The sequence below is a fragment of the Cibotium barometz genome, chromosome 16 (assembly GCF_041138505.1).
Source record: "Cibotium barometz isolate CiBa-2024 chromosome 16, ASM4113850v1, whole genome shotgun sequence".
In the NCBI taxonomy this organism is placed as follows: Eukaryota; Viridiplantae; Streptophyta; class Polypodiopsida; order Cyatheales; family Cibotiaceae; genus Cibotium; species Cibotium barometz.
In genome coordinates this window covers 8299701-8371789 of record NC_141061.1, presented here as the reverse complement: position 1 = coordinate 8371789, position 72089 = coordinate 8299701, and positions in this window count along the sequence as shown.

Sequence of the window (72089 nt, the reverse complement as noted above, 5' to 3'; positions counted from 1 at the left end):
ACAGGGGCAACCAAAGAGAAAGAATTCCACCTCAGACTGCAGCAGCCAGAGCAGTCACAATTTCAGAAGAAGTAGAAGAGGAAAGAAGGGCAGATCTTTACTGCAATTGAAAAACCAAGGACTTAACCGACAGTTCTCAAGTCATCCATACTCCAGCAGAATACCAGGGAAAAATCGACCGTCCACTTCCAAGGCGTAAAGTTGAATGTGATTGAAGAAGAAGAAGATGTGATGAAAGAAATCATACTCCACCTGCGAGATGAGGACATCTCGCGTTTTTTAAGTGGGGTAGAATGTAAGATTCCTCTCCCAACCCTTTTTGATGTCTAGTATCTTCCCCTGTAATCAACCCCTCTTCAGAAATATAAAGACCTTGTTTCTAACTATTTTAGCTTAGAGAGAGAAAATATTCTAGAGAGAGAATATTCAGATTTTGAATATTTTTGGATAGAAAAATATCTCTTATAATTCAGATGAGTTCCCCTGAAACAGAAATTCAAAAAGAATTTTCCAATGTGCAATTGGAATTAATTGGAAATAGGTATAAAGAACCTTAGTCTAAGGGTCTAGATTTTCAGAAATCTTTAGACTATGGTCCAATTAAGGTTCCTATGGGCCAATAGCATCAATCCATGTGTAGGGAGTAGATAAATCCAATTTGTAAAAAGAAGATACCCAAAAATGAGTAAATGCTCACATAAGGTGAAGAGTTGAAAATGTACAAGGTTTATTAGTAAAAAACTATGAGCAATATTAAAAATATGAGATATTTTGGGTATCCAAAAATGAGTAAATGCTCACATAAGATGAAGAGTTGAAAATGTACAAGGTTTATTAGTAAAAAACTATGAGCAATATTAAAATGATTCCATTATGACACATATGTAAGGAAGGGGAATTCTTTAAAGGAGGTGCATATTTCACATAAGATGAAGAGTTGAAAATGTACAAGGTTTATTAGTAAAAAATTATGAGCAATATTAAAAGTATGACATATGTAAGGAAGGGGAGTTCTTTAAAGAAGGTGCATATTTCACATAAGATGAAGAGTTGAAAATGTACAAGGTTTATTAGTTAAAAAACTATGAGCAATATTAAAATGATTCCATTATGACACATATGTAAGGAAGGGGAGTTCTTTAAAGGAGGTGCATATTTCACATGCTTGAATGAGTTTTAAACTCATAAAAATTGAGATATTTCATCTCTCCTCTCTCCTCATTCAAATCTAGTTCCAAAAAGTTAGCTTAACTGACCTAAAAATGGTCAAAAATTGACCAAACTGATTTAGAAAATTCTAGAATCAGTTTGTTTGGTTAGGAGCTCAATTTTCCCTATAAATAGAAGCCTCCCCCTTGTTGAAAAATATATAGTGTTTATGCATCGTTACTCTACTCCACCTAAGCCAAGAACTGTGAATTCATTTAATAATTCACTAGTTTTTGGAGCTTCCCTCTTTCTTTAATCCCAATTAGTGGCTCCATCAACATACTTAACCAATTGATTGGTTGGGGGCCTCTACCGTGAACAAAGAATCAAGCAAGTTGTAAGGTAATTAGTGAATATTTATCTTTCTATAATTTCTCAATGTTTCTCTCTTCTCAACCCCTCTCAAGCTTGAGAAGTTTAATTGGTATGGTTTTTTTTTAAATGCTATTGAAGTTTGAATAGTAGTGAAGAGTTACATAATTTAATAAATGCTATTGAAGTTAATTTTTATTTATGTTTAAATTCTAATGATTCTTATGTAAATTCTCTCTCTCACTCAAGAAATGGTCATACTCATGACCCATTCTCAATCCAAATCAAGCTTTTCATAAAGCTTTTCCTTAACCCAAGATTAAGCTATGCTTGAGGCCAAATTAATGGCTTTTTCTTATGCTTTTAGTTTATGTATATTGATGATTCAATCCATTATGGATTAAGGATCCAATTAGAGAATCATTTTAATTATTTCCTTAATGATAAGCTTTATCCCTTAGAAAAATTGAGATTTATCAGTCATAGCAGCGGAGCTATGGCAAAATTTTTATAAAAATTATGCATAAAAAATTTTTCATTCAAAGCATAAAAAGAGGACTTCCTACCATATTCTAGGAATCATCATCCTAGATTAATTGAAAGAATTTCATTATAATCATGGAGAAATTGAATTTTAATATTAAGGATAAATTTTTCTATCAAAAGTGTTATTTTTACCATTTTTATTTTCATGCATAGAAGTATGCATAATGGATAAATTTTTATATCAAAAGTGTTACTTTTATCATTTTTATTTCATACATAAAAGTATGCATAAAAGAAAATTTTTATATCAAAAGTGTTACTTTTATCATTTTTATTTCATACATAAAAGTATGCATAAAAGAAAATTTTTATATCAAAAGTGTTACTTTTATCATTTTTAATTTTCATGCATAGAAGTATGCATAAAGGAAAATTTTTATATTAAAAGTGTTACTTTTATCATTTTTAATTTTCATGCATAGAAGTATGCATAAAGGAAAAATTTTTATATCAAAAGTGTTACTTTTATCATATTGGATTTCATGCATATAGGTATGCATAAAAGTTATTCTTTTTATACTAAAAGTATGATTTTCCTCATAAATGGATTTTATGCTTAACTTAGATGCATAAGAGAAATTCTTTTATTCTAAAAGTATAATTCTCTACCAAATTGAAATCATGCATAAGAAGATGCATAAAAGATTGATTTTAATTTCGAAAGTGTTAGTCTCCTTAAATGGAATTTATGTATAAATAAATGTGTAGAGAAATCTTATATCAAATAAAAGAATTCTCTTTTAAAAAAAAAAAAAGATATGAAATGTGATAAGATGTGATAAGAGGTGTATGAGATGTGATAAGAATTGATAAGATGCGTATGGAAGTTGATAGGATGTGATAAGAGGTGTGTTAAGAGGTGATAAGATGCTTATGAAATAAGTTAGGATGTGATAAGATGAATTAAGATGTGTATGGGGGGATGAGGTAAGAAGTGTATGTGATAGGATAAGATGTATATGGGTTGTGATAGGGCGAGAATGGATGTGATGTAAAAGATTAGATGTGAAGGTATATGGGGTTATATAAATGGGAATGTGAAAAATGGATGTATGTATGTGGATGTGTGGATATGGAGATGGGAGTGTGGATGTATGAACATGAAAATGGATATATGCATGAAGATGTATATGCATAGATGTAAATGTGGATGTAGATGTGGATGTATAGATGTGAATGGATGTGGATGTATAGATGTGAATGGAAATGTGGATGTGGATGTATGTGAATGTGGATGTAGATGTGGATGTATAGATGTGAATGTGGAATGTGGATGTGGATGTATGTATGTATGTGGATGTATAGATGTGGATGTATAGATGTGGATGTATGGGAATGTGGATGTGGATGTATGTAGATGTGGATGTAGATGTGGATGTATAGATGTGAATGGATGTGGATGTATAGATGTGAATGGAAATGTGGATGTGGGTGTATGTGAATGTGGATGTAGATGTGGATGTATAGATGTGAATGTGGAATGTGGATGTGGATGTATGTATGTATGTGGATGTAGATGTGGATGTATAGATGTGAATGGGAATGGGGATGTGGATGTATGTGAATGTGAATGTAGATGTGGATGTATGTGAATGTGAATGTAGATGTGAATGTGGAATGTGGGTGTGGATGTATGTATGTATGTGGATGTAGATGTGGATATATGGATGTGTATGTATGAATGTGGATATGGGATGTGGATGTATAAATGAGGATGTGAAAATGGAGATAAGCATGTAGATGTGGATGTATGGATGTGAATGTGGATGTGGATGTGGATGTATGGATGTGGATATGGATGTGAATATATGATATGTGATGTGAAGGAATCTGAAGTGAAGAGATGGAAAAGGAGGTGATTGGATGAGTACACATATACATGGAATGTGGAATAAGTAATGTGGATTAATGAGGGATAATGTGGAAAAATGAGAGTTAATATAGAAACTGTATTTGTAAACTGTTTGTAAATGCTGTTTGTAAATGGCTGTTTTATGTCAAGAATGCTGGGGAAGCATTTTGACCGTCTTGTGATTAAGGTCGTGGAGACCTAACTGATAAAGTTGCAACTGCTGACGGAGAGTCAATGGAGGACGTCTCGCGTAGCAAGGTCGACCGAGGTCTTGACCAGCCTCGGTTCGATTAAAATGGTGAGCTTCCGGTACGGTGGATGAGGGACCAAGGAAGCGGCCTATGAGTGAAGCGCTAGGTCACCTGCGAAGGATCCTAGAGGGTGCTGACCATACGGTGCTCGGGCTCTGGGTCGCCTAGGATACCCACGCGTGCGTCGAGGAAGATATTGGAACAAGGAGTAAGAGTTGTTTTGTGAAACCGGGCATGGATCTGGTTGACTGACCTTGCTGGTCCTCAACGGATGAGTCCATGGCTCTTTTATATGGATCTGTTGGTTGATCTTGCTGATCTTCAACGAGAGTCCATCTTGATAAGTGATTATATTGCCGAGTATTATGGGCTAGGAACTATGGAAACGGCCTCTGTGTGGACAGGTGGTGAGCGTTCTAGTTGCCAATGATGCCATAGATACTCTGATGAAGGAATGATGGGAAATTATGAATCAACTGGATAAATTGGGAGATTGTGATCAGTGGTACTATGGTTTCATTAAAGGATTGTTTTAAAGTTAGCTGATGCTAAGAAAAAGGCAATTTTCATATTGGGTGTGTAAGTGGTGTGGCTAGTTTTATGTTTGCATGAAATTCCGGCTAGGGGGCCTTGGAACTCTTTTCCTTGGTACCCGGGACAAAACCTAACCAAATTCCAAATTGGATCCCATCACTACAGTGGTTGGGCGGTTGGCTAACCCATGGGATCGGATGGGGTTAGGCTGGACTGATGGATCCATAAATCGAGACTCAACTTTGTTTTTACGATAGATAAAGTAAATCCCGGATAGAAATTGTTCTATGGATAGGAATCAACGGCTGTGCCTCTTGATGGGGAAAAAAGCGTTGATCCCAATGATCCAAGTGCAAGTTTCTACCTTGATTTGACCAAGTACCGTTAAAGGTGCAGTCAGATCAGTTGATCCGTAATGATCTTGACTACGTTAGAGTAAAGAGTTATCCTGGTGGAATCGCCCATGCTTTCCGAGTAAAGGAAGTTTTTCCAGTTTCGGTTTTGGACAAACCGACGGATTAGTCTCTTGTCCGGATATCCGTGGGCGAGGCCCCGAGTGTGAGACCCCTACCCACGCATGATGTGCTACTTCCGCTGCTAGTACCCCGAATCCGTTGCTCGGTGGGAACAGGGGGATCTCACAGTTGGTATCAGAGCATTTGGTTAATAAAGATCAACTGAGAAGACAAATAGGTCAGAAATTTATCAAGAAACACAAAAAAGTTGTAATTGTGTGATATAATTCATACAATTTGATATTCAAACTGAAATTCGTAATTTGGTAATTGGGTCTTCAGATGGAAGTACCGCAATTATATAGAATCCCTGACTTGCTTGAGGCCTAGACATGATGGTATTTACCTTATAATTCCAAGGGCCGTGACTATCCGTATATACCGAGAGTATAACTGCAGCTCTTTACTGACAGTATATACGAGTAAATCTAAGACTTGAAATTATAAGCGTTAATGCTATCCAGATGATGAATTTGAATGTGGTTGATATGATTTTTAATTCTGTTTGGGAACTGATGAATTGATTGGGATTCTGATTGAAAAATGATGATTTTTGAAATTTAGTTGAAATATAATAACCTGAGCAAAACCGCAATGAGGATGAATGGTACGAGTCCCTGTAATGATAAATGATGATAATGATTTCAGCAAATCACTATGAGATTAGTGGATTGTGCTGTCAAAGTGCTACTGTTAACACTTGACTCGGTATATCAAGTTAAGGGATGACAAATTGAAAACTTGCTTGACTGAAATTCCCGTGGAGGAATGTTCAGAAAGAAAAATTTTTGATCTGATGGACCATTATCGTGTTAAAGATATGAATGATATGATCTGAAATGAAATTATTTAATGATGAGTTCTATATAAGGGATATTTATCCCCGTATTCTGTTGGGTTGACCAGAATATAAGGAACCCTAGAATAAATTGGATCTTAAGAAAAAGAGTTGTCCTCTACTTGGCGAGATGAGGACATCTCGCGCTTTTTTTAAGTGGGGTAGAATGTAAGAATTCTCCCCAGTTTTTGAGGTATTCAAAAATAAGAATCTCCTCTCTAATCTTATAACTATTCTCTCTCTAATATATAAATTTTTGACAGAATCATGAGATGAGGAAATCGTAGCCGTCAGCAGCCAGACCCTGTCATCACTGAAGATAACGAACTTGATCCTGATGTTCGCAAGGCTCTTCATAGGACTCAACCAGGACCCTTCAAAGGAGAAGGGGAGAACCTAGGTGAGACTGTGGAGAAATGGGTGGAAGCCATGGAAGAGTATTTTGATGTCACAGGTTATAATGAGCTGAGCAAAATAGCTCTTGGCCGGTTGAAAATAGTGGAAACAGCCAGGGTAGCATGGAGGAACCACTGTGACACCAACCGTCTAAATAGAAATACCCAATCTTGGAATGACCTAAAAAACTATTTGAGAAAGAGATTCTGTCCCCCTGGATTTTTGGAAACCAAAATGAACGAATTTTTAGAACTAAAGCAGGAGAACAAAACCATTGAAGAATATCACCAGGCCTTTGCTCTTCTACTCAAATACTCACCACCTCTAGATGAAGAACAGCTCATGGCCAGGTTCATTCGGGCAATGAACGAACCTTTGGACACACTGGTCAAAAATGCCAAACCAGTGTCCATGGCTGAAGCAGTAAAAATGGCAAAGGATTTTGCCAAAGACTTTGTAGTAAAGGTCCCGCCAAAACCTGCACCCTCTAACTTTAAAAGATTCCAAGCCCAGGAAGGTACTTCAAACTTTCCACCTCCAAAGAGGCAGCAAGGACCGATTCAGAATCAAGATGCAGGAAGATTCCAAAGTGAAGGAAGATCCTTCCCCCAAAATACTTTCTCAGGAGGACCATCTATTTTAAGGATGCAGAACAATGAGCCCAGAAGTGAGAACCAGTGTTTTGGATGCCAAGGTTTTGGTCATCAGTTAAAAGACTGCCCAACTCCTGCCATGTCAAGGGGACAGGGAAGTCTAGGACCCCGAATTCAGAGACCAATTCCTTCATACCAGTCTAATCAGGGTCCGTCTCACCCAAGCCAGGGTAACCCCAGAAGAACTCCAAATCAACCATCTGCCTCTACCCAGAATAACCTTAGAACTCCTTTCCAGAACAGGGGCAACCAAAGAGAAAGAATTCCACCTCAGACTGCAGCAGCCAGAGCAGTCACAATTTCAGAAGAAGTAGAAGAGGAAAGAAGGGCAGATCTTTACTGCAATTGAAAAACCAAGGACTTAACCGACAGTTCTCAAGTCATCCATACTCCAGCAGAATACCAGGGAAAAATCGACCGTCCACTTCCAAGGCGTAAAGTTGAATGTGATTGAAGAAGAAGAAGATGTGATGAAAGAAATCATACTCCACCTGCGAGATGAGGACATCTCGCGTTTTTTAAGTGGGGTAGAATGTAAGATTCCTCTCCCAACCCTTTTTGATGTCTAGTATCTTCCCCTGTAATCAACCCCTCTTCAGAAATATAAAGACCTTGTTTCTAACTATTTTAGCTTAGAGAGAGAAAATATTCTAGAGAGAGAATATTCAGATTTTGAATATTTTTGGATAGAAAAATATCTCTTATAATTCAGATGAGTTCCCCTGAAACAGAAATTCAAAAAGAATTTTCCAATGTGCAATTGGAATTAATTAGAAATAGGTATAAAGAACCTTAGTCTAAGGGTCTAGATTTTCAGAAATCTTTAGACTATGGTCCAATTAAGGTTCCTATGGGCCAATAGCATCAATCCATGTGTAGGGAGTAGATAAATCCAATTTGTAAAAAGAAGATACCCAAAAATGAGTAAATGCTCACATAAGGTGAAGAGTTGAAAATGTACAAGGTTTATTAGTAAAAAACTATGAGCAATATTAAAAATATGAGATATTTTGGGTATCCAAAAATGAGTAAATGCTCACATAAGATGAAGAGTTGAAAATGTACAAGGTTTATTAGTAAAAAACTATGAGCAATATTAAAATGATTCCATTATGACACATATGTAAGGAAGGGGAATTCTTTAAAGGAGGTGCATATTTCACATAAGATGAAGAGTTGAAAATGTACAAGGTTTATTAGTAAAAAATTATGAGCAATATTAAAAGTATGACATATGTAAGGAAGGGGAGTTCTTTAAAGAAGGTGCATATTTCACATAAGATGAAGAGTTGAAAATGTACAAGGTTTATTAGTTAAAAAACTATGAGCAATATTAAAATGATTCCATTATGACACATATGTAAGGAAGGGGAGTTCTTTAAAGGAGGTGCATATTTCACATGCTTGAATGAGTTTTAAACTCATAAAAATTGAGATATTTCATCTCTCCTCTCTCCTCATTCAAATCTAGTTCCAAAAAGTTAGCTTAACTGACCTAAAAATGGTCAAAAATTGACCAAACTGATTTAGAAAATTCTAGAATCAGTTTGTTTGGTTAGGAGCTCAATTTTCCCTATAAATAGAAGCCTCCCCCTTGTTGAAAAATATATAGTGTTTATGCATCGTTACTCTACTCCACCTAAGCCAAGAACTGTGAATTCATTTAATAATTCACTAGTTTTTGGAGCTTCCCTCTTTCTTTAATCCCAATTAGTGGCTCCATCAACATACTTAACCAATTGATTGGTTGGGGGCCTCTACCGTGAACAAAGAATCAAGCAAGTTGTAAGGTAATTAGTGAATATTTATCTTTCTATAATTTCTCAATGTTTCTCTCTTCTCAACCCCTCTCAAGCTTGAGAAGTTTAATTGGTATGGTTTTTTTTTAAATGCTATTGAAGTTTGAATAGTAGTGAAGAGTTACATAATTTAATAAATGCTATTGAAGTTAATTTTTATTTATGTTTAAATTCTAATGATTCTTATGTAAATTCTCTCTCTCACTCAAGAAATGGTCATACTCATGACCCATTCTCAATCCAAATCAAGCTTTTCATAAAGCTTTTCCTTAACCCAAGATTAAGCTATGCTTGAGGCCAAATTAATGGCTTTTTCTTATGCTTTTAGTTTATGTATATTGATGATTCAATCCATTATGGATTAAGGATCCAATTAGAGAATCATTTTAATTATTTCCTTAATGATAAGCTTTATCCCTTAGAAAAATTGAGATTTATCAGTCATAGCAGCGGAGCTATGGCAAAATTTTTATAAAAATTATGCATAAAAAATTTTTCATTCAAAGCATAAAAAGAGGACTTCCTACCATATTCTAGGAATCATCATCCTAGATTAATTGAAAGAATTTCATTATAATCATGGAGAAATTGAATTTTAATATTAAGGATAAATTTTTCTATCAAAAGTGTTATTTTTACCATTTTTATTTTCATGCATAGAAGTATGCATAATGGATAAATTTTTATATCAAAAGTGTTACTTTTATCATTTTTATTTCATACATAAAAGTATGCATAAAAGAAAATTTTTATATCAAAAGTGTTACTTTTATCATTTTTATTTCATACATAAAAGTATGCATAAAAGAAAATTTTTATATCAAAAGTGTTACTTTTATCATTTTTAATTTTCATGCATAGAAGTATGCATAAAGGAAAATTTTTATATTAAAAGTGTTACTTTTATCATTTTTAATTTTCATGCATAGAAGTATGCATAAAGGAAAAATTTTTATATCAAAAGTGTTACTTTTATCATATTGGATTTCATGCATATAGGTATGCATAAAAGTTATTCTTTTTATACTAAAAGTATGATTTTCCTCATAAATGGATTTTATGCTTAACTTAGATGCATAAGAGAAATTCTTTTATTCTAAAAGTATAATTCTCTACCAAATTGAAATCATGCATAAGAAGATGCATAAAAGATTGATTTTAATTTCGAAAGTGTTAGTCTCCTTAAATGGAATTTATGTATAAATAAATGTGTAGAGAAATCTTATATCAAATAAAAGAATTCTCTTTTAAAAAAAAAAAAAGATATGAAATGTGATAAGATGTGATAAGAGGTGTATGAGATGTGATAAGAATTGATAAGATGCGTATGGAAGTTGATAGGATGTGATAAGAGGTGTGTTAAGAGGTGATAAGATGCTTATGAAATAAGTTAGGATGTGATAAGATGAATTAAGATGTGTATGGGGGGATGAGGTAAGAAGTGTATGTGATAGGATAAGATGTATATGGGTTGTGATAGGGCGAGAATGGATGTGATGTAAAAGATTAGATGTGAAGGTATATGGGGTTATATAAATGGGAATGTGAAAAATGGATGTATGTATGTGGATGTGTGGATATGGAGATGGGAGTGTGGATGTATGAACATGAAAATGGATATATGCATGAAGATGTATATGCATAGATGTAAATGTGGATGTAGATGTGGATGTATAGATGTGAATGGATGTGGATGTATAGATGTGAATGGAAATGTGGATGTGGATGTATGTGAATGTGGATGTAGATGTGGATGTATAGATGTGAATGTGGAATGTGGATGTGGATGTATGTATGTATGTGGATGTATAGATGTGGATGTATAGATGTGGATGTATGGGAATGTGGATGTGGATGTATGTAGATGTGGATGTAGATGTGGATGTATAGATGTGAATGGATGTGGATGTATAGATGTGAATGGAAATGTGGATGTGGGTGTATGTGAATGTGGATGTAGATGTGGATGTATAGATGTGAATGTGGAATGTGGATGTGGATGTATGTATGTATGTGGATGTAGATGTGGATGTATAGATGTGAATGGGAATGGGGATGTGGATGTATGTGAATGTGAATGTAGATGTGGATGTATGTGAATGTGAATGTAGATGTGAATGTGGAATGTGGGTGTGGATGTATGTATGTATGTGGATGTAGATGTGGATATATGGATGTGTATGTATGAATGTGGATATGGGATGTGGATGTATAAATGAGGATGTGAAAATGGAGATAAGCATGTAGATGTGGATGTATGGATGTGAATGTGGATGTGGATGTGGATGTATGGATGTGGATATGGATGTGAATATATGATATGTGATGTGAAGGAATCTGAAGTGAAGAGATGGAAAAGGAGGTGATTGGATGAGTACACATATACATGGAATGTGGAATAAGTAATGTGGATTAATGAGGGATAATGTGGAAAAATGAGAGTTAATATAGAAACTGTATTTGTAAACTGTTTGTAAATGCTGTTTGTAAATGGCTGTTTTATGTCAAGAATGCTGGGGAAGCATTTTGACCGTCTTGTGATTAAGGTCGTGGAGACCTAACTGATAAAGTTGCAACTGCTGACGGAGAGTCAATGGAGGACGTCTCGCGTAGCAAGGTCGACCGAGGTCTTGACCAGCCTCGGTTCGATTAAAATGGTGAGCTTCCGGTACGGTGGATGAGGGACCAAGGAAGCGGCCTATGAGTGAAGCGCTAGGTCACCTGCGAAGGATCCTAGAGAGTGCTGACCATACGGTGCTCGGGCTCTGGGTCGCCTAGGATACCCACGCGTGCGTCGAGGAAGATATTGGAACAAGGAGTAAGAGTTGTTTTGTGAAACCGGGCATGGATCTGGTTGACTGACCTTGCTGGTCCTCAACGGATGAGTCCATGGCTCTTTTATATGGATCTGTTGGTTGATCTTGCTGATCTTCAACGAGAGTCCATCTTGATAAGTGATTATATTGCCGAGTATTATGGGCTAGGAACTATGGAAACGGCCTCTGTGTGGACAAGTGGTGAGCGTTCTAGTTGCCAATGATGCCATAGATACTCTGATGAAGGAATGATGGGAAATTATGAATCAACTGGATAAATTGGGAGATTGTGATCAGTGGTACTATGGTTTCATTAAAGGATTGTTTTAAAGTTAGCTGATGCTAAGAAAAAGGCAATTTTCATATTGGGTGTGTAAGTGGTGTGGCTAGTTTTATGTTTGCATGAAATTCCGGCTAGGGGGCCTTGGAACTCTTTTCCTTGGTACCCGGGACAAAACCTAACCAAATTCCAAATTGGATCCCATCACTACAGTGGTTGGGCGGTTGGCTAACCCATGGGATCGGATGGGGTTAGGCTGGACTGATGGATCCATAAATCGAGACTCAACTTTGTTTTTACGATAGATAAAGTAAATCCCGGATAGAAATTGTTCTATGGATAGGAATCAACGGCTGTGCCTCTTGATGGGGAAAAAAGCGTTGATCCCAATGATCCAAGTGCAAGTTTCTACCTTGATTTGACCAAGTACCGTTAAAGGTGCAGTCAGATCAGTTGATCCGTAATGATCTTGACTACGTTAGAGTAAAGAGTTATCCTGGTGGAATCGCCCATGCTTTCCGAGTAAAGGAAGTTTTTCCAGTTTCGGTTTTGGACAAACCGACGGATTAGTCTCTTGTCCGGATATCCGTGGGCGAGGCCCCGAGTGTGAGACCCCTACCCACGCATGATGTGCTACTTCCGCTGCTAGTACCCCGAATCCGTTGCTCGGTGGGAACAGGGGGATCTCACAGTTGGTATCAGAGCATTTGGTTAATAAAGATCAACTGAGAAGACAAATAGGTCAGAAATTTATCAAGAAACACAAAAAAGTTGTAATTGTGTGATATAATTCATACAATTTGATATTCAAACTGAAATTCGTAATTTGGTAATTGGGTCTTCAGATGGAAGTACCGCAATTATATAGAATCCCTGACTTGCTTGAGGCCTAGACATGATGGTATTTACCTTATAATTCCAAGGGCCGTGACTATCCGTATATACCGAGAGTATAACTGCAGCTCTTTACTGACAGTATATACGAGTAAATCTAAGACTTGAAATTATAAGCGTTAATGCTATCCAGATGATGAATTTGAATGTGGTTGATATGATTTTTAATTCTGTTTGGGAACTGATGAATTGATTGGGATTCTGATTGAAAAATGATGATTTTTGAAATTTAGTTGAAATATAATAACCTGAGCAAAACCGCAATGAGGATGAATGGTACGAGTCCCTGTAATGATAAATGATGATAATGATTTCAGCAAATCACTATGAGATTAGTGGATTGTGCTGTCAAAGTGCTACTGTTAACACTTGACTCGGTATATCAAGTTAAGGGATGACAAATTGAAAACTTGCTTGACTGAAATTCCCGTGGAGGAATGTTCAGAAAGAAAAATTTTTGATCTGATGGACCATTATCGTGTTAAAGATATGAATGATATGATCTGAAATGAAATTATTTAATGATGAGTTCTATATAAGGGATATTTATCCCCGTATTCTGTTGGGTTGACCAGAATATAAGGAACCCTAGAATAAATTGGATCTTAAGAAAAAGAGTTGTCCTCTACTTGGCGAGATGAGGACATCTCGCGCTTTTTTTAAGTGGGGTAGAATGTAAGAATTCTCCCCAGTTTTTGAGGTATTCAAAAATAAGAATCTCCTCTCTAATCTTATAACTATTCTCTCTCTAATATATAAATTTTTGACAGAATCATGAGATGAGGAAATCGTAGCCGTCAGCAGCCAGACCCTGTCATCACTGAAGATAACGAACTTGATCCTGATGTTCGCAAGGCTCTTCATAGGACTCAACCAGGACCCTTCAAAGGAGAAGGGGAGAACCTAGGTGAGACTGTGGAGAAATGGGTGGAAGCCATGGAAGAGTATTTTGATGTCACAGGTTATAATGAGCTGAGCAAAATAGCTCTTGGCCGGTTGAAAATAGTGGAAACAGCCAGGGTAGCATGGAGGAACCACTGTGACACCAACCGTCTAAATAGAAATACCCAATCTTGGAATGACCTAAAAAACTATTTGAGAAAGAGATTCTGTCCCCCTGGATTTTTGGAAACCAAAATGAACGAATTTTTAGAACTAAAGCAGGAGAACAAAACCATTGAAGAATATCACCAGGCCTTTGCTCTTCTACTCAAATACTCACCACCTCTAGATGAAGAACAGCTCATGGCCAGGTTCATTCGGGCAATGAACGAACCTTTGGACACACTGGTCAAAAATGCCAAACCAGTGTCCATGGCTGAAGCAGTAAAAATGGCAAAGGATTTTGCCAAAGACTTTGTAGTAAAGGTCCCGCCAAAACCTGCACCCTCTAACTTTAAAAGATTCCAAGCCCAGGAAGGTACTTCAAACTTTCCACCTCCAAAGAGGCAGCAAGGACCGATTCAGAATCAAGATGCAGGAAGATTCCAAAGTGAAGGAAGATCCTTCCCCCAAAATACTTTCTCAGGAGGACCATCTATTTTAAGGATGCAGAACAATGAGCCCAGAAGTGAGAACCAGTGTTTTGGATGCCAAGGTTTTGGTCATCAGTTAAAAGACTGCCCAACTCCTGCCATGTCAAGGGGACAGGGAAGTCTAGGACCCCGAATTCAGAGACCAATTCCTTCATACCAGTCTAATCAGGGTCCGTCTCACCCAAGCCAGGGTAACCCCAGAAGAACTCCAAATCAACCATCTGCCTCTACCCAGAATAACCTTAGAACTCCTTTCCAGAACAGGGGCAACCAAAGAGAAAGAATTCCACCTCAGACTGCAGCAGCCAGAGCAGTCACAATTTCAGAAGAAGTAGAAGAGGAAAGAAGGGCAGATCTTTACTGCAATTGAAAAACCAAGGACTTAACCGACAGTTCTCAAGTCATCCATACTCCAGCAGAATACCAGGGAAAAATCGACCGTCCACTTCCAAGGCGTAAAGTTGAATGTGATTGAAGAAGAAGAAGATGTGATGAAAGAAATCATACTCCACCTGCGAGATGAGGACATCTCGCGTTTTTTAAGTGGGGTAGAATGTAAGATTCCTCTCCCAACCCTTTTTGATGTCTAGTATCTTCCCCTGTAATCAACCCCTCTTCAGAAATATAAAGACCTTGTTTCTAACTATTTTAGCTTAGAGAGAGAAAATATTCTAGAGAGAGAATATTCAGATTTTGAATATTTTTGGATAGAAAAATATCTCTTATAATTCAGATGAGTTCCCCTGAAACAGAAATTCAAAAAGAATTTTCCAATGTGCAATTGGAATTAATTGGAAATAGGTATAAAGAACCTTAGTCTAAGGGTCTAGATTTTCAGAAATCTTTAGACTATGGTCCAATTAAGGTTCCTATGGGCCAATAGCATCAATCCATGTGTAGGGAGTAGATAAATCCAATTTGTAAAAAGAAGATACCCAAAAATGAGTAAATGCTCACATAAGGTGAAGAGTTGAAAATGTACAAGGTTTATTAGTAAAAAACTATGAGCAATATTAAAAATATGAGATATTTTGGGTATCCAAAAATGAGTAAATGCTCACATAAGATGAAGAGTTGAAAATGTACAAGGTTTATTAGTAAAAAACTATGAGCAATATTAAAATGATTCCATTATGACACATATGTAAGGAAGGGGAATTCTTTAAAGGAGGTGCATATTTCACATAAGATGAAGAGTTGAAAATGTACAAGGTTTATTAGTAAAAAATTATGAGCAATATTAAAAGTATGACATATGTAAGGAAGGGGAGTTCTTTAAAGAAGGTGCATATTTCACATAAGATGAAGAGTTGAAAATGTACAAGGTTTATTAGTTAAAAAACTATGAGCAATATTAAAATGATTCCATTATGACACATATGTAAGGAAGGGGAGTTCTTTAAAGGAGGTGCATATTTCACATGCTTGAATGAGTTTTAAACTCATAAAAATTGAGATATTTCATCTCTCCTCTCTCCTCATTCAAATCTAGTTCCAAAAAGTTAGCTTAACTGACCTAAAAATGGTCAAAAATTGACCAAACTGATTTAGAAAATTCTAGAATCAGTTTGTTTGGTTAGGAGCTCAATTTTCCCTATAAATAGAAGCCTCCCCCTTGTTGAAAAATATATAGTGTTTATGCATCGTTACTCTACTCCACCTAAGCCAAGAACTGTGAATTCATTTAATAATTCACTAGTTTTTGGAGCTTCCCTCTTTCTTTAATCCCAATTAGTGGCTCCATCAACATACTTAACCAATTGATTGGTTGGGGGCCTCTACCGTGAACAAAGAATCAAGCAAGTTGTAAGGTAATTAGTGAATATTTATCTTTCTATAATTTCTCAATGTTTCTCTCTTCTCAACCCCTCTCAAGCTTGAGAAGTTTAATTGGTATGGTTTTTTTTTAAATGCTATTGAAGTTTGAATAGTAGTGAAGAGTTACATAATTTAATAAATGCTATTGAAGTTAATTTTTATTTATGTTTAAATTCTAATGATTCTTATGTAAATTCTCTCTCTCACTCAAGAAATGGTCATACTCATGACCCATTCTCAATCCAAATCAAGCTTTTCATAAAGCTTTTCCTTAACCCAAGATTAAGCTATGCTTGAGGCCAAATTAATGGCTTTTTCTTATGCTTTTAGTTTATGTATATTGATGATTCAATCCATTATGGATTAAGGATCCAATTAGAGAATCATTTTAATTATTTCCTTAATGATAAGCTTTATCCCTTAGAAAAATTGAGATTTATCAGTCATAGCAGCGGAGCTATGGCAAAATTTTTATAAAAATTATGCATAAAAAATTTTTCATTCAAAGCATAAAAAGAGGACTTCCTACCATATTCTAGGAATCATCATCCTAGATTAATTGAAAGAATTTCATTATAATCATGGAGAAATTGAATTTTAATATTAAGGATAAATTTTTCTATCAAAAGTGTTATTTTTACCATTTTTATTTTCATGCATAGAAGTATGCATAATGGATAAATTTTTATATCAAAAGTGTTACTTTTATCATTTTTATTTCATACATAAAAGTATGCATAAAAGAAAATTTTTATATCAAAAGTGTTACTTTTATCATTTTTATTTCATACATAAAAGTATGCATAAAAGAAAATTTTTATATCAAAAGTGTTACTTTTATCATTTTTAATTTTCATGCATAGAAGTATGCATAAAGGAAAATTTTTATATTAAAAGTGTTACTTTTATCATTTTTAATTTTCATGCATAGAAGTATGCATAAAGGAAAAATTTTTATATCAAAAGTGTTACTTTTATCATATTGGATTTCATGCATATAGGTATGCATAAAAGTTATTCTTTTTATACTAAAAGTATGATTTTCCTCATAAATGGATTTTATGCTTAACTTAGATGCATAAGAGAAATTCTTTTATTCTAAAAGTATAATTCTCTACCAAATTGAAATCATGCATAAGAAGATGCATAAAAGATTGATTTTAATTTCGAAAGTGTTAGTCTCCTTAAATGGAATTTATGTATAAATAAATGTGTAGAGAAATCTTATATCAAATAAAAGAATTCTCTTTTAAAAAAAAAAAAGATATGAAATGTGATAAGATGTGATAAGAGGTGTATGAGATGTGATAAGAATTGATAAGATGCGTATGGAAGTTGATAGGATGTGATAAGAGGTGTGTTAAGAGGTGATAAGATGCTTATGAAATAAGTTAGGATGTGATAAGATGAATTAAGATGTGTATGGGGGGATGAGGTAAGAAGTGTATGTGATAGGATAAGATGTATATGGGTTGTGATAGGGCGAGAATGGATGTGATGTAAAAGATTAGATGTGAAGGTATATGGGGTTATATAAATGGGAATGTGAAAAATGGATGTATGTATGTGGATGTGTGGATATGGAGATGGGAGTGTGGATGTATGAACATGAAAATGGATATATGCATGAAGATGTATATGCATAGATGTAAATGTGGATGTAGATGTGGATGTATAGATGTGAATGGATGTGGATGTATAGATGTGAATGGAAATGTGGATGTGGATGTATGTGAATGTGGATGTAGATGTGGATGTATAGATGTGAATGTGGAATGTGGATGTGGATGTATGTATGTATGTGGATGTATAGATGTGGATGTATAGATGTGGATGTATGGGAATGTGGATGTGGATGTATGTAGATGTGGATGTAGATGTGGATGTATAGATGTGAATGGATGTGGATGTATAGATGTGAATGGAAATGTGGATGTGGGTGTATGTGAATGTGGATGTAGATGTGGATGTATAGATGTGAATGTGGAATGTGGATGTGGATGTATGTATGTATGTGGATGTAGATGTGGATGTATAGATGTGAATGGGAATGGGGATGTGGATGTATGTGAATGTGAATGTAGATGTGGATGTATGTGAATGTGAATGTAGATGTGAATGTGGAATGTGGGTGTGGATGTATGTATGTATGTGGATGTAGATGTGGATATATGGATGTGTATGTATGAATGTGGATATGGGATGTGGATGTATAAATGAGGATGTGAAAATGGAGATAAGCATGTAGATGTGGATGTATGGATGTGAATGTGGATGTGGATGTGGATGTATGGATGTGGATATGGATGTGAATATATGATATGTGATGTGAAGGAATCTGAAGTGAAGAGATGGAAAAGGAGGTGATTGGATGAGTACACATATACATGGAATGTGGAATAAGTAATGTGGATTAATGAGGGATAATGTGGAAAAATGAGAGTTAATATAGAAACTGTATTTGTAAACTGTTTGTAAATGCTGTTTGTAAATGGCTGTTTTATGTCAAGAATGCTGGGGAAGCATTTTGACCGTCTTGTGATTAAGGTCGTGGAGACCTAACTGATAAAGTTGCAACTGCTGACGGAGAGTCAATGGAGGACGTCTCGCGTAGCAAGGTCGACCGAGGTCTTGACCAGCCTCGGTTCGATTAAAATGGTGAGCTTCCGGTACGGTGGATGAGGGACCAAGGAAGCGGCCTATGAGTGAAGCGCTAGGTCACCTGCGAAGGATCCTAGAGGGTGCTGACCATACGGTGCTCGGGCTCTGGGTCGCCTAGGATACCCACGCGTGCGTCGAGGAAGATATTGGAACAAGGAGTAAGAGTTGTTTTGTGAAACCGGGCATGGATCTGGTTGACTGACCTTGCTGGTCCTCAACGGATGAGTCCATGGCTCTTTTATATGGATCTGTTGGTTGATCTTGCTGATCTTCAACGAGAGTCCATCTTGATAAGTGATTATATTGCCGAGTATTATGGGCTAGGAACTATGGAAACGGCCTCTGTGTGGACAGGTGGTGAGCGTTCTAGTTGCCAATGATGCCATAGATACTCTGATGAAGGAATGATGGGAAATTATGAATCAACTGGATAAATTGGGAGATTGTGATCAGTGGTACTATGGTTTCATTAAAGGATTGTTTTAAAGTTAGCTGATGCTAAGAAAAAGGCAATTTTCATATTGGGTGTGTAAGTGGTGTGGCTAGTTTTATGTTTGCATGAAATTCCGGCTAGGGGGCCTTGGAACTCTTTTCCTTGGTACCCGGGACAAAACCTAACCAAATTCCAAATTGGATCCCATCACTACAGTGGTTGGGCGGTTGGCTAACCCATGGGATCGGATGGGGTTAGGCTGGACTGATGGATCCATAAATCGAGACTCAACTTTGTTTTTACGATAGATAAAGTAAATCCCGGATAGAAATTGTTCTATGGATAGGAATCAACGGCTGTGCCTCTTGATGGGGAAAAAAGCGTTGATCCCAATGATCCAAGTGCAAGTTTCTACCTTGATTTGACCAAGTACCGTTAAAGGTGCAGTCAGATCAGTTGATCCGTAATGATCTTGACTACGTTAGAGTAAAGAGTTATCCTGGTGGAATCGCCCATGCTTTCCGAGTAAAGGAAGTTTTTCCAGTTTCGGTTTTGGACAAACCGACGGATTAGTCTCTTGTCCGGATATCCGTGGGCGAGGCCCCGAGTGTGAGACCCCTACCCACGCATGATGTGCTACTTCCGCTGCTAGTACCCCGAATCCGTTGCTCGGTGGGAACAGGGGGATCTCACAATTTGCCTATGTTGGTGGGTACATATGAGACTTCTAACCATAATGCCAAGGAGGAAGCTGAAAGGATGCAAGCTTTGTTGCAACAATGCAAAAGTAATTTGAAGGTTGCACAAGAGAAAATGAGACAATATGCCAATGTTCATCGAAGACCATTGGAATTCAAACTGGATTGGGTTCTTTTGAGAATACCAAAGTCAAGATATGCATCTTTGAAGGGAAGCACCAACACCAAACTAGCTCATCGCTATTATGGTCCTTATCAAGTGATACGAAGAGTTGGGGAGGTTGCATATCAACTCTTACTTCCATCTACAACAAAGATTCATGATGTGTTTCATGTCTCTCACTTGAAAGGATATGTGGGTATGATCGATCAAATGGTTGATGAGTTACCTCCAATGAATGAAGAGGGAATGATTGAATACATTCCAGAAGCTATCTTGGGTACAAGGAAAAAGGTACTTCGCACTTGTACCTTGGTGGAGTATCTTGTTCAATGGAAAGGTTTACCTAAGGAAGAAGCTTCATGGCAACCTATTTCAGCATTGGAGGGATATGAAGCATTGATAGAGCAATATGGGTTGGTGTAAATTCAGCCACATGGAACATTCTTCTCCGAATTTGGGGTATTCATTTGAGGTTTCGAGGACGAAACCATTGGGGAAGGAATGGTTTGTAAGAAAGCATTATGGGCCCAAGGCCATGGACAACTAGTAAGTAGGTGTGAACTCTTGGGTGGAGTATAAATACCAATGTAAATGGGATTATGGCTCATTCATGATAATGTTATCTATTCCAAGAATCAATGGTGAGCTTCTCCCGTGAGATGCTAAGTGGTGACTCCTTCATGAGCCACTCCCTTGGTGAGGGACTAACCCACCCCAGTTACTTTCTTTCACAATCGTGAGTGGAATGTGGTTACAAGCTCAAGTGAATGAGTAGAGTTGACTTACAATTGATTTATAGCATGACTCATGCTCATTCATATCATAATACATGGTTCATAGTGCTTCCTTCATCACATCCACTCATGGCAATGTCAATACATTTCCACATACATCAACAACATCCAAGTGTCACGGAGCGGTGATCTCGGGTCGTGTTCTGGGCGCGAGTTCCTGCTCGGGACTAGAAAATCCAGTACAAAAGTGAAAACAGAGAGCACTTGCTGAATCCTGCACCTCAAGACCTATAGCTCATCTCAAAGAGGACGACGAGCCGGTCGTTTTGAGTACTAGAACTCCAAAAACGGAGTTCGTATGAAAGAGTTATGACCAAAAACGTGCAACCGGCATGGAAAACGGTGTCACCAAAAAGTGGGCTTCCAACCCAAAACATTTTATTCAATCCTGCAAATGTGCTAAAAGCTATGCTCACTTATGCCAATATGCAAGGCATAGCATTGAATGGCTATGTGTAGCATTCAAGCATTCATAATGCATAAAGAGCAGCATGAATGGCCATGATTAAAGTCCAATTTCTGAAAATTAGGGTTTTATGTGTAATAAAACCCTAATTCACTCCATAGCTTGAAAGAATGCTTCAAAATTGTAAGGAAGTGATGGAGCAACTCACCAATGTCACCCGAGAAGCCTTAATGCTTGAATTTGTTGAAGGAGATGAAGATTAGGGTCACTTTGGTGAAAAACGTGGGCAGCTTTGGTAGTGATTTTCAGCCACATTGGGAGCCCCATTGCTCATGGAAAATAGGTGAAATACTTCATAAAACATTGCTAGATATATGAGAGACTCAATGCCCTTTGCTCATGTTGAGATTCCATGGCTAGGGTTTGCAAGAAAGCTCCCAAACAAAAAACGTTTTTGATTAACAACTGCTAATCAAGATTAGAAATTTTTCCCAATTTGGTCCACTCATTCAAAAAAAAAAGGTCCATGTGCTCAGATTTGAACCACAAACTCTACCTTAGCCATATCCCCTTCCCCCATGAATCAAATGAAGCAGAAATTTCACGAAATGAGAAGAAGAAAAGAAAAATTAAAAATCATGGATCAAAAGCCAGGCTCTGATACCAATGAAAGAAAGTAATAGGGGTGGGTTAGTCCCTCACCAAGGGAGTGGCTCATGAAGGAGTCACCACTTAGCATCTCACGGGAGAAGCTCACCATTGATTCTTGGAACAGATAACATTATCATGAATGACCCATAATCCCATTTACATTGGTATTTATACTAGTTGTCCATGGCCTTGGGCCCATAATGCTTTCTTACAATAACCTCCTTTGTATGGCTGACCATTTTTCAATTTTAAGTCTGTAAAATTAATTAGAAATGCATCAAGAGTATTTAAATCATTCTAAAGTAACATTTTTCTACTTATTTAAGAGAAACATTATGAAAAACTTGATTTTATTCATTAATCATTCACCTAGGATAAAGAATGGTTGGATTTACTAGAGAAGAGAGGGGAATGCCTTTTGTAATGAGGCATAACATCATTTGCAATGTAGAGAAGACAAAAATCATTTAAAAAACCATAAAATGAATGGGAAAGAGAAGAATCTCCAACTTACATAGATAATTTGAGAGCTTTCCTTTGGCTTGATGGTTTGAGGGTTCAACTCTTGTTTGAGACAAGAGTGGCCACCAATCTTTTGGAAGAGGGAAGGTCAAAAACTAATGAATTATGAGTAAAATTCATTGTTTTTGGCACTTGGGAGAGGCAGGGTAACAGTGCAAAAACACTATTAAGTTTCAACAAAGGGGAGGGCTTCTATTTATAGGAAAAAGTGAGCCTCTAACCAAGCAAACTGATTGTAGAATTTAAAATCTGAATATACCACATTCACACATCCACATTCACATTCACATACATCCACATTCACATTCACATTCATATCCATACATCCATATCCACATTCCACATCCATACACATCCATACATCCATATCCACATTCCACATCTACATCATTTCTTTCACATACATATAACTACATCCATTCTTTCACATACATACATCTCCATCTATTCCTCGTTCATTTTCATCTATTTGATTAGTTTCACATCCTCATATCTATTTATAGAATACAAGAGAATTCTTATTTTCGATATAAGCTTTCTTTATGCATCTATTTATGCATAAATTCCATTTTAAGGAGAGACTAACACTTTCGAAATAAAAATCAATCTTTTATGCATCTTCCTATGCATAAATTCATTTTAAATGAGAATGACACTTTTGAATTAAAAATCAATCTTTTATGCATCTTCCTATGCATAAAATCAAAATTGACGAAAATAACTCTTTTGAACTAAAAATAGATTTCTTTATGTATCTTTCTATGCATAAAATCAAAATTTTGGTTAAAATAAATTCTTTATGCATCTTTCCATGCATAAATCCAATTTAGTAGGAATTACACTTTTAGAATAAAAGAATTTTTCTTATGCATCCTATTTATGCATAAAATCATTTATGCTGAAAATCACACTTTTTATTAAAAAAAATATCTTTTATGCATATGTTTATGCATACAATCATTTATGATAAAAATCACTCTTTTAATATAAAAGAATTTCTTTTATATATCTAATTTATGCATAAAATCATTGATGATGAAAATCACACTTTTAATATATAAAAAAATATCTGTTATGCATATGTTTATGCATACAATCATTAATGATGAAAATCACTCTTTTAATATAAAGGAATTTCTTTTATGCATCTAATTTATGCATAAAATTATTTATGATAAAAATCACACTTTTAATATAAAAATATCTTTTATGCATATATTTATGAATACAATCATTATGATGAAAATCACTCTTTTAATATTAAAGAATTTCTTTTATGCATCTAATTTATGCATAAAATCATTTATGATGAAAATCACACTTTTAATATAAAAAAATATCTTTTATGCATATGTTTATGCATACAATCATTTATGATGAAAATCACTCTTTTAATATAAAAGAATTTCTTTTATGCATTTATTTATGCATAACATCATGTATGATGAAAGTAACACTTTTATAATAAAAGAAATAATCTTTTATGCATGAAAATCAAATATGATAAAAGTAACACTTTTATAATAATAAAATAATCTTTTATGCATACTTTTATGCATAAAAATCAAATATAAAAGTAACACTTTTATAATAATAAAAAAATAATCTTTTATGCATACTTCTATGCATGAAAATCAAATATGATAAAAGTAACACTTTTATAATAAAAAAATAATCTTTTATCCATACTTTTATGCATAAAAATCAATAATAATGAAAGTAATACTTTTATAATAAAATTAAATTTATTTTATACAAATAATCAAAATGCATCTTCTATGCATGAAAATGACACTTTAGAATATAGAAATCATAAGGATTACTCTTTTAGAATAATGAAAGATAATACTTATTTTCAAATTTTTAAAAAATTTCACCACCATAACCTCCTTTGTATGGCTGACCATTTTTCAATTTTAAGCCTGTAAAATTAATTAGAAATGCATCAAGAGTATTTAAATCATTCTAAAGTAACATTTTTCTACTTATTTAAGAGAAACATTATGAAAAACTTGATTTTATTCATTAATCATTCACCTAGGATAAAGAATGGTTGGATTTACTAGAGAAGAGAGGGGAATGCCTTTTGTAATGAGGCATAACATCATTTGCAATGTAGAGAAGACAAAAATCATTAAAAAAACCATAAAATGAATGGGAAAGAGAAGAATCTCCAACTTACATAGATAATTTGAGAGCTTTCCTTTGGCTTGATGGTTTGAGGGTTCAACTCTTGTTTGAGACAAGAGTGGCCACCAATCTTTTGGAAGAGGGAAGGTCAAAAACTAATGAATTATGAGTAAAATTCATTGTTTTTGGCACTTGGGAGAGGCAGGGTAACAGTGCAAAAACACTATTAAGTTTCAACAAAGGAGAGGGCTTCTATTTATAGGAAAAAGTGAGCCTCTAACCAAGCAAACTGATTGTAGAATTTTCCAGATCAGTTTTGCTCACTTTTTGGATCTAGTTGAAACAGGAGAGAGGAGAGATGAAAATATCTCATTATTTGGGAGTTTAAAACTCATTCAAGCATGTGAAATAGGCACCTCTTTCATGAGGGGAATTCCCCCATACTGAGGTGTCAAAAATGCATCATTTCACCTAAATATCTCTCTTTTTTAACTATTAACCTTGTCCTTAGTCAACTCTTCATCTTATGTGAGTATTTACTAATTTTTGGGGGATTTTTCTTCTATTCTTCTATTTATCTCCTCCCTACATTTGGATGAATCTTATTGGTCCATAGGAACCTTAATTTAAAATTTCGAAAAAATCTTCAACCCCAGGATAATGCCTCTTGAACGGATTATACTTAATTTCTAATGCACCTTCAGAAAATCTTTTTGAACTTCTGTTTCAGGGGAACTTATTTTAATAAGATGAGGTATTTTTCTATCCAAAAATATTTAAAATCTGAATATACCACATTCACACATCCACATTCACATTCACATTCACATCCATACATCCATATCCACATTCCACATCTACATCATTTCTTTCACATACATATAACTACATCCATTCTTTCACATACATACATCTCCATCTATTCCTCGTTCATTTTCATCTATTTGATTAGTTTCACATCCTCATATCTATTTATAGAATACAAGAGAATTCTTATTTTTGATATAAGATTTCTTTACGCATCTATTTATGCATAAATTCCATTTTAAGGAGACTAACATTTTCGAAATAAAAATCAATCTTTTATGCATCTTCCTATGCATAAATTCATTTTAAATGAGAATGACACTTTTGAATTAAAAATCAGTCTTTTATGCATCTTCCTATGCATAAAATCAAAATTGACGAAAATAACTCTTTTGAACTAAAAATAGATTTCTTTATGCATCTTTCTATACATAAAATCAAAACTGATGAGAATAACTCTTTTGGTTAAAATAAATTCTTTATGCATCTTTCCATGCATAAATCCAATTTAGTAGGAATTACACTTTTAGAATAAAAGAATTTTTCTTATGCATCCTATTTATGCATAAAATCATTTATGATGAAAATCACACTTTTAATAAAAAAATATCTTTTATCCATATGTTTATGCATACAATCATTTATGATAAAAATCACTCTTTTAATATAAAAGAATTTCTTTTATATATCTAATTTATGCATAATATCATTGATGATGAAAATCACACTTTTAATATATAAAAAAATATCTGTTATACATATGTTTATGCATACAATCATTTATGATGAAAATCACTCTTTTAATATAAAGGAATTTCTTTTATGCATCTAATTTATGCATAAAATCATTTATGATAAAAATCACACTTTTAATATAAAAATATCTTTTATGCATACAATCATTATGATGAAAATCACTCTTTTAATATTAAAGAATTTCTTTTATGCATCTAATTTATGCATAAAATCATTTATGATGAAAATCACACTTTTAATATTAAAACAATATCTTTTATGCATATGTTTATGCATACAATCATTTATGATGAAAATCACTCTTTTAATATAAAAGAATTTCTTTTATGCATTTATTTATGCATAACATCATGTATGATGAAAGTAACACTTTTATAATAAAAGAAATAATCTTTTATGCATGAAAATCAAATATGATAAAAGTAACACTTTTATAATAATAAAATAATCTTTTATGCATACTTTTATGCATAAAAATCAAATATAAAAGTAACACTTTTATAATAATAAAAAAATAATCTTTTATGCCTACTTCTATGCATGAAAATCAAATATGATAAAAGTAACACTTTTATAATAAAAAAATAATCTTTTATGCATACTTTTATGCATAAAAATCAATAATAATGAAAGTAATACTTTTATAATAAAATTAAATTTATTTTATACAAATAATCAAAATGCATCCTCTATGCATGAAAATGACACTTTAGAATATAGAAATCATAAGGATTACTCTTTTAGAATAATGAAAGATAATACTTATTTCCAAATTTTGAAAAAATTTCACCACCATAACCTCCTTTGTATGGCTGACCATTTTTCAATTTTAAGTCTGTAAAATTAATTAGAAATGCATCAAGAGGATTTAAATCATTCTAAAGTAACATTTTTCTACTTATTTAAGAGAAACATTATGAAAAACTTGATTTTATTCATTAATCATTCACCTAGGATAAAGAATGGTTGGATTCACTAGAGAAGAGAGGGGAATGCCTTTTGTAATGAGGCATAACATCATTTGCAATGTAGAGAAGACAAAAATCATTAAAAAAAACCATAAAATGAATGGGAAAGAGAAGAATCTCCAACTTACATAGATAATTTGAGAGCTTTCCTTTGGCTTGATGGTTTGAGGGTTCAACTCTTGTTTGAGACAAGAGTGGCCACCAATCTTTTGGAAGAGGGAAGGTCAAAAACTAATAAATTATGAGTAAAATTCATTGTTTTTGGCACTTGGGAGAGGCAGGGTAACAGTGCAAAAACACTATTAAGTTTCAACAAAGGGGAGGGCTTCTATTTATAGGAAAAAGTGAGCCTCTAACCAAGCAAACTGATTGTAGAATTTTGCAGATCAGTTTGGTCAATTTTTGACCATTTTTAGGTCAGTTTTGCTCACTTTTTGGATCTAGTTGAAACAGGAGAGAGGAGAGATGAAAATATCTCATTATTTGGGAGTTTAAAACTCATTCAAGCATGTGAAATAGGCGCCTCTTTCATGAGGGGAATTCCCCCATACTGAGGTGTCAAAAATGCATCATTTCACCTAAATATCTCTCTTTTTTAACTATTAACCTTGTCCTTAGTCAACTCTTCATCTTATGTGAGTATTTACTAATTTTTGGGGATTTTTCTTTTATTCTTCTATTTATCTCCTCCCTACATTTGGATGAATCTTATTGGTCCTCCATAGGAACCTTAATTTAAAATTTCGAAAAAATCTTCAACCCCAGGATAATGCCTCTTGAACAGATTATACTTAATTTCTAATGCACCTTCAGAAAATCTTTTTGAACTTCTGTTTCAGGGGAACTTATTTTAATAAGATGAGGTATTTTTCTATCCAAAAATATTTAAAATCTGAATATACCACATTCACACATCCACATTCACATTCACATTCACATCCATACATCCATATCCACATTCCACATCTACATCATTTCTTTCACATACATATAACTACATCCATTCTTTCACATACATACATCTCCATCTATTCCTCGTTCATTTTCATCTATTTGATTAGTTTCACATCCTCATATCTATTTATAGAATACAAGAGAATTCTTATTTTCGATATAAGCTTTCTTTATGCATCTATTTATGCATAAATTCCATTTTAAGGAGAGACTAACACTTTCGAAATAAAAATCAATCTTTTATGCATCTTCCTATGCATAAATTCATTTTAAATGAGAATGACACTTTTGAATTAAAAATCAATCTTTTATGCATCTTCCTATGCATAAAATCAAAATTGACGAAAATAACTCTTTTGAACTAAAAATAGATTTCTTTATGTATCTTTCTATGCATAAAATCAAAATTTTGGTTAAAATAAATTCTTTATGCATCTTTCCATGCATAAATCCAATTTAGTAGGAATTACACTTTTAGAATAAAAGAATTTTTCTTATGCATCCTATTTATGCATAAAATCATTTATGTAAGAAAGCATTATGGGCCCAAGGCCATGGACAACTAGTAAGTAGGTGTGAACTCTTGGGTGGAGTATAAATACCAATGTAAATGGGATTATGGCTCATTCATGATAATGTTATTTGTTCCAAGAATCAATGGTGAGCTTCTCCCGTGAGATGCTAAGTGGTGACTCCTTCATGAGCCACTCCCTTGGTGAGGGACTAACCCACCCCTGTTACTTTCTTTCATTGGTATCAGAGCATGGCTTTTGATCCATGATTTTTAATTTTTCTTTTCTTCTTCTCATTTCATGAAATTTCTGCTTCATTTGATTCATGGGGGAAGGGGATATGGCTAAGGTAGAGTTTGTGGTTCAAATCTGAGCACATGGACCTATTTTTTTTTGGAATGAGTGGACCAAATTGGGGAAAATTTCTAATCTTGATTAGCAATTGTTAATCAAAAACGTTTTTTGTTTGGGAGCTTTCTTGCAAACCCTAGCCATGGAATCTCAACATGAGCAAAGGGAATTGAGTCTCTTATGTATCTAGCAATGTTTTATGAAGTATTTCACCTATTTTCCATGAGCAATGGGGCTCCCAATGTGGCTGAAAATCACTACCAAAGCTGCCCACGTTTTTCACCAAAGTGACCCTAATCTTCATCTCCTTCAACAAATTCAAGTATTAAGGCTTCCCGGGTGACATTGGTGAGTTGCTCCATCACTTCCTTACAATTTTGAAGCATTCTTTCAAGCTATGGAGTGAATTAGGGTTTTATTACACATAAAACTCCCATTTTCAGAAATTGGACTTTAATCATGGCCATTCATGCTGCTCTTTATGCATTATGAATGCTTGAATGCTACACATAGCCATTCAATGCTATGCCTTGCATATTGGCATAAGTGAGCATAGCTTTGGGCACATTTGGGGGATTGAATAAAATGTTTTGGGTTGGAAGCCTGCTTTTTGGTGACACCGTTTTCCATTGCCGGTTGCACGTTTTTGGTCATAACTCTCTCATACGAACTCCGTTTTTAGAGTTCTAGTACTCAAAACGACCGGCTCGTCGTCCTCTTCGAGACGAGCTATAGGTCTTGAGGTGCAGGATTCAGCAAGTGCTCTCTGTTTTCACTTTTGTACTGGATTTTCTAGTCCCGAGCGGGAACTCGCGCCCAGAACGCGACCCGAGTACACCGCTTCATAACACTTGGATGTTGTTGATGTATGTGAAAATGTATTGACATTGCCATGAGTGGATGTGATGAAGGAAGCACTATGAACCATGTATTATGATATGAATGAGCATGAGTCATGCTATAAATCAATTGTAAGTCAACTCTACTCATTCATTTGAGCTTGTAACCACATTCCACTCACGATTGTACCCCACTTTATTCCTAGAATCTAGAATGAAGTAAGGGTACCTTGGCATTTGGAGGAGAGGCCAAGGGGAGAATGTCTTGAATCTTCCTTGCCGTTAGTGCCGGGTAACGCGGTAAGGAAGAGGATTAGGTACTTGGTGGTAAAGAAATGGCCTCAACCTTCACCTTGGATGTAAACTTGGTGAAGGGGTGAGAAGTGCTTGGCCGGGAGATCGGCAAGCATCGACGCGCTTCATCGACCACTTCATTCGACTTGAGCAAACAAGCAAATCCTCTACATCGACTTCTTATGCAAAAGGACAAAATTGATGCCATAAGGTCACATGCTCAGATGGAAAAATGATTGAGGATTGATTTGCTTACAGTGGTTAAATGCATAAGGATTTTAATACTTGATTGAGATGCTTTGATTTGATTGAGATTTGGTGCAAAAAGAGGGGAGACTATGGCAAAATTTTTGCAAAATTTGCCTACTTGCAGCCAGGACAAATCCTTGAATTTCTAGGGTTTTTCAAAAGCTTTTCAAATCTATCCTGAAAGCCCTTCAATCTACCCGAAAACCTCTTTCAAACAAGCTAAAGATCACTCAAATCGGAGTAGTATTGAGCGGTCAAAGTCAAGAGTTGACTTTCAGCTAGAATAGTTGACTGGTCAAAGGTTGTTGACTTTTTCAAATCTATTTTTGGGGATCCTTACTCATCTCGTCAAGAGCTTCGCATCGATATAAAGATCACCCAAATCGGATAAGAATTGAGCGGTTAACATCAAGAGTTGACTTTCAGTCGGTATAGTTGACTGGTCAAAGACTGTTGACTTTTTCAGATCTATTTTTGGGGATTCTTATTCGTCTCGTCGAGAGCTTCGCGTTGATATAAAGATCACCCAAATCGGATACCGTTTGAATAGAGAAAAAAAAATCAAGTAAGTGGTCTTTGCAAAGGGGGATCAATTAAGCGCATGGAAATGACTAGAGGAGGTCAAAACAAGGGAGCCCGGAATGAAAATGATCAAAGACAACCGGAAGCAATGATGGCAACGAGTTCATCAACGAGGAATGAAGAAAGTTCAACCATAAAAGCACCATCTCCAGATGAATCTCAGCCAATGGAAATGCCTCAATCTTTGGGAACTACTCCGCTAACAGTGGACATGATGTTAATGGCTATGGAGAGTATGTTTCAAAGGATTGAAAATAACCAAACAAATCGGCAACAACAATTTGGTGAACACCTCATGGAACGGTTCGACAAGCGACACCACTACCTGGATGACGTGATGCAAAGAGGGTTAAAAGACTTGGAGAAAGCCATTAGTGCATTGGCTCCTCTCAAGCTCAACCAAGAAGCCGATATGAATGCAATGGATGGTGTACATTATGATGCCAAACATGATGGAAAGCCTTCTATGCCAGAAGAGAACAAAGTAAGACAAATGATGCCACATTCTTCTTACATGGACAAGGGCAAGAGACCTATGGGTGATGCTTCTTATGAGAGATCCAATGCCAGTATTCCAAGAACTTCATCCTTTATGCAAGATGCAAGAAGAGGGTATGAACAGAAGGGATTTAAAGATGCAGGTGATTGGCAATTGGAAGATGAGCAAATGCATAGACACTTGGGTGAAGGAAGAGGATTTGATGATCCAAGAGCACGGCAGAGGGGTTCAAGAATGCATGGTGATTTTAACAATGCTGTGAAGGACAAAATCATATTTAATAAGTTCAAAGGAGAATCAAATTCTATCGAAGACTTTGAAGAGTGGGCAAACAAGATGGATCCCTACTTCGAAATCAGCCCAAGGAGCGAGATTGCCAAAGTCTACTTTGCCTCACTTCATCTTGAAGGTTTTGCTCACACTTGGTGGAGGAGGAAGCAATCTCATGGTTATGTCATCACTACTTGGGAAGAATTCAAGAATGACATGGCAGAAGAGTTTACTTCTCGCATGCAAAGGGACAATCACATTGTGGAATGGGACAAGCTAGAGCAAATCACTACCGTGAAGGAATATTCTCATAAGTTTCTAAAGCTTCTATTATACTTGGACGACTTTGATGAGCATTATCTTGTTGTTAAGTATATAAGGGGCTTGAAAGCTCCTATTGGTGGTGATGTCAAGTCTCATGAACCCGCCACTTTGAAGAAGGCAATGATGCTTGCAGAAATTCATGAAGAAAAGTACTTGACAAAGTGGGCTAGCAAAGGGAATATCAAAGGGGAAGTGATCACAAGGACTGAAATGGGTTCTCATGCAAACACAAGACCTAACCTTCCAAGATTTCCTACCGTGTATGGTAGAGGGTCTAATAGACTTCCATTTAAACCACCATTTATGTCCAACAAAGCTACATACAATGAGTCCAAGCCAGCAAATGGGGGTTCAAAAAGCAAGGTTATCAAGGAGGACCGTTTGCATGAAATGAGGCTCAAAGGTCTATGTTTTAAATGTGAAGAAAAATGGAACAAGGATCACTTCAAAGTATGCAAATCCAAGGATATGTCCATAAGCTACATTATCACTGAGGACAATGCTAATCATGAGGAGGAGGAATTCCTTGAATGCAATGATGCCTTAGGATGGGGAGATCCTCATGAGGGTGGAGGTTCTCATGATGATGGTTTTGATGAAGAAAATCCCGAGTTTCCTTTTGATCCGGGTGGGAAACTAAAGTTTGCTCATGATAAAATGGATGATGGGATGCCTCTATGCGTGTGGGATGAAGACAATAGTGCACATACTACCTTGTGTACAATCTCTCATGATGCTTATGCGGGAAGTAAGGGTGCCAACACATTGAGATTGAAGATCAAGGTGAATGGGAGAACAGCATATGCACTCATTGATACTGGAAGCACGCATAGTTTTGTCAATAAAAGGTCTTTGAACACTCTCAAAATGCAACCAACTTCTTTACCAAACAAGCACATGGTGCAAGTGGCCAATGGTGATTCAATGAGTTGCAATATGAAGTGTCAAAGTACAGAATTGGAGTTGTCCAAGAACTACTCTTGCAAAGTTGATCTTTTGGTGATTGAGTTGGGACCAATTGACATAGTACTTGGATGTGATTGGCTGTCCACTTTGAACTCTTTTACCATGAACTTACAGAAAAGTTTCATGAGTTTTGTGCATCATGGAAGGGTTATTACATTGAATGGAATGCAAGGGTCCAAGCTCTTCATGATCAATGCTACTCAAATGAAGAAAGAGTTCAAGAAAGAGGGCTATGTTTATGTACTACAGCTTTGCAAAGAGGAAGATAATAGCAAAAAGGATTGCATCGAAAATGTGGACATGGTTAAGCTACTCAAGGATTATGAAGATGTGTTTACCATGCCAAAATCAATGCCGCCAAAGAGGAGTGTTGATCATGCTATTGATTTGGAACCAAATGCCAAACCAATCAACAAGCCTCCCTATCGTTTGTCAAAGGTTGAAAAGGAAGAGGTGGCAAAGCAAGTCAAAGAACTCATTGACATGGGATGGGTTGAACCAAGTCAATCTCCTTTTGCTTCTCCGGTGCTACTTGTAAAGAAAAAGGATGGTACTTTTCGCATGTGCATTGATTACCGTGATTTGAATAAGATCACCATCAAAAATCGATTTCCAATACCAAGGGTGGATGATCTTTTGGATGAGTTGAAGGGTGCCACATGCTTTTCAAAGATTGATTTGCGTTCCGGATACCATCAAATAAGGATGAAAAGTGGTGATGAGTTCAAAACAGCATTTCGTACAGAAAGGGGTCTTTACCAATTCATGGTTATGCCGTTTGGATTATGCAATGCACCGGCAACTTTTCAAGCATTGATGAACAAAGTGCTTCAACCTTTCCTCTACAAGTTTGTATTGGTCTTTTTCGACGACATACTTATCTATAGCAAAGATGAGGAAGTGCATTTGAAGCACGTGAAAGAGGTTTTGGAGGTCTTGAGGCAAAACAAGTTGTATGTTAAGGAGACAAAATGTACCTTCATGGCACATGAGGTGGAATATTTGGGTCACATTGTGAGCAAGGATGGCATTTGTGTGGATCCAAAGAAAGTGGAATGTATTAGGAATTGGCCGGTTCCTTCAAACACTACTCAATTGAGGGGATTTTTGGGGTTATCTTCATTCTATAGGCGCTTTATTGCCCACTATGCAGAAATTGCAGCCCCAATGACGGATAAATTGAAGAAGGAAACCTTCTTTTGGGATGCCATTGCCAACAAAAGCTTTGAAGATATGAAGAAGATGCTCACATCAGCACCTATTTTGGTATGTCCAGACTTCACCAAACCTTTCACAATAAGGGCGGATGCAAGTGGAAGAGGGATTGGTGCGGTACTTTACCAAGACCATGGAGTCATTGCTTATGAAAGTAGAAAGCTGAATGACAAAGAAAGAGAACTCCATGTGTATGAGCAAGAGATGATTGCTATACTCCATGCTATCAAGAAATGGCACCATTACTTATATGGGAGTCATTTTTATGTGAGAAGTGATCATAGGGTGCTGAAGTATTTCCTCACACAACCCAATTTGTCTCCTAAGCAAAGAAGGTGGGTAGCAACACTACAAAACTATGATTTTGAAATCACATACACAAAGGGCAAAGAAAATGTGGTTGCCGATTCCTTGTCTCGTATGTGGGCCTGCTCATTGTATGCTATTTCTGAGGTGCATAAAGATTGGATCATGGAGATACAAGAAGAGTACTTGTTTGATGAAGAAACCTTACAAATAGTGCAGAAATTACAGCAAGGTGTATGTGAAGAGTTACCCCATTATGAGCTGAAAAATGGTCTCCTCTACTACAAAGGAAAAGTCTACTTGGTTCCTACTTCATCATTTATCAAGAAGATCATGGAAGAGATGCATTGTACTCCTATGGCCGGTCATTTGGGTGTCTACAAAACCTTTGATGCAATAAGGAAAAGTTTCTTTTGGAAGGGGATGTGGAAGAGCATTCATGCTTATGTAAGTGGGTGCCGGTCATGTCAATTGAACAAGGATCCTACACATAAACCGGGAGGTTTGCTTCAGCCATTGCCCATTCCCGAAGGCAAATGGAGTCATATATCAATGGATTTCATTACTAACCTTCCGCGCACAAAGAAAGGGTGGGACAGCTTGTATGTTGTGGTGGATAGATTGACCAAAGTGGCCCATTTCATTCCTTCCAAGGTCACATATTCAGCCCAAAATGTTGCCAAGCAATTTGTTGATGGGGTTTTCAAGTTGCATGGTATGCCGTCACAAATTGTGAGTGATCGCGATGTCAAATTCATGAGCACTTTTTGGAGAACATTGTTTGAATATATGGGAACCAAGCTTACTCCAAGCACCGCCTATCATCCCGAAACCGATGGTCAAACAGAAAGAGTAAACAAATGGGTGGAAACATATCTACGCCACTATTGTCATGATACTCAAAGCACATGGGATGATTGGTTACCTTTGGCTGAGTTTGCTTACAACTCAACATATCATGTGAGCATTGGCATGTCACCCTTTGAGGCTTTATATGGTTACAAGGTCAATTTGCCTATGTTGGTGGGTACATATGAGACTTCTAACCATAATGCCAAGGAGGAAGCTGAAAGGATGCAAGCTTTGTTGCAACAATGCAAAAGTAATTTGAAGGTTGCACAAGAGAAAATGAGACAATATGCCAATGTTCATCGAAGACCATTGGAATTCAAACTGGGAGATTGGGTTCTTTTGAGAATACCAAAGTCAAGATATGCGTCTTTGAAGGGAAGCACAAACACCAAACTAGCTCATCGCTATTATGGTCCTTATCAAGTGATACGAAGAGTTGGGGAGGTTGCATATCAACTCTTACTTCCATCTACAACAAATATTCATGATGTGTTTCATGTCTCTCACTTGAAAGGATATGTGGGTATGATCGATCAAATGGTTGATGAGTTACCTCCAATGAATGAAGAGGGAATGATTGAATACATTCCAGAAGCTATCTTGGGTACAAGGAAAAAGGTACTTCGCACTCGTACCTTGGTGGAGTATCTTGTTCAATGGAAGGGTTTACCTAAGGAAGAAGCTTCATGGCAACCTATTTCAGCATTGGAGGGATATGAAGCATTGATAGAGCAATATGGGTTGGTGTAAATTCAGCCACATGGAACATTCTTCTCCGAATTTGGGGTATTCATTTGAGGTTTCGAGGACGAAACCATTGGGGAAGGGATGGTTTGTAAGAAAGCATTATGGGCCCAAGGCCATGGACAACTAGTAAGTAGGTGTGAACTCTTGGGTGGAGTATAAATACCAATGTAAATGGGATTATGGCTCATTCATGATAATGTTATTTGTTCCAAGAATCAATGGTGAGCTTCTCCCGTGAGATGCTAAGTGGTGACTCCTTCATGAGCCACTCCCTTGGTGAGGGACTAACCCACCCCTGTTACTTTCTTTCAATTTATGCTGAAAATCACACTTTTTATTAAAAAATATCTTTTATGCATATGTTTATGCATACAATCATTTATGATAAAAATCACTCTTTTAATATAAAAGAATTTCTTTTATATATCTAATTTATGCATAAAATCATTGATGATGAAAATCACACTTTTAATATATAAAAAATATCTGGTATGCATATGTTTATGCATACAATCATTAATGATGAAAATCACTCTTTTAATATAAAGGAATTTCTTTTATGCATCTAATTTATGCATAAAATCATTTATGATAAAAATCACACTTTTAATATAAAAATATCTTTTATGCATATATTTATGCATACAATCATTATGATGAAAATCACTCTTTTAATATAAAAGAATTTCTTTTATGCATCTAATTTATGCATAAAATCATTTATGATGAAAATCACACTTTTAATATAAAAAAATATCTTTTATGCATATGTTTATGCATACAATCATTTATGATGAAAATCACTCTTTTAATATAAAAGAATTTCTTTTATGCATTTATTTATGCATAAAATCATGTATGATGAAAGTAACACTTTTATAATAAAAGAAATAATCTTTTATGCATGAAAATCAAATATGATAAAAGTAACACTTTTATAATAATAAAATAATCTTTTATGCATACTTTTATGCATAAAAATCAAATATAAAAGTAACACTTTTATAATAATAAAAAAATAATCTTTTATGCATACTTCTATGCATGAAAATCAAATATGATAAAAGTAACACTTTTATAATAAAAAAATAATCTTTTATCCATACTTTTATGCATAAAAATCAATAATAATGAAAGTAATACTTTTATAATAAAATTAAATTTATTTTATACAAATAATCAAAATGCATCTTCTATGCATGAAAATGACACTTTAGAATATAGAAATCATAAGGATTACTCTTTTAGAATAATGAAAGATAATACTTATTTTTAAATTTTTAAAAAATTTCACCACCATAACCTCCTTTGTATGGCTGACCATTTTTCAATTTTAAGTCTGTAAAATTAATTAGAAATGCATCAAGAGTATTTAAATCATTCTAAAGTAACATTTTTCTACTTATTTAAGAGAAACATTATGAAAAACTTGATTTTATTCATTAATCATTCACCTAGGATAAAGAATGGTTGGATTTACTAGAGAAGAGAGGGGAATGCCTTTTGTAATGAGGCATAACATCATTTGCAATGTAGAGAAGACAAAAATCATTAAAAAAACCATAAAATGAATGGGAAAGAGAAGAATCTCCAACTTACATAGATAATTTGAGAGCTTTCCTTTGGCTTGATGGTTTGAGGGTTCAACTCTTGTTTGAGACAAGAGTGGCCACCAATCTTTTGGAAGAGGGAAGGTCAAAAACTAATGAATTATGAGTAAAATTCATTGTTTTTGGCACTTGGGAGAGGCAGGGTAACAGTGCAAAAACACTATTAAGTTTCAACAAAGGGGAGGGCTTCTATTTATAGGAAAAAGTGAGCCTCTAACCAAGCAAACTGATTGTAGAATTTTCCAGATCAGTTTGGTCAATTTTTGACCATTTTTAGGTCAGTTTTGCTCACTTTTTGGATCTAGTTGAAACAGGAGAGAGGAGAGATGAAAATATCTCATTATTTGGGAGTTTAAAACTCATTCAAGCATGTGAAATAGGCGCCTCTTTCATGAGGGGAATTCCCCCATACTGAGGTGTCAAAAATGCATCATTTCACCTAAATATCTCTCTTTTTTAACTATTAACCTTGTCCTTAGTCAACTCTTCATCTTATGTGAGTATTTACTAATTTTTGGGGGATTTTTCTTCTATTATTCTATTTATCTCCTCCCTACATTTGGATGAATCTTATTGGTCCATAGGAACCTTAATTTAAAATTTCGAAAAAATCTTCAACCCCAGGATAATGCCTCTTGAACGGATTATACTTAATTTCTAATGCACCTTCAGAAAATCTTTTTGAACTTCTGTTTCAGGGGAACTTATTTTAATAAGATGAGGTATTTTTCTATCCAAAAATATTTAAAATCTGAATATACCACATTCACACATCCACATTCACATTCACATTCACATCCATACATCCATATCCACATTCCACATCTACATCATTTCTTTCACATACATATAACTACATCCATTCTTTCACATACATACATCTCCATCTATTCCTCGTTCATTTTCATCTATTTGATTAGTTTCACATCCTCATATCTATTTATAGAATACAAGAGAATTCTTATTTTTGATATAAGATTTCTTTACGCATCTATTTATGCATAAATTCCATTTTAAGGAGACTAACACTTTCGAAATAAAAATCAATCTTTTATGCATCTTCCTATGCATAAATTCATTTTAAATGAGAATGACACTTTTGAATTAAAAATCAGTCTTTTATGCATCTTCCTATGCATAAAATCAAAATTGACGAAAATAACTCTTTTGAACTAAAAATAGATTTCTTTATGCATCTTTCTATGCATAAAATCAAAATTGATGAGAATAACTCTTTTGGTTAAAATAAATTCTTTATGCATCTTTCCATGCATAAATCCAATTTAGTAGGAATTACACTTTTAGAATAAAAGAATTTTTCTTATGCATCCTATTTATGCATAAAATCATTTATGATGAAAATCACACTTTTAATAAAAAAATATCTTTTATCCATATGTAATTGCATACAATCATTTATGATAAAAATCACTCTTTTAATATAAAAGAATTTCTTTTATATATCTAATTTATGCATAATATCATTGATGATAAAAATCACACTTTTAATATATAAAAAAATATCTGTTATACATATGTTTATGCATACAATCATTTATGATGAAAATCACTCTTTTAATATAAAGGAATTTCTTTTATGCATCTAATTTATGCATAAAATCATTTATGATAAAAATCACACTTTTAATATAAAAATATCTTTTATGCATACAATCATTATGATGAAAATCACTCTTTTAATATTAAAGAATTTCTTTTATGCATCTAATTTATGCATAAAATCATTTATGATGAAAATCACACTTTTAATATTAAAACAATATCTTTTATGCATATGTTTATGCATACAATCATTTATGATAAAAATCACTCTTTTAATATAAAAGAATTTCTTTTATGCATTTATTTATGCATAACATCATGTATGATGAAAGTAACACTTTTATAATAAAAGAAATAATCTTTTATGCATGAAAATCAAATATGATAAAAGTAACACTTTTATAATAATAAAATAATCTTTTATGCATACTTTTATGCATAAAAATCAAATATAAAAGTAACACTTTTATAATAATAAAAAAATAATCTTTTATGCCTACTTCTATGCATGAAAATCAAATATGATAAAAGTAACACTTTTATAATAAAAAAATAATCTTTTATGCATACTTTTATGCATAAAAATCAATAATAATGAAAGTAATACTTTTATAATAAAATTAAATTTATTTTATACAAATAATCAAAATGCATCTTCTATGCATGAAAATGACACTTTAGAATATAGAAATCATAAGGATTACTCTTTTAGAATAATCAAAGATAATACTTATTTTCAAATTTTTAAAAAATTTCACCACCATAACCTCCTTTGTATGGCTGACCATTTTTCAATTTTAAGTCTGTAAAATTAATTAGAAATGCATCAAGAGGATTTAAATCATTCTAAAGTAACATTTTTCTACTTATTTAAGAGAAACATTATGAAAAACTTGATTTTATTCATTAATCATTCACCTAGGATAAAGAATGGTTGGATTCACTAGAGAAGAGAGGGGAATGCCTTTTGTAATGAGGCATAACATCATTTGCAATGTAGAGAAGACAAAAATCATTAAAAAAACCATAAAATGAATGGGAAAGAGAAGAATCTCCAACTTACATAGATAATTTGAGAGCTTTCCTTTGGCTTGATGGTTTGAGGGTTCAACTCTTGTTTGAGACAAGAGTGGCCACCAATCTTTTGGAAGAGGGAAGGTCAAAAACTAATGAATTATGAGTAAAATTCATTGTTTTTGGCACTTGGGAGAGGCAGGGTAACAGTGCAAAAACACTATTAAGTTTCAACAAAGGGGAGGGCTTCTATTTATAGGAAAAAGTGAGCCTCTAACCAAGCAAACTGATTGTAGAATTTTCCAGATCAGTTTGGTCAATTTTTGACCATTTTTAGGTCAGTTTTGCTCACTTTTTGGATCTAGTTGAAACAGGAGAGAGGAGAGATGAAAATATCTCATTATTTGGGAGTTTAAAACTCATTCAAGCATGTGAAATAGGCGCCTCTTTCATGAGGGGAATTCCCCCATACTGAGGTGTCAAAAATGCATCATTTCACCTAAATATCTCTCTTTTTTAACTATTAACCTTGTCCTTAGTCAACTCTTCATCTTATGTGAGTATTTACTAATTTTTGGGGGATTTTTCTTCTATTCTTCTATTTATCTCCTCCCTACATTTGGATGAATCTTATTGGTCCTCCATAGGAACCTTAATTTAAAATTTCGAAAAAATCTTCAACCCCAGGATAATGCCTCTTGAACAGATTATACTTAATTTCTAATGCACCTTCAGAAAATCTTTTTGAACTTCTGTTTCAGGGGAACTTATTTTAATAAGATGAGGTATTTTTCTATCCAAAAATATTTAAAATCTGAATATACCACATTCACACATCCACATTCACATTCACATTCACATCCATACATCCATATCCACATTCCACATCTACATCATTTCTTTCACATACATATAACTACATCCATTCTTTCACATACATACATCTCCATCTATTCCTCGTTCATTTTCATCTATTTGATTAGTTTCACATCCTCATATCTATTTATAGAATACAAGAGAATTCTTATTTTCGATATAAGCTTTCTTTATGCATCTATTTATGCATAAATTCCATTTTAAGGAGAGACTAACACTTTCGAAATAAAAATCAATCTTTTATGCATCTTCCTATGCATAAATTCATTTTAAATGAGAATGACACTTTTGAATTAAAAATCAATCTTTTATGCATCTTCCTATGCATAAAATCAAAATTGACGAAAATAACTCTTTTGAACTAAAAATAGATTTCTTTATGTATCTTTCTATGCATAAAATCAAAATTTTGGTTAACATAAATTCTTTATGCATCTTTCCATGCATAAATCCAATTTAGTAGGAATTACACTTTTAGAATAAAAAAATTTTTCTTATGCATCCTATTTATGCATAAAATCATTTATGCTGAAAATCACACTTTTTATTAAAAAATATCTTTTATGCATATGTTTATGCATACAATCATTTATGATAAAAATCACTCTTTTAATATAAAAGAATTTCTTTTATATATCTAATTTATGCATAAAATCATTGATGATGAAAATCACACTTTTAATATATAAAAAAATATGTGTTATGCATATGTTTATGCATACAATCATTAATGAAGAAAATCACTCTTTTAATATAAAGGAATTTCTTTTATGCATCTAATTTATGCATAAAATCATTTATGATAAAAATCACACTTTTAATATAAAAATATCTTTTATGCATATATTTATGCATACAATCATTATGATGAAAATCACTCTTTTAATATAAAAGAATTTCTTTTATGCATCTAATTTATGCATAAAATCATTTATGATGAAAATCACACTTTTAATATAAAAAAATATCTTTTATGCATATGTTTATGCATACAATCATTTATGATGAAAATCACTCTTTTAATATAAAAGAATTTCTTTTATGCATTTATTTATGCATAACATCATGTATGATGAAAGTAACACTTTTATAATAAAAGAAATAATCTTTTATGCATGAAAATCAAATATGATAAAAGTAACACTTTTATAATAATAAAATAATCTTTTATGCATACTTTTATGCATAAAAATCAAATATAAAAGTAACACTTTTATAATAAAAAAAATAATCTTTTATGCATACTTCTATGCATGAAAATCAAATATGATAAAAGTAACACTTTTATAATAAAAAAAATAATCTTTTATCCATACTTTTATGCATAAAAATCAATAATAATGAAAGTAATACTTTTATAATAAAATTAAATTTATTTTATACAAATAATCAAAATGCATCTTCTATGCATGAAAATGACACTTTAGAATATAGAAATCATAAGGATTACTCTTTTAGAATAATGAAAGATAATACTTATTTTCAAATTTTTAAAAAATTTCACCACCATAACCTCCTTTGTATGGCTGACCATTTTTCAATTTTAAGTCTGTAAAATTAATTAGAAATGCATCAAGAGTATTTAAATCATTCTAAAGTAACATTTTTCTACTTATTTAAGAGAAACATTATGAAAAACTTGATTTTATTCATTAATCATTCACCTAGGATAAAGAATGGTTGGATTTCCTAGAGAAGAGAGGGGAATGCCTTTTGTAATGAGGCATAACATCATTTGCAATGTAGAGAAGACAAAAATCATTAAAAAAACCATAAAATGAATGGGAAAGAGAAGAATCTCCAACTTACATAGATAATTTGAGAGCTTTCCTTTGGCTTGATGGTTTGAGGGTTCAACTCTTGTTTGAGACAAGAGTGGCCACCAATCTTTTGGAAGAGGGAAGGTCAAAAACTAATGAATTATGAGTAAAATTCATTGTTTTTGGCACTTGGGAGAGGCAGGGTAACAGTGCAAAAACACTATTAAGTTTCAACAAAGGGGAGGGCTTCTATTTATAGGAAAAAGTGAGCCTCTAACCAAGCAAACTGATTGTAGAATTTTCCAGATCAGTTTGGTCAATTTTTGACCATTTTTAGGTCAGTTTTGCTCACTTTTTGGATCTAGTTGAAACAGGAGAGAGGAGAGATGAAAATATCTCATTATTTGGGAGTTTAAAACTCATTCAAGCATGTGAAATAGGCGCCTCTTTCATGAGGGGAATTCCCCCATACTGAGGTGTCAAAAATGCATCATTTCACCTAAATATCTCTCTTTTTTAACTATTAACCTTGTCCTTAGTCAACTCTTCATCTTATGTGAGTATTTACTAATTTTTGGGGGATTTTTCTTCTATTCTTCTATTTATCTCCTCCCTACATTTGGATGAATCTTATTGGTCCTCCATAGGAACCTTAATTTAAAATTTCGAAAAAATCTTCAACCCCAGGATAATGCCTCTTGAACAGATTATACTTAATTTCTAATGCACCTTCAGAAAATCTTTTTGAACTTCTGTTTCAGGGGAACTTATTTTAATAAGATGAGGTATTTTTCTATCCAAAAATATTTAAAATCTGAATATACCACATTCACACATCCACATTCACATTCACATTCACATCCATACATCCATATCCACATTCCACATCTACATCATTTCTTTCACATACATATAACTACATCCATTCTTTCACATACATACATCTCCATCTATTCCTCGTTCATTTTCATCTATTTGATTAGTTTCACATCCTCATATCTATTTATAGAATACAAGAGAATTCTTATTTTCGATATAAGCTTTCTTTATGCATCTATTTATGCATAAATTCCATTTTAAGGAGAGACTAACACTTTCGAAATAAAAATCAATCTTTTATGCATCTTCCTATGCATAAATTCATTTTAAATGAGAATGACACTTTTGAATTAAAAATCAATCTTTTATGCATCTTCCTATGCATAAAATCAAAATTGACGAAAATAACTCTTTTGAACTAAAAATAGATTTCTTTATGTATCTTTCTATGCATAAAATCAAAATTTTGGTTAACATAAATTCTTTATGCATCTTTCCATGCATAAATCCAATTTAGTAGGAATTACACTTTTAGAATAAAAAAATTTTTCTTATGCATCCTATTTATGCATAAAATCATTTATGCTGAAAATCACACTTTTTATTAAAAAATATCTTTTATGCATATGTTTATGCATACAATCATTTATGATAAAAATCACTCTTTTAATATAAAAGAATTTCTTTTATATATCTAATTTATGCATAAAATCATTGATGATGAAAATCACACTTTTAATATATAAAAAAATATGTGTTATGCATATGTTTATGCATACAATCATTAATGAAGAAAATCACTCTTTTAATATAAAGGAATTTCTTTTATGCATCTAATTTATGCATAAAATCATTTATGATAAAAATCACACTTTTAATATAAAAATATCTTTTATGCATATATTTATGCATACAATCATTATGATGAAAATCACTCTTTTAATATAAAAGAATTTCTTTTATGCATCTAATTTATGCATAAAATCATTTATGATGAAAATCACACTTTTAATATAAAAAAATATCTTTTATGCATATGTTTATGCATACAATCATTTATGATGAAAATCACTCTTTTAATATAAAAGAATTTCTTTTATGCATTTATTTATGCATAACATCATGTATGATGAAAGTAACACTTTTATAATAAAAGAAATAATCTTTTATGCATGAAAATCAAATATGATAAAAGTAACACTTTTATAATAATAAAATAATCTTTTATGCATACTTTTATGCATAAAAATCAAATATAAAAGTAACACTTTTATAATAAAAAAAATAATCTTTTATGCATACTTCTATGCATGAAAATCAAATATGATAAAAGTAACACTTTTATAATAAAAAAAATAATCTTTTATCCATACTTTTATGCATAAAAATCAATAATAATGAAAGTAATACTTTTATAATAAAATTAAATTTATTTTATACAAATAATCAAAATGCATCTTCTATGCATGAAAATGACACTTTAGAATATAGAAATCATAAGGATTACTCTTTTAGAATAATGAAAGATAATACTTATTTTCAAATTTTTAAAAAATTTCACCACCATAACCTCCTTTGTATGGCTGACCATTTTTCAATTTTAAGTCTGTAAAATTAATTAGAAATGCATCAAGAGTATTTAAATCATTCTAAAGTAACATTTTTCTACTTATTTAAGAGAAACATTATGAAAAACTTGATTTTATTCATTAATCATTCACCTAGGATAAAGAATGGTTGGATTTCCTAGAGAAGAGAGGGGAATGCCTTTTGTAATGAGGCATAACATCATTTGCAATGTAGAGAAGACAAAAATCATTAAAAAAACCATAAAATGAATGGGAAAGAGAAGAATCTCCAACTTACATAGATAATTTGAGAGCTTTCCTTTGGCTTGATGGTTTGAGGGTTCAACTCTTGTTTGAGACAAGAGTGGCCACCAATCTTTTGGAAGAGGGAAGGTCAAAAACTAATGAATTATGAGTAAAATTCATTGTTTTTGGCACTTGGGAGAGGCAGGGTAACAGTGCAAAAACACTATTAAGTTTCAACAAAGGGGAGGGCTTCTATTTATAGGAAAAAGTGAGCCTCTAACCAAGCAAACTGATTGTAGAATTTTCCAGATCAGTTTGGTCAATTTTTGACCATTTTTAGGTCAGTTTTGCTCACTTTTTGGATCTAGTTGAAACAGGAGAGAGGAGAGATGAAAATATCTCATTATTTGGGAGTTTAAAACTCATTCAAGCATGTGAAATAGGCGCCTCTTTCATGAGGGAAATTCCCCCATACTGAGGTGTCAAAAATGCATCATTTCACCTAAATATCTCTCTTTTTTAACTATTAACCTTGTCCTTAGTCAACTCTTCATCTTATGTGAGTATTTACTAATTTTTGGGAGATTTTTCTTCTATTCTTCTATTTATCTCCTCCCTACATTTGGATGAATCTTATTGGTCCATAGGAACCTTAATTTAAAATTTCGAAAAAATCTTCAACCCCAGGATAATGCCTCTTGAACGGATTATACTTAATTTCTAATGCACCTTCAGAAAATCTTTTTGAACTTCTGTTTCAGGGGAACTTATTTTAATAAGATGAGGTATTTTTCTATCCAAAAATATTTAAAATCTGAATATACCACATTCACACATCCACATTCACATTCACATTCACATCCATACATCCATATCCACATTCCACATCTACATCATTTCTTTCACATACATATAACTACATCCATTCTTTCACATACATACATCTCCATCTATTCCTCGTTCATTTTCATCTATTTGATTAGTTTCACATCCTCATATCTATTTATAGAATACAAGAGAATTCTTATTTTCGATATAAGCTTTCTTTATGCATCTATTTATGCATAAATTCCATTTTAAGGAGACTAACACTTTCGAAATAAAAATCAATCTTTTATGCATCTTCCTATGCATAAATTCATTTTAAATGAGAATGACACTTTTGAATTAAAAATCAGTCTTTTATGCATCTTCCTATGCATAAAATCAAAATTGACGAAAATAACTCTTTTGAACTAAAAATAGATTTCTTTATGCATCTTTCTATGCATAAAATCAAAATTGATGAGAATAACTCTTTTGGTTAAAATAAATTCTTTATGCATCTTTCCATGCATAAATCCAATTTAGTAGGAATTACACTTTTAGAATAAAAGAATTTTTCTTATGCATCCTATTTATGCATAAAATCATTTATGATGAAAATCACACTTTTAATAAAAAAATATCTTTTATCCATATGTAATTGCATACAATCATTTATGATAAAAATCACTCTTTTAATATAAAAGAATTTCTTTTATATATCTAATTTATGCATAATATCATTGATGATGAAAATCACACTTTTAATATATAAAAAAATATCTGTTATACATATGTTTATGCATACAATCATTTATGATGAAAATCACTCTTTTAATATAAAGGAATTTCTTTTATGCATCTAATTTATGCATAAAATCATTTATGATAAAAATCACACTTTTAATATAAAAATATCTTTTATGCATACAATCATTATGATGAAAATCACTCGTTTAATATTAAAGAATTTCTTTTATGCATCTAATTTATGCATAAAATCATTTATGATGAAAATCACACTTTTAATATTAAAACAATATCTTTTATGCATATGTTTATGCATACAATCATTTATGATGAAAATCACTCTTTTAATATAAAAGAATTTCTTTTATGCATTTATTTATGCATAACATCATGTATGATGAAAGTAACACTTTTATAATAAAAGAAATAATCTTTTATGCATGAAAATCAAATATGATAAAAGTAACACTTTTATAATAATAAAATAATCTTTTATGCATACTTTTATGCATAAAAATCAAATATAAAAGTAACACTTTTATAATAATAAAAAAATAATCTTTTATGCCTACTTCTATGCATGAAAATCAAATATGATAAAAGTAACACTTTTATAATAAAAAAATAATCTTTTATGCATACTTTTATGCATAAAAATCAATAATAATGAAAGTAATACTTTTATAATAAAATTAAATTTATTTTATACAAATAATCAAAATGCATCTTCTATGCATGAAAATGACACTTTAGAATATAGAAATCATAAGGATTACTCTTTTAGAATAATCAAAGATAATACTTATTTCCAAATTTTTAAAAAATTTCACCACCATAACCTCCTTTGTATGGCTGACCATTTTTCAATTTTAAGTCTGTAAAATTAATTAGAAATGCATCAAGAGGATTTAAATCATTCTAAAGTAACATTTTTCTACTTATTTAAGAGAAACATTATGAAAAACTTGATTTTATTCATTAATCATTCACCTAGGATAAAGAATGGTTGGATTCACTAGAGAAGAGAGGGGAATGCCTTTTGTAATGAGGCATAACATCATTTGCAATGTAGAGAAGACAAAAATCATTAAAAAAACCATAAAATGAATGGGAAAGAGAAGAATCTCCAACTTACATAGATAATTTGAGAGCTTTCCTTTGGCTTGATGGTTTGAGGGTTCAACTCTTGTTTGAGACAAGAGTGGCCACCAATCTTTTGGAAGAGGGAAGGTCAAAAACTAATGAATTATGAGTAAAATTCATTGTTTTTGGCACTTAGGAGAGGCAGGGTAACAGTGCAAAAACACTATTAAGTTTCAACAAAGGGGAGGGCTTCTATTTATAGAAAAAAGTGAGCCTCTAACCAAGCAAACTGATTGTAGAATTTTCCAGATCAATTTGGTCAATTTTTGACCATTTTTAGGTCAGTTTTGCTCACTTTTTGGATCTAGTTGAAACAGGAGAGAGGAGAGATGAAAATATCTCATTATTTGGGAGTTTAAAACTCATTCAAGCATGTGAAATAGGCGCCTCTTTCATGAGGGGAATTCCCCCATACTGAGGTGTCAAAAATGCATCATTTCACCTAAATATCTCTCTTTTTTAACTATTAACCTTGTCCTTAGTCAACTCTTCATCTTATGTGAGTATTTACTAATTTTTGGGGGATTTTTCTTTTATTCTTCTATTTATCTCCTCCCTACATTTGGATGAATCTTATTGGTCCTCCATAGGAACCTTAATTTAAAATTTTGAAAAAATCTTCAACCCCAGGATAATGCCTCTTGAACAGATTATACTTAATTTCTAATGCACCTTCAGAAAATCTTTTTGAACTTCTGTTTCAGGGGAACTTATTTTAATAAGATGAGGTATTTTTCTATCCAAAAATATTTAAAATCTGAATATACCACATTCACACATCCACATTCACATTCACATTCACATCCATACATCCATATCCACATTCCACATCTACATCATTTCTTTCACATACATATAACTACATCCATTCTTTCCCATACATACATCTCCATCTATTCCTCGTTCATTTTCATCTATTTGATTAGTTTCACATCCTCATATCTATTTATAGAATACAAGAGAATTCTTATTTTTGATATAAGATTTCTTTACGCATCTATTTATGCATAAATTCCATTTTAAGGAGACTAACACTTTCGAAATAAAAATCAATCTTTTATGCATCTTCCTATGCATAAATTCATTTTAAATGAGAATGACACTTTTGAATTAAAAATCAGTCTTTTATGCATCTTCCTATGCATAAAATCAAAATTGACGAAAATAACCCTTTTGAACTAAAAATAGATTTCTTTATGCATCTTTCTATGCATAAAATCAAAATTGATGAGAATAACTCTTTTGGTTAAAATAAACTCTTTATGCATCTTTCCATGCATAAATCCAATTTAGTAGGAATTACACTTTTAGAATAAAAGAATTTTTTTTATGCATCCTATTTATGCATAAAATCATTTATGATGAAAATCACACTTTCAATAAAAAAATATCTTTTATGCATATGTTTATGCATACAATCATTTATGATGAAAATCACTCTTTTAATATAAAAGAATTTCTTTTATATATCTAATTTATGCATAAAATCATTGATGATGAAAATCACACTTTTAATATATAAAAAAATATCTGTTATGCATATGTTTATGCATACAATCATTTATGATGAAAATCACTCTTTTAATATAAAGGAATTTCTTTTATGCATCTAATTTATGCATAAAATCGTTTATGATAAAAATCACTCTTTTAATATAAAAATATCTTTTATGCATACAATCATTATGATGAAAATCACTCTTTTAATATAAAAGAATTTCTTTTATGCATAAAATCATTTATGATAAAAATCACACTTTTAATATTAAAAAAATATCTTTTATGCATACAATCATTTATGATGAAAATCACTCTTTTAATATAAAAGAATTTCTTTTATGCATTTATTTATGCATAACATCATGTATGATGAAAGTAACACTTTTATAATAAAAGAAATAATCTTTTATGCATGAAAATCAAATATGATAAAAGTAACACTTTTATAATAATAAAATAATCTTTTATGCATACTTTTATGCATAAAAATCAAATATAAAAGTAACACTTTTATAATAATTAAAAAATAATCTTTTATGCCTACTTCTATGCATGAAAATCAAATATGATAAAAGTAACACTTTTATAATAAAAAAATAATCTTTTATGCATACTTTTATGTATAAAAATCAATAATAATGAAAGTAATACTTTTATAATAAAATTAAATTTATTTTATACAAATAATCAAAATGCATCTTCTATGCATGAAAATGACACTTTAGAATATAGAAATCATAAGGATTACTCTTTTAGAATAATCAAAGATAATACTTATTTCCAAATTTTTAAAAAATTTCACCACCATAACCTCCTTTGTATGGCTGACCATTTTTCAATTTTAAGTCTGTAAAATTAATTAGAAATGCATCAAGAGTATTTAAATCATTCTAAAGTAACATTTTTCTACTTATTTAAGAGAAACATTATGAAAAACTTGATTTTATTCATTAATCATTCACCTGGGATAAAGAATGGTTGGATTTACCAGAGAAGAGAGGGGAATGCCTTTTGTAATGAGGCATAACATCATTTGCAATGTAGAGAAGACAAAAATCATTAAAAAAACCATAAAATGAATGGGAAAGAGAAGAATCTCCAACTTATATAGATAATTTGAGAGCTTTCCTTTGGCTTGATGGTTTGAGGGTTCAACTCTTGTTTGAGACAAGAGTGGCCACCAATCTTTTGGAAGAGGGAAGGTCAAAAACTAATGAATTATGAGTAAAATTCATTGTTTTTGGCACTTGGGAGAGGCAGGGTAACAGTGCAAAAACACTATTAAGTTTCAACAAAGGGGAGGGCTTCTATTTATAGAAAAAAGTGAGCCTCTAACCAAGCAAACTGATTGTAGAATTTTCTAGATCAATTTGGTCAATTTTTGACCATTTTTAGGTCAGTTTTGCTCACTTTTTGGATCTAGTTGAAACAGGAGAGAGGAGAGATGAAAATATCTCATTATTTGGGAGTTTAAAACTCATTCAAGCATGTGAAATAGGCGCCTCTTTCATGAGGGGAATTCCCCCATACTGAGGTGTCAAAAATGCATCATTTCACCTAAATATCTCTCTTTTTTAACTATTAACCTTGTCCTTAGTCAACTCTTCATCTTATGTGAGTATTTACTAATTTTTGGGGGATTTTTCTTTTATTCTTCTATTTATCTCCTCCCTACATTTGGATGAATCTTATTGGTCCATAGGAACCTTAATTTAAAATTTCGAAAAAATCTTCAACCCCAAGATAATGCCTCTTGAACAGATTATACTTAATTTCTAATGCACCTTCAGAAAATCTTTTTGAACTTCTGTTTCAGGGGAACTTATTTTAATAAGATGAGGTATTTTTCTATCCAAAAATATTTAAAATCTGAATATACCACATTCACACATCCACATTCACATTCACATTCACATCCATACATCCATATCCACATTCCACATCTACATCATTTCTTTCACATACATATAACTACATCCATTCTTTCACATACATACATCTCCATCTATTCCTCGTTCATTTTCATCTATTTGATTAGTTTCACATCCTCATATCTATTTATAGAATACAAGAGAATTCTTATTTTTGATATAAAATTTCTTTACGCATCTATTTATGCATAAATTCCATTTTAAGGAGACTAACACTTTCGAAATAAAAATCAATCTTTTATGCATCTTCCTATGCATAAATTCATTTTAAATGAGAATGACACTTTTGAATTAAAAATCAGTCTTTTATGCATCTTCCTATGCATAAAATCAAAATTGACGAAAATAACCCTTTTGAACTAAAAATAGATTTCTTTATGCATCTTTCTATGCATAAAATCAAAATTGATGAGAATAACTCTTTTGGTTAAAATAAACTCTTTATGCATCTTTCCATGCATAAATCCAATTTAGTAGGAATTACACTTTTAGAATAAAAGAATTTTTCTTATGCATCCTATTTATGCATAAAATCATTTATGATGAAAATCACACTTTCAATAAAAAAATATCTTTTATGCATATGTTTATGCATACAATCATTTATGATGAAAATCACTCTTTTAATATAAAAGAATTTCTTTTATATATCTAATTTATGCATAAAATCATTGATGATGAAAATCACACTTTTAATATATAAAAAAATATCTGTTATGCATATGTTTATGCATACAATCATTTATGATGAAAATCACTCTTTTAATATAAAGGAATTTCTTTTATGCATCTAATTTATGCATAAAATTGTTTATGATAAAAATCACTCTTTTAATATAAAAATATCTTTTATGCATACAATCATTATGATGAAAATCACTCTTTTAATATAAAAGAATTTCTTTTATGCATCTAATTTATGCATAAAATCATTTATGATAAAAATCACACTTTTAATATTAAAAAATATCTTTTATGCATACAATCATTTATGATGAAAATCACTCTTTTAATATAAAAGAATTTCTTTTATGCATTTATTTATGCATAACATCATGTATGATGAAAGTAACACTTTTATAATAAAAGAAATAATCTTTTATGCATGAAAATCAAATATGATAAAAGTAACACTTTTATAATAATAAGATAATCTTTTATGCATACTTTTATGCATAAAAATCAAATATAAAAGTAACACTTTTATAATAATTAAAAAATAATCTTTTATGCCTACTTCTATGCATGAAAATCAAATATGATAAAAGTAACACTTTTATAATAAAAAAATAATCTTTTATGCATACTTTTATGTATAAAAATCAATAATAATGAAAGTAATACTTTTATAATAAAATTAAATTTATTTTATACAAATAATCAAAATGCATCTTCTATGCATGAAAATGACACTTTAGAATATAGAAATCATAAGGATTACTCTTTTAGAATAATCAAAGATAATACTTATTTCCAAATTTTTAAAAAATTTCACCACCATAACCTCCTTTATATGGCTGACCATTTTCCAATTTTAAGTCTGTAAAATTAATTAGAAATGCATCAAGAGTATTTAAATCATTCTAAAGTAACATTTTTCTACTTATTTAAGAGAAACATTATGAAAAACTTGATTTTATTCATTAATCATTCACCTAGGATAAAGAATGGTTGGATTTACCAGAGAAGAGAGGGGAATGCCTTTTGTAATGAGGCATAACATCATTTGCAATGTAGAGAAGACAAAAATCATTAAAAAAACCATAAAATGAATGGGAAAGAGAAGAATCTCCAACTTACATAGATAATTTGAGAGCTTTCCTTTGGCTTGATGGTTTGAGGGTTCAACTCTTGTTTGAGACAAGAGTGGCCACCAATCTTTTGGAAGAGGGAAGGTCAAAAACTAATGAATTATGAGTAAAATTCATTGTTTTTGGCACTTGGGAGAGGCAGGGTAACAGTGCAAAAACACTATTAAGTTTCAACAAAGGGGAGGGCTTCTATTTATAGGAAAAAGTGAGCCTCTAACCAAGCAATCTGATTGTAGAATTTTCCAAATCAGTTTGGTCAATTTTTGACCATTTTTAGGTCAGTTTTGCTCACTTTTTGGATCTAGTTGAAACAGGAGAGAGGAGAGATGAAAATATCTCATTATTTGGGAGTTTAAAACTCATTCAAGCATGTGAAATAGGCGCCTCTTTCATGAGGGGAATTCCCCCATACTGAGGTGTCAAAAATGCATCATTTCACCTAAATATCTCTCTTTTTTAACTATTAACCTTGTCCTTAGTCAACTCTTCATCTTATGTGAGTATTTACTAATTTTTTGGGGATTTTTTCTTTATTCTTCTATTTATCTCCTCCCTACATTTGGATGAATCTTATTGGTCCTCCATAGGAACCTTAATTTAAAATTTCGAAAAAATCTTCAACCCCAGGATAATGCCTCTTGAACAGATTATACTTAATTTCTAATGCACCTTCAGAAAATCTTTTTGAACTTCTGTTTCAGGGGAACTTATTTTAATAAGATGAGGTATTTTTCTATCCAAAAATATTTAAAATCTGAATATACCACATTCACACATCCACATTCACATTCACATTCACATCCATACATCCATATCCACATTCCACATCTACATCATTTCTGTCACATACATATAACTACATCCATTCTTTCACATACATACATCTCCATCTATTCCTCGTTCATTTTCATCTATTTGATTAGTTTCACATCCTCATATCTATTTATAGAATACAAGAGAATTCTTATTTTTGATATAAGATTTCTTTACGCATCTATTTATGCATAAATTCCATTTTAAGGAGACTAACACTTTCGAAATAAAAATCAATCTTTTATGCATCTTCCTATGCATAAATTCATTTTAAATGAGAATGACACTTTTGAATTAAAAATCAGTCTTTTATGCATCTTCCTATGCATAAAATCAAAATTGACGAAAATAACCCTTTTGAACTAAAAATAGATTTCTTTATGCATCTTTCTATGCATAAAATCAAAATTGATGAGAATAACTCTTTTGGTTAAAATAAATTCTTTATGCATCTTTCCATGCATAAATCCAATTTAGTAGGAATTACACTTTTAGAATAAAAGAATTTTTCTTATCCATCCTATTTATGCATAAAATCATTTATGATGAAAATCACACTTTTAATAAAAAAATATCTTTTATGCATATGTTTATGCATACAATCATTTATGATGAAAATCACTCTTTTAATATAAAAGAATTTCTTTTATATATCTAATTTATGCATAAAATCATTGATGATGAAAATCACACTTTTAATATATAAAAAAATATCTGTTATGCATATGTTTATGCATACAATCATTTATGATGAAAATCACTCTTTTAATATAAAGGAATTTCTTTTATGCATCTAATTTATGCATAAAATTGTTTATGATAAAAATCACACTTTTAATATAAAAATATCTTTTATGCATACAATCATTATGATGAAAATCACTCTTTTAATATAAAAGAATTTCTTTTATGCATCTAATTTATGCATAAAATCATTTATGATGAAAATCACACTTTTAATATTAAAAAAATATCTTTTATGCATATGTTTATGCATACAATCATTTATGATGAAAATCACTCTTTTAATATAAAAGAATTTCTTTTATGCATAACATCATGTATGATGAAAGTAACACTTTTATAATAAAAGAAATAATCTTTTATGCATGAAAATCAAATATGATAAAAGTAACACTTTTATAATAATAAAATAATCTTTTATGCATACTTTTATGCATAAAAATCAAATATAAAAGTAACACTTTTATAATAATTAAAAAAATAATCTTTTATGCCTACTTCTATGCATGAAAATCAAATATGATAAAAGTAACACTTTTATAATAAAAAAATAATCTTTTATGCATACTTTTATGCATAAAAATCAATAATAATGAAAGTAATACTTTTATAATAAAATTAAATTTATTTTATACAAATAATCAAAATGCATCTTCTATGCATGAAAATGACACTTTAGAATATAGAAATCATAAGGATTACTCTTTTAGAATAATGAAAGATAATACTTATTTCCAAATTTTTAAAAAATTTCACCACCATAACCTCCTTTGTATGGCTGACCATTTTTCAATTTTAAGTCTGTAAAATTAACAAGAGTATTTAAATCATTCTAAAGTAACATTTTTTTACTTATTTAAGAGAAACATTATGAAAAACTTGATTTTATTCATTAATCATTCACCTAGGATAAAGAATGGTTGGATTTACTAGAGAAGAGAGGGGAATGCCTTTTGTAATGAGGCATAACATCATTTGCAATGTAGAGAAGACAAAAATCATTAAAAAAACCATAAAATGAATGGGAAAGAGAAGAATCTCCAACTTACATAGATAATTTGAGAGCTTTCCTTTGGCTTGATGGTTTGAGGGTTCAACTCTTGTTTGAGACAAGAGTGGCCACCAATCTTTTGGAAGAGGGAAGGTCAAAAACTAATGAATTATGAGTAAAATTCATTGTTTTTGGCACTTGGGAGAGGCAGGGTAACAGTGCAAAAACACTATTAAGTTTCAACAAAGGGGAGGGCTTCTATTTATAGGAAAAAGTGAGCCTCTAGCCAAGCAATCTGATTGTAGAATTTTCCAAATCAGTTTGGTCAATTTTTGACCATTTTTAGGTCAGTTTTGCTCACTTTTTGGATCTAGTTGAAACAGGAGAGAGGAGAGATGAAAATATCTCATTATTTAGGAGTTTAAAACTCATTCAAGCATGTGAAATAGACGCCTCTTTCATGAGGGGAATTCCCCCATACTGAGGTGTCAAAAATGCATCATTTCACCTAAATATCTCTCTTTTTTAACTATTAACCTTGTCCTTAGTCAACTCTTCATCTTATGTGAGTATTTACTAATTTTTGGGGGATTTTTCTTTTATTCTTCTATTTATCTCCTCCCTACATTTGGATGAATCTTATTGGTCCATAGGAACCTTAATTTAAAATTTCGAAAAAATCTTCAACCCCAGGATAATGCCTCTTGAACAGATTATACTTAATTTCTAATGCACCTTCAGAAAATCTTTTTGAACTTCTGTTTCAGGGGAACTTATTTTAATAAGATGAGGTATTTTTCTATCCAAAAATATTTAAAATCTGAATATACCACATTCACACATCCACATTCACATTCACATTCACATCCATACATCCATATCCACAGTCCACATCTACATCATTTCTGTCACATACATATAACTACATCCATTCTTTCACATACATACATCTCCATCTATTCCTCGTTCATTTTCATCTATTTGATTAGTTTCACATCCTCATATCTATTTATAGAATACAAGAGAATTCTTATTTTTGATATAAGATTTCTTTACGCATCTATTTATGCATAAATTCCATTTTAAGGAGACTAACACTTTCGAAATAAAAATCAATCTTTTATGCATCTTCCTATGCATAAATTCATTTTAAATGAGAATGACACTTTTGAATTAAAAATCAGTCTTTTATGCATCTTCCTATGCATAAAATCAAAATTGACGAAAATAACCCTTTTGAACTAAAAATAGATTTCTTTATGCATCTTTCTATGCATAAAATCAAAATTGATGAGAATAACTCTTTTGGTTAAAATAAATTCTTTATGCATCTTTCCATGCATAAATCCAATTTAGTAGGAATTACACTTTTAGAATAAAAGAATTTTTCTTATGCATCCTATTTATGCATAAAATCATTTATGATGAAAATCACACTTTTAATAAAAAAATATCTTTTATGCATATGTTTATGCATACAATCATTTATGATAAAAATCACTCTTTTAATATAAAAGAATTTCTTTTATATATCTAATTTATGCATAATATCATTGATGATGAAAATCACACTTTTAATATATAAAAAAATATCTGTTATACATATGTTTATGCATACAATCATTTATGATGAAAATCACTCTTTTAATATAAAGGAATTTCTTTTATGCATCTAATTTATGCATAAAATCATTTATGATAAAAATCACACTTTTAATATAAAAATATCTTTTATGCATACAATCATTATGATGAAAATCACTCGTTTAATATTAAAGAATTTCTTTTATGCATCTAATTTATGCATAAAATCATTTATGATGAAAATCACACTTTTAATATTAAAACAATATCTTTTATGCATATGTTTATGCATACAATCATTTATGATGAAAATCACTCTTTTAATATAAAAGAATTTATTTTATGCATTTATTTATGCATAACATCATGTATGATGAAAGTAACACTTTTATAATAAAAGAAATAATCTTTTATGCATGAAAATCAAATATGATAAAAGTAACACTTTTATAATAATAAAATAATCTTTTATGCATACTTTTATGCATAAAAATCAAATATAAAAGTAATACTTTTATAATAATTAAAAAATAATCTTTTATGCCTACTTCTATGCATGAAAATCAAATATGATAAAAGTAACACTTTTATAATAAAAAAATAATCTTTTATGCATACTTTTATGCATAAAAATCAATAATAATGAAAGTAATACTTTTATAATAAAATTAAATTTATTTTATACAAATAATCAAAATGCATCTTCTATGCATGAAAATGACACTTTAGAATATAGAAATCATAAGGATTACTCTTTTAGAATAATCAAAGATAATACTTATTTCCAAATTTTTAAAAAATTTCACCACCATAACCTCCTTTGTATGGCTGACCATTTTTCAATTTTAAGTCTGTAAAATTAATTAGAAATGCATCAAGAGGATTTAAATCATTCTAAAGTAACATTTTTCTACTTATTTAAGAGAAACATTATGAAAAACTTGATTTTATTTATTAATCATTCACCTAGGATAAAGAATGGTTGGATTCACTAGAGAAGAGAGGGGAATGCCTTTTGTAATGAGGCATAACATCATTTGCAATGTAGAGAAGACAAAAATCATTAAAAAAACCATAAAATGAATGGGAAAGAGAAGAATCTCCAACTTACATAGATAATTTGAGAGCTTTCCTTTGGCTTGATGGTTTGAGGGTTCAACTCTTGTTTGAGACAAGAGTGGCCACCAATCTTTTGGAAGAGGGAAGGTCAAAAACTAATGAATTATGAGTAAAATTCATTGTTTTTGGCACTTGGGAGAGGCAGGGTAACAGTGCAAAAACACTATTAAGTTTCAACAAAGGGGAGGGCTTCTATTTATAGGAAAAAGTGAGCCTCTAGCCAAGCAATCTGATTGTAGAATTTTCCAGATCAGTTTGGTCAATTTTTGACCATTTTTAGGTCAGTTTTGCTCACTTTTTGGATCTAGTTGAAACAGGAGAGAGGAGAGATGAAAATATCTCATTATTTGGGAGTTTAAAACTCATTCAAGCATGTGAAATAGGCGCCTCTTTCATGAGGGGAATTCCCCCATACTGAGGTGTCAAAAATGCATCATTTCACCTAAATATCTCTCTTTTTTAACTATTAACCTTGTCCTTAGTCAACTCTTCATCTTATGTGAGTATTTACTAATTTTTGGGGGATTTTTCTTTTATTCTTCTATTTATCTCCTCCCTACATTTGGATGAATCTTATTGGTCCATAGGAACCTTAATTTAAAATTTCGAAAAAATCTTCAACCCCAAGATAATGCCTCTTGAACAGATTATACTTAATTTCTAATGCACCTTCAGAAAATCTTTTTGAACTTCTGTTTCAGGGGAACTTATTTTAATAAGATGAGGTATTTTTCTATCCAAAAATATTTAAAATCTGAATATACCACATTCACACATCCACATTCACATTCACATTCACATCCATACATCCATATCCACATTCCACATCTACATCATTTCTTTCACATACATATAACTACATCCATTCTTTCACATACATACATCTCCATCTATTCCTCGTTCATTTTCATCTATTTGATTAGTTTCACATCCTCATATCTATTTATAGAATACAAGAGAATTCTTATTTTTGATATAAGATTTCTTTACGCATCTATTTATGCATAAATTCCATTTTAAGGAGACTAACACTTTCGAAATAAAAATCAATCTTTTATGCATCTTCCTATGCATAAATTCATTTTAAATGAGAATGACACTTTTGAATTAAAAATCAGTCTTTTATGCATCTTCCTATGCATAAAATCAAAATTGACGAAAATAACCCTTTTGAACTAAAAATAGATTTCTTTATGCATCTTTCTATGCATAAAATCAAAATTGATGAGAATAACTCTTTTGGTTAAAATAAACTCTTTATGCATCTTTCCATGCATAAATCCAATTTAGTAGGAATTACACTTTTAGAATAAAAGAATTTTTCTTATGCATCCTATTTATGCATAAAATCATTTATGATGAAAATCACACTTTCAATAAAAAAAATATCTTTTATGCATATGTTTATGCATACAATCATTTATGATGAAAATCACTCTTTTAATATAAAAGAATTTCTTTTATATATCTAATTTATGCATAAAATCATTGATGATGAAAATCACACTTTTAATATATAAAAAAATATCTGTTATGCATATGTTTATGCATACAATCATTTATGATGAAAATCACTCTTTTAATATAAAGGAATTTCTTTTATGCATCTAATTTATGCATAAAATCGTTTATGATAAAAATCACTCTTTTAATATAAAAATATCTTTTATGCATACAATCATTATGATGAAAATCACTCTTTTAATATAAAAGAATTTCTTTATGCATCTAATTTATGCATAAAATCATTTATGATAAAAATCACACTTTTAATATTAAAAAAATATCTTTTATGCATACAATCATTTATGATGAAAATCACTCTTTTAATATAAAAGAATTTCTTTTATGCATTTATTTATGCATAACATCATGTATGATGAAAGTAACACTTTTATAATAAAAGAAATAATCTTTTATGCATGAAAATCAAATATGATAAAAGTAACACTTTTATAATAATAAGATAATCTTTTATGCATACTTTTATGCATAAAAATCAAATATAAAAGTAACACTTTTATAATAATTAAAAAATAATCTTTTATGCCTACTTCTATGCATGAAAATCAAATATGATAAAAGTAACACTTTTATAATAAAAAAATAATCTTTTATGCATACTTTTATGTATAAAAATCAATAATAATGAAAGTAATACTTTTATAATAAAATTAAATTTATTTTATACAAATAATCAAAATGCATCTTCTATGCATGAAAATGACACTTTAGAATATAGAAATCATAAGGATTACTCTTTTAGAATAATCAAAGATAATACTTATTTCCAAATTTTTAAAAAATTTCACCACCATAACCTCCTTTGTATGGCTGACCATTTTTCAATTTTAAGTCTGTAAAATTAATTAGAAATGCATCAAGAGGATTTAAATCATTCTAAAGTAACATTTTTCTACTTATTTAAGAGAAACATTATGAAAAACTTGATTTTATTCATTAATCATTCACCTAGGATAAAGAATGGTTGGATTCACTAGAGAAGAGAGGGGAATGCCTTTTGTAATGAGGCATAACATCATTTGCAATGTAGAGAAGACAAAAATCATTAAAAAAACCATAAAATGAATGGGAAAGAGAAGAATCTCCAACTTACATAGATAATTTGAGAGCTTTCCTTTGGCTTGATGGTTTGAGGGTTCAACTCTTGTTTGAGACAAGAGTGGCCACCAATCTTTTGGAAGAGGGAAGGTCAAAAACTAATGAATTATGAGTAAAATTCATTGTTTTTGGCACTTGGGAGAGGCAAGGTAACAGTGCAAAAACACTATTAAGTTTCAACAAAGGGGAGGGCTTCTATTTATAGAAAAAAGTGAGCCTCTAACCAAGCAAACTGATTGTAGAATTTTCCAGATCAATTTGGTCAATTTTTGACCATTTTTAGGTCAGTTTTGCTCACTTTTTGGATCTAGTTGAAACAGGAGAGAGGAGAGATGAGAATATCTCATTATTTGGGAGTTTAAAACTCATTCAAGCATGTGAAATAGGCGCCTCTTTCATGAGGGGAATTCCCCCATACTGAGGTGTCAAAAATGCATCATTTCACCTAAATATCTCTCTTTTTTAACTATTAACCTTGTCCTTAGTCAACTCTTCATCTTATGTGAGTATTTACTAATTTTTGGGGGATTTTTCTTTTATTCTTCTATTTATCTCCTCCCTACATTTGGATGAATCTTATTGGTCCATAGGAACCTTAATTTAAAATTTCGAAAAAATCTTCAACCCCAGGATAATGCCTCTTGAACAGATTATACTTAATTTCTAATGCACCTTCAGAAAATCTTTTTGAACTTCTGTTTCAGGGGAACTTATTTTAATAAGATGAGGTATTTTTCTATCCAAAAATATTTAAAATCTGAATATACCACATTCACACATCCACATTCACATTCACATTCACATCCATACATCCATATCCACATTCCACATCTACATCATTTCTTTCACATACATATAACTACATCCATTCTTTCACATACATACATCTCCATCTATTCCTCGTTCATTTTCATCTATTTGATTAGTTTCACATCCTCATATCTATTTATAGAATACAAGAGAATTCTTATTTTTGATATAAGATTTCTTTACGCATCTATTTATGCATAAATTCCATTTTAAGGAGACTAACACTTTCGAAATAAAAATCAATCTTTTATGCATCTTCCTATGCATAAATTCATTTTAAATGAGAATGACACTTTTGAATTAAAAATCAGTCTTTTATGCATCTTCCTATGCATAAAATCAAAATTGACGAAAATAACCCTTTTGAACTAAAAATAGATTTCTTTATGCATCTTTCTATGCATAAAATCAAAATTGATGAGAATAACTCTTTTGGTTAAAATAAACTCTTTATGCATCTTTCCATGCATAAATCCAATTTAGTAGGAATTACACTTTTAGAATAAAAGAATTTTTTTTATGCATCCTATTTATGCATAAAATCATTTATGATGAAAATCACACTTTCAATAAAAAAATATCTTTTATGCATATGTTTATGCATACAATCATTTATGATGAAAATCACTCTTTTAATATAAAAGAATTTCTTTTATATATCTAATTTATGCATAAAATCATTGATGATGAAAATCACACTTTTAATATATAAAAAAATATCTGTTATGCATATGTTTATGCATACAATCATTTATGATGAAAATCACTCTTTTAATATAAAGGAATTTCTTTTATGCATCTAATTTATGCATAAAATCGTTTATGATAAAAATCACTCTTTTAATATAAAAATATCTTTTATGCATACAATCATTATGATGAAAATCACTCTTTTAATATAAAAGAATTTCTTTTATGCATCTAATTTATGCATAAAATCATTTATGATAAAAATCACACTTGTAATATTAAAAAAATATCTTTTATGCATACAATCATTTATGATGAAAATCACTCTTTTAATATAAAAGAATTTCTTTTATGCATTTATTTATGCATAACATCATGTATGATGAAAGTAACACTTTTATAATAAAAGAAATAATCTTTTATGCATGAAAATCAAATATGATAAAAGTAACACTTTTATAATAATAAAATAATCTTTTATGCATACTTTTATGCATAAAAATCAAATATAAAAGTAACACTTTTATAATAATTAAAAAATAATCTTTTATGCCTACTTCTATGCATGAAAATCAAATATGATAAAAGTAACACTTTTATAATAAAAAAATAATCTTTTATGCATACTTTTATGTATAAAAATCAATAATAATGAAAGTAATACTTTTATAATAAAATTAAATTTATTTTATACAAATAATCAAAATGCATCTTCTATGCATGAAAATGACACTTTAGAATATAGAAATCATAAGGATTACTCTTTTAGAATAATCAAAGATAATACTTATTTCCAAATTTTTAAAAAATTTCACCACCATAACCTCCTTTGTATGGCTGACCATTTTTCAATTTTAAGTCTGTAAAATTAATTAGAAATGCATCAAGAGTATTTAAATCATTCTAAAGTAACATTTTTCTACTTATTTAAGAGAAACATTATGAAAAACTTGATTTTATTCATTAATCATTCACCTGGGATAAAGAATGGTTGGATTTACCAGAGAAGAGAGGGGAATGCCTTTTGTAATGAGGCATAACATCATTTGCAATGTAGAGAAGACAAAAATCATTAAAAAAACCATAAAATGAATGGGAAAGAGAAGAATCTCCAACTTACATAGATAATTTGAGAGCTTTCCTTTGGCTTGATGGTTTGAGGGTTCAACTCTTGTTTGAGACAAGAGTGGCCACCAATCTTTTGGAAGAGGGAAGGTCAAAAACTAATGAATTATGAGTAAAATTCATTGTTTTTGGCACTTGGGAGAGGCAGGGTAACAGTGCAAAAACACTATTAAGTTTCAACAAAGGGGAGGGCTTCTATTTATAGGAAAAAGTGAGCCTCTAGCCAAGCAATCTGATTGTAGAATTTTCCAGATCAGTTTGGTCAATTTTTGACCATTTTTAGGTCAGTTTTGCTCACTTTTTGGATCTAGTTGAAACAGGAGAGAGGAGAGATGAAAATATCTCATTATTTGGGAGTTTAAAACTCATTCAAGCATGTGAAATAGGCGCCTCTTTCATGAGGGGAATTCCCCCATACTGAGGTGTCAAAAATGCATCATTTCACCTAAATATCTCTCTTTTTTAACTATTAACCTTGTCCTTAGTCAACTCTTCATCTTATGTGAGTATTTACTAATTTTTGGGGGATTTTTCTTTTATTCTTCTATTTATCTCCTCCCTACATTTGGATGAATCTTATTGGTCCATAGGAACCTTAATTTAAAATTTCGAAAAAATCTTCAACCCCAAGATAATGCCTCTTGAACAGATTATACTTAATTTCTAATGCACCTTCAGAAAATCTTTTTGAACTTCTGTTTCAGGGGAACTTATTTTAATAAGATGAGGTATTTTTCTATCCAAAAATATTTAAAATCTGAATATACCACATTCACACATCCACATTCACATTCACATTCACATCCATACATCCATATCCACATTCCACATCTACATCATTTCTTTCACATACATATAACTACATCCATTCTTTCACATACATACATCTCCATCTATTCCTCGTTCATTTTCATCTATTTGATTAGTTTCACATCCTCATATCTATTTATAGAATACAAGAGAATTCTTATTTTTGATATAAGATTTCTTTACGCATCTATTTATGCATAAATTCCATTTTAAGGAGACTAACACTTTCGAAATAAAAATCAATCTTTTATGCATCTTCCTATGCATAAATTCATTTTAAATGAGAATGACACTTTTGAATTAAAAATCAGTCTTTTATGCATCTTCCTATGCATAAAATCAAAATTGACGAAAATAACCCTTTTGAACTAAAAATAGATTTCTTTATGCATCTTTCTATGCATAAAATCAAAATTGATGAGAATAACTCTTTTGGTTAAAATAAACTCTTTATGCATCTTTCCATGCATAAATCCAATTTAGTAGGAATTACACTTTTAGAATAAAAGAATTTTTCTTATGCATCCTATTTATGCATAAAATCATTTATGATGAAAATCACACTTTCAATAAAAAAAATATCTTTTATGCATATGTTTATGCATACAATCATTTATGATGAAAATCACTCTTTTAATATAAAAGAATTTCTTTTATATATCTAATTTATGCATAAAATCATTGATGATGAAAATCACACTTTTAATATATAAAAAAATATCTGTTATGCATATGTTTATGCATACAATCATTTATGATGAAAATCACTCTTTTAATATAAAGGAATTTCTTTTATGCATCTAATTTATGCATAAAATCGTTTATGATAAAAATCACTCTTTTAATATAAAAATATCTTTTATGCATACAATCATTATGATGAAAATCACTCTTTTAATATAAAAGAATTTCTTTTATGCATCTAATTTATGCATAAAATCATTTATGATAAAAATCACACTTTTAATATTAAAAAAATATCTTTTATGCATACAATCATTTATGATGAAAATCACTCTTTTAATATAAAAGAATTTCTTTTATGCATTTATTTATGCATAACATCATGTATGATGAAAGTAACACTTTTATAATAAAAGAAATAATCTTTTATGCATGAAAATCAAATATGATAAAAGTAACACTTTTATAATAATAAGATAATCTTTTATGCATACTTTTATGCATAAAAATCAAATATAAAAGTAACACTTTTATAATAATTAAAAAATAATCTTTTATGCCTACTTCTATGCATGAAAATCAAATATGATAAAAGTAACACTTTTATAATAAAAAAATAATCTTTTATGCATACTTTTATGTATAAAAATCAATAATAATGAAAGTAATACTTTTATAATAAAATTAAATTTATTTTATACAAATAATCAAAATGCATCTTCTATGCATGAAAATGACACTTTAGAATATAGAAATCATAAGGATTACTCTTTTAGAATAATCAAAGATAATACTTATTTCCAAATTTTTATAAAATTTCACCACCATAACCTCCTTTGTATGGCTGACCATTTTTTAATTTTAAGTCTGTAAAATTAATTAGAAATGCATCAAGAGGATTTAAATCATTCTAAAGTAACATTTTTCTACTTATTTAAGAGAAACATTATGAAAAACTTGATTTTATTCATTAATCATTCACCTAGGATAAAGAATGGTTGGATTCACTAGAGAAGAGAGGGGAATGCCTTTTGTAATGAGGCATAACATCATTTGCAATGTAGAGAAGACAAAAATCATTAAAAAAACCATAAAATGAATGGGAAAGAGAAGAATCTCCAACTTACATAGATAATTTGAGAGCTTTCCTTTGGCTTGATGGTTTGAGGGTTCAACTCTTGTTTGAGACAAGAGTGGCCACCAATCTTTTGGAAGAGGGAAGGTCAAAAACTAATGAATTATGAGTAAAATTCATTGTTTTTGGCACTTGGGAGAGGCAGGGTAACAGTGCAAAAACACTATTAAGTTTCAACAAAGGGGAGGGCTTCTATTTATAGAAAAAAGTGAGCCTCTAGCCAAGCAATCTGATTGTAGAATTTTCCAGATCAGTTTGGTCAATTTTTGACCATTTTTAGGTCAGTTTTGCTCACTTTTTGGATCTAGTTGAAACAGGAGAGAGGAGAGATGAAAATATCTCATTATTTGGGAGTTTAAAACTCATTCAAGCATGTGAAATAGGCGCCTCTTTCATGAGGGGAATTCCCCCATACTGAGGTGTCAAAAATGCATCATTTCACCTAAATATCTCTCTTTTTTAACTATTAACCTTGTCCTTAGTCAACTCTTCATCTTATGTGAGTATTTACTAATTTTTGGGGGATTTTTCTTTTATTCTTCTATTTATCTCCTCCCTACATTTGGATGAATCTTATTGGTCCATAGGAACCTTAATTTAAAATTTCGAAAAAATCTTCAACCCCAAGATAATGCCTCTTGAACAGATTATACTTAATTTCTAATGCACCTTCAGAAAATCTTTTTGAACTTCTGTTTCAGGGGAACTTATTTTAATAAGATGAGGTATTTTTCTATCCAAAAATATTTAAAATCTGAATATACCACATTCACACATCCACATTCACATTCACATTCACATCCATACATCCATATCCACATTCCACATCTACATCATTTCTTTCACATACATATAACTACATCCATTCTTTCACATACATACATCTCCATCTATTCCTCGTTCATTTTCATCTATTTGATTAGTTTCACATCCTCATATCTATTTATAGAATACAAGAGAATTCTTATTTTTGATATAAGATTTCTTTACGCATCTATTTATGCATAAATTCCATTTTAAGGAGACTAACACTTTCGAAATAAAAATCAATCTTTTATGCATCTTCCTATGCATAAATTCATTTTAAATGAGAATGACACTTTTGAATTAAAAATCAGTCTTTTATGCATCTTCCTATGCATAAAATCAAAATTGACGAAAATAACCCTTTTGAACTAAAAATAGATTTCTTTATGCATCTTTCTATGCATAAAATCAAAATTGATGAGAATAACTCTTTTGGTTAAAATAAACTCTTTATGCATCTTTCCATGCATAAATCCAATTTAGTAGGAATTACACTTTTAGAATAAAAGAATTTTTCTTATGCATCCTATTTATGCATAAAATCATTTATGATGAAAATCACACTTTCAATAAAAAAAATATCTTTTATGCATATGTTTATGCATACAATCATTTATGATGAAAATCACTCTTTTAATATAAAAGAATTTCTTTTATATATCTAATTTATGCATAAAATCATTGATGATGAAAATCACACTTTTAATATATAAAAAAATATCTGTTATGCATATGTTTATGCATACAATCATTTATGATGAAAATCACTCTTTTAATATAAAGGAATTTCTTTTATGCATCTAATTTATGCATAAAATCGTTTATGATAAAAATCACTCTTTTAATATAAAAATATCTTTTATGCATACAATCATTATGATGAAAATCACTCTTTTAATATAAAAGAATTTCTTTTATGCATCTAATTTATGCATAAAATCATTTATGATAAAAATCACACTTTTAATATTAAAAAAATATCTTTTATGCATACAATCATTTATGATGAAAATCACTCTTTTAATATAAAAGAATTTCTTTTATGCATTTATTTATGCATAACATCATGTATGATGAAAGTAACACTTTTATAATAAAAGAAATAATCTTTTATGCATGAAAATCAAATATGATAAAAGTAACACTTTTATAATAATAAGATAATCTTTTATGCATACTTTTATGCATAAAAATCAAATATAAAAGTAACACTTTTATAATAATTAAAAAATAATCTTTTATGCCTACTTCTATGCATGAAAATCAAATATGATAAAAGTAACACTTTTATAATAAAAAAATAATCTTTTATGCATACTTTTATGTATAAAAATCAATAATAATGAAAGTAATACTTTTATAATAAAATTAAATTTATTTTATACAAATAATCAAAATGCATCTTCTATGCATGAAAATGACACTTTAGAATATAGAAATCATAAGGATTACTCTTTTAGAATAATCAAAGATAATACTTATTTCCAAATTTTTAAAAAATTTCACCACCATAACCTCCTTTGTATGGCTGACCATTTTTCAATTTTAAGTCTGTAAAATTAATTAGAAATGCATCAAGAGTATTTAAATCATTCTAAAGTAACATTTTTCTACTTATTTAAGAGAAACATTATGAAAAACTTGATTTTATTCATTAATCATTCACCTAGGATAAAGAATGGTTGGATTTACCAGAGAAGAGAGGGGAATGCCTTTTGTAATGAGGCATAACATCATTTGCAATGTAGAGAAGACAAAAATCATTAAAAAAACCATAAAATGAATGGGAAAGAGAAGAATCTCCAACTTACATAGATAATTTGAGAGCTTTCCTTTGGCTTGATGGTTTGAGGGTTCAACTCTTGTTTGAGACAAGAGTGGCCACCAATCTTTTGGAAGAGGGAAGGTCAAAAACTAATGAATTATGAGTAAAATTCATTGTTTTTGGCACTTGGGAGAGGCAGGGTAACAGTGCAAAAACACTATTAAGTTTCAACAAAGGGGAGGGCTTCTATTTATAGAAAAAAGTGAGCCTCTAACCAAGCAAACTGATTGTAGAATTTTCCAGATCAATTTGGTCAATTTTTGACCATTTTTAGGTCAGTTTTGCTCACTTTTTGGATCTAGTTGAAACAGGAGAGAGGAGAGATGAAAATATCTCATTATTTGGGAGTTTAAAACTCATTCAAGCATGTGAAATAGGCGCCTCTTTCATGAGGGGAATTCCCCCATACTGAGGTGTCAAAAATGCATCATTTCACCTAAATATCTCTCTTTTTTAACTATTAACCTTGTCCTTAGTCAACTCTTCATCTTATGTGAGTATTTACTAATTTTTGGGGGATTTTTCTTTTATTCTTCTATTTATCTCCTCCCTACATTTGGATGAATCTTATTGGTCCATAGGAACCTTAATTTAAAATTTCGAAAAAATCTTCAACCCCAGGATAATGCCTCTTGAACAGATTATACTTAATTTCTAATGCACCTTCAGAAAATCTTTTTGAACTTCTGTTTCAGGGGAACTTATTTTAATAAGATGAGGTATTTTTCTATCCAAAAATATTTAAAATCTGAATATACCACATTCACACATCCACATTCACATTCACATTCACATCCATACATCCATATCCACATTCCACATCTACATCATTTCTTTCACATACATATAACTACATCCATTCTTTCACATACATACATCTCCATCTATTCCTCGTTCATTTTCATCTATTTGATTAGTTTCACATCCTCATATCTATTTATAGAATACAAGAGAATTCTTATTTTTGATATAAGATTTCTTTACGCATCTATTTATGCATAAATTCCATTTTAAGGAGACTAACACTTTCGAAATAAAAATCAATCTTTTATGCATCTTCCTATGCATAAATTCATTTTAAATGAGAATGACACTTTTGAATTAAAAATCAGTCTTTTATGCATCTTCCTATGCATAAAATCAAAATTGACGAAAATAACCCTTTTGAACTAAAAATAGATTTCTTTATGCATCTTTCTATGCATAAAATCAAAATTGATGAGAATAACTCTTTTGGTTAAAATAAACTCTTTATGCATCTTTCCATGCATAAATCCAATTTAGTAGGAATTACACTTTTAGAATAAAAGAATTTTTTTTATGCATCCTATTTATGCATAAAATCATTTATGATGAAAATCACACTTTCAATAAAAAAATATCTTTTATGCATATGTTTATGCATACAATCATTTATGATGAAAATCACTCTTTTAATATAAAAGAATTTCTTTTATATATCTAATTTATGCATAAAATCATTGATGATGAAAATCACACTTTTAATATATAAAAAAATATCTGTTATGCATATGTTTATGCATACAATCATTTATGATGAAAATCACTCTTTTAATATAAAGGAATTTCTTTTATGCATCTAATTTATGCATAAAATCGTTTATGATAAAAATCACTCTTTTAATATAAAAATATCTTTTATGCATACAATCATTATGATGAAAATCACTCTTTTAATATAAAAGAATTTCTTTTATGCATCTAATTTATGCATAAAATCATTTATGATAAAAATCACACTTTTAATATTAAAAAAATATCTTTTATGCATGCAATCATTTATGATGAAAATCACTCTTTTAATATAAAAGAATTTCTTTTATGCATTTATTTATGCATAACATCATGTATGATGAAAGTAACACTTTTATAATAAAAGAAATAATCTTTTATGCATGAAAATCAAATATGATAAAAGTAACACTTTTATAATAATAAAATAATCTTTTATGCATACTTTTATGCATAAAAATCAAATATAAAAGTAACACTTTTATAATAATTAAAAAATAATCTTTTATGCCTACTTCTATGCATGAAAATCAAATATGATAAAAGTAACACTTTTATAATAAAAAAATAATCTTTTATGCATACTTTTATGTATAAAAATCAATAATAATGAAAGTAATACTTTTATAATAAAATTAAATTTATTTTATACAAATAATCAAAATGCATCTTCTATGCATGAAAATGACACTTTAGAATATAGAAATCATAAGGATTACTCTTTTAGAATAATCAAAGATAATACTTATTTCCAAATTTTTAAAAAATTTCACCACCATAACCTCCTTTGTATGGCTGACCATTTTTCAATTTTAAGTCTGTAAAATTAATTAGAAATGCATCAAGAGTATTTAAATCATTCTAAAGTAACATTTTTCTACTTATTTAAGAGAAACATTATGAAAAACTTGATTTTATTCATTAATCATTCACCTGGGATAAAGAATGGTTGGATTTACCAGAGAAGAGAGGGGAATGCCTTTTGTAATGAGGCATAACATCATTTGCAATGTAGAGAAGACAAAAATCATTAAAAAAACCATAAAATGAATGGGAAAGAGAAGAATCTCCAACTTACATAGATAATTTGAGAGCTTTCCTTTGGCTTGATGGTTTGAGGGTTCAACTCTTGTTTGAGACAAGAGTGGCCACCAATCTTTTGGAAGAGGGAAGGTCAAAAACTAATGAATTATGAGTAAAATTCA